The following is a 59,387-nucleotide window of genomic DNA, read 5'->3' as shown; positions in this document are numbered from 1 at the left end:
CAAAACTGCCCGAGCTCGAGCTCGGGCCGGCCACCTCGGGCAGTTTGGCTGCCCAGGGGGCTGAGGTTATTCAAATAACCTCAGCCCCCTGGGGGCACCAAAAGTGCCCAAGGTGGAGTCTAGGCCCACTTGATTTTTTTTTTCTCTTTGACTATTTGAATTTCTCATTATCTTTATTTAGTTTGACTAACAAAACTTTTTCTCTTGCAGAAAAGGAAAATTGTAACACATAAAAAGGTTGTTGGAGCCAAGAAGACACGAGAAGTTCAATTTGGCACTAACAACGACATCATAATCGACATGTCCATTGGCACAACAGAGACACATTTAGCTAGAGATTCACCACCTCCACCACCATCACCTCCACCATCACCACCTCCACCACCTCCATCACCACCTCCACCACCTCCATCGCCACCGCCACCACCACCATTGCCACCACCACTACCACTATTGCCTCTACCCCTGCTGCCACTGCCACCACCACCATTGCCACCACCACTGCCACTATTGCCTCTGCCCCCGCCACCACCGCCACCACCACCAATGCAAATCCCTGAAGTTGGGCAATCTAGTGGTGTTCACGATAGGGAACCTGAGGAACAGCCTGGAGCTGAAAGAGTTGCAGACCTTCTTGACAACATGGTGGACAAGTGTTTCCAAAGAGACTGTTATGCGGACAAGGGAAAAAGCAGTTCACCAAACACTTAAGGCGCTCAAGTGGCCAGGCTCTTGTGACTTGATCAGAGAAATCCCACTTTGCCATTTGCAGCAGATGAACCTTGTCCGCACAGCATCCAAGTATGTCAACCCGGATATATACAGCTTGTTCAAATAGAATGGCCTTGCAACAAATATTGGTATGTTTCTAGTCTCTTTTTGCAAGCCAGGAACAACGGAGATCATTACTGTCACACTCGAGATTGTGAATAGCTGGGATCCTATTTGGAGGAGGAAGTCCCTAGAATTTGATGACATGCTTATCAAACATCCTGAGACTCGACAGCTTGCGGGGACAATATTCCAAATTATTGACGGTAACCACCGATATAGATCTTGGATGAAGTGTATCGACGATCATTTTCGCGATGATCCGTCTACCATATCAACATTCCAGTCGGCCATGTCTATGCGAGGGGACCTTTGGATGTCAACAGACTTATCTTGGCCTGCCAAAAGATCAATATGTAAGTTTTATAATTTTACCTCTAACTCCACTTTAACTTATTTTGTTGTGTTTAAATGTAGGCTTGGGCAGTTCGCTGTTGAAAAACAAAATATTGTCCATGACATCGAGCAACTTCGATTTTTGGCAGACTTGAGTGAGGATGACATCTGCCAACATTACGGTGATGATCTCGCAACACTTGTTCGGCACTCACGCACTTGAAATGACGGTACAACTTGGTTCAACAACCCAATCAGTTTTATGCTCGTTGTGTGGTGTAAGGTATGTCTTTCCCTTTTATTTTATAAAAGCCTCTTTTAATTGTTTTAGTTTTTAGCCTTTGGTGAAGGTCAAACAAGATGCTTACGAACTTGCATATCCGGAGAAGAGTCGGGAAGAGCTCTCAATTGAGTTTGTACAAATTGAGCACAAAATTCAGCATGCAAAGTCCTCAAAGTTGAAGAAACTAGTATGTATTGCAGACAATCGCAGGCCGAAGGAGTGGCTAGAGACTATAGCCGAAATTTTTTCTCATGAATGTAAGTTTTTTATCACACTTCATTTTTCTTAATTATGCATATGTTACTTTTGCAGTGAACAAAACTCCAGATGACATGATTTACAATACCACAAAATCGAAGCTTCCATATAAGCAACAGATAGAGACTCTGGAGTTCCTCAATGTCTGCTTGATGAACAGAGAGAAAGGGCTACCAGAACTATTTGAGAACATGATGAGAAGGGCTGTCTACATCACGCAAACTATAAGTGAAGGTGAGAAGTTCTTGGCACCACACATTGGTGACGATCCAGATGGCACATTCATGTCTTTTGACACCTACATCAACACGTCATTGGAAGGGATCGAAGAGGGGTGGCTGCCAGAGAAGTCTACAAGCACAACAACTTATGATTGCCAACATGGTCAACCTTATTTCATGCGACGTGCAGCTTATAGGTATAATATGATTTCTAAGACTGTTTTTTAATATATATTGTTTACAGGTATCTTCGATATAGAGGCATGACATTTGAGGCACCAGTTTGCACTCGACTTGTTGCAAAGGGTGTAAGAGATGGAGGAATGTATCCAACAATGTTTGCGAGAGTTTCGAAGGCACGGAAGATAGAATGCCCTTGGGAGTTGGAGCTCCTAGGGAAGGAGACCTCTACACTAGATCGTGAGGAAATTATCAATGCTAGCAACGATGGCAATGCAAGTGACGATGGAGACGAGGATGAGGAAGCTCCAGATTAAGTTCGTATTCCACCACCAGACAGTCAGAAATAAGCTCCAATTCAACCATCAAACAACCAAGATCTGGATCAGGTTCTACCAATAAATAACGATGATCAAGTGGTTTATAGAATATCACGTCGACCTCGAGGTAAGCAAAAGTGAATTTTACAAACTAAAGGTGGTAATACATATTTTTTGCAGCAATGACTGTTGGTAGTAATTTCATTCCAGCTCGACGAGATGCTCGTGAAGAGGAGTTGGAGGAACTCTCATTGACAACATGCCATATGACGGTATCATACTATTTATTATTTTTTTCATTCACTTAGCTCTTTTATAGGTCCATCCTGTGTCCCTAATAACACAACGAGGCATTGTGGGTATCTACATTGGCTCTTACAGTAGATTATTGACATCTTTCACGGAAGACGACATCAACATGGATATATGCCGCCAGTTCAACCGTTGGTGCTGAAAGATATAAAGGCCCGTGGTCCCAGTTGCGGACTTCATTCTCTTCGACTTTCCAGATGGTCTTTCAGATATCGATGGGAAAGTTGAGGATTGGAACTTTCTCACACCTGACCACTTGCGCGATGCATTCCTATTGTCCAAAGCACTTATGCTCGAAGCTGGCCATGTCGTCTTCATCCTACCGAACGACCCCAACTGGATGTATGAGCTTATGACGTGCACAGCAGAAGTTCATTTCAAGTCATTCTCTTCCAAGTGTATCATGGATCCTATTGGCATTGATACGAGGGGCGTCCAAGGGAAGCCTGAAAAGGTGAGTATGTATTTTATATTTTTATCTAATTTCTAAATATTTTTATTTTCCAGGTTATGATGTGGACCTATCATGCCTTCTGCAGAAACACACATGATGGGTTTCGTGATAGCGAACGTGTAGCATGTGTTTTGCCTAGGTATGACAGTTCCACTAACATCATACCCAACCTTGTGGATGAGCAGATCCGCAACACGTTTCTAGGGTACCGATTCCGAACTCCATCGGCAATGCAAGTCTTGCTTGAGCTCTATTGCTCACCAGATGGTATTGTGATTGATTGCACAGCAGGTAGCGGTTCTATGGTGGAGGGAGCACGTGACTCTGGTAGGTTGGTGTTTGCTATTGAAGAACATTATTTCTTTAAACGCCGGCTCAGAGGATTTCGTGAGTTGCCTTCAACCTCAAGGAGGTAAATTATGTTTATTAAAATTTCAATATATATTTCATTCTATTTTATAGATCACAATCACCTGGAGTTTCTAGAATTATAGGCTTTTGAAGTCTCCCTGACTATGCAGAAGCCATGGCTCAATATATGCAAGGTGAATCTTCCCCACAATACCAATATAGGAAGAAGTATTAAAGAAATCATTATGTTGATGATGAGGCAGAAGAAAGTTAATTGCATCCTTACATAAAATGGAAAGCTTGTTATATGTTAGATGTCAGTGAAAGTGTCAGATGTTAGTAAAATTGTCAGATGTCAGTAAAATTGTCAGATGTCAGTGTCAGTGTCAGATACCATAATTATAGATTATCATTCTCACCTGTCACCATCACTTTGTAGTGCTTGTGTGTTGCCATCTCCTCCTTCAACATTTTGTAAATAATTGTATGTGATATGATAGCACCTTTTAGAACAAGGATGTTACCTACAACTAATATCATTTTATTATATTTTTTCTTGTAATAGTGACAATACTATAGTATAGTAAAGTAATTTTAGATCTTACATTCCACTATAGGGTGGCCTAAAAACCCCATATTTTGCACTAGCCAATGCAGTGTTTCCCAAGGGGATGTTATTCCTCACCATGAAGCGATAGTGGGTATGTGTCTGTAACTCATTCTTGAATCTATTGTACATGCACATGTGCACATTTTCCAGACTTGCCGTTGGGCAATTCTTACAGTGCTCAAGAAAAGTTTATAAACCCATAGAGCCATTTGTCTTATCTAAGAAAAAGTAGCATATTGGACACCGAATGTAATAGCGTTCTGTGCTTTCAAGTAGTCCTGCCATGTCAGGAGTAAGATCTTGCAAAAACATGTGGCATTGCTCTTGAAACGCTGGAGGCAATCCCTCTCTAGTAGCAAGATCCGGAATTTCACATATAGGGAGCTCTAATTCAGCTTCACTAGAGCCCTCAGTAGAAAAAGGATTGTTATGTGGAGGTGAAAGTGGAATGTTGGTAGAATTTAGGGATGGAGGTGGAGATTGATATGAAATGCTGGGGGGCCAAGTATGATTAGCAATGGGTCTCCTTTGAGCCATTTCAATATAAACTTCTAAGGAGCTCAAGGAGAGCAAAAAACCTACAATGACTATAACTTTTCTAAATAGTTTATATACTAAGTTTTAGTCTTGGGAATGAGGTTTATTTATTATGACACTGACAATACTCAGATTCTTAGAAATGAGGTTTATTTATTATGACACTGACAATACTCAAATTCTTTAAATGTCAGTCTTGGAAATGGGGCTTCATAATCATAACTTTCTTGTAAACATAAGAGCTTCTAGAATTTTAGATTATCGTGTATACACATGCTCTATCATTATGATGAATCCTACTTTGCTACACATATATTCTTTTCTACACATACCAAATGTCTAGGGAAATAAATTGAAAGGAAATATAGACCACATTATAGTGGTAGAGCACGTTGGCACGTTACCATTCTCTCATGTGAGATTGCCTTTTAATCTTGGAAATGTAGATAAAGTTGATTCTTTGATGTGATATTACTTTTGAGTCTTTCGAAAGATTTTGATTTCTTTTATCATTATTTACAAACAATTCCCAAAAACTTTTAATGAGGATTCACTGCAAAATATACCTTGGTCTTATCATATGAGAGGATTGCGATATAGGCAAGAAATAGAGTTTTTAATATGAATTAATATGTAAATTACAAATGTCATGGAAAGTTTTATGGAGTAGATTTCTTGGTGCTTTCCGCTGTGCTATTCATTTCTTCATTTCTCTTGCTTTGGACTGTTGTTTCAGAAGTAACAGGAGCATTTTTATCAATCGTGATAGTGGTCTCCACATTCCCAGATAAGTAATAAGGACCAGGAGTGTAATATGGAGATTGTGGTAGTGAAACAAAATTAACATTCTCACATTCTTTTGCACTACAACTCTTACTCACAGATCTTGTATTTTCTTTGCTTCCCATCTTCTCAAAAACCCTAAAAAATCTTTTGAATGAAGGAATAGTATCTACAGCTGTAAAAGTATTCAAAATATTAAGTAGTCAAATCAAATATGACAGCTGTAACAGTTGTCATAATAAAATAATATAGTTTTATAAAAGATAGGTTCTCATGAACTTTGTCTTTTTTAAACAATTCAATCTTATAGAAACTTTTAACTTAGATATTTACGTATTTTAATATTTTAAAGTTTGTTAGAACCTTCATTTGTTCAATGTAGATCTCCTTTGTAATATTTCTTATTGACTATGTTGACTTGAGTTGACTTGTGTTGAATTGAGCTCAACTCATAATCTCAACTCAACTTTGGACCATCCCCGGTTGGTCAACTATGCCTAGCCTACTTATTATCCCTACTATACATTTGGAACCCCCCATAGCCTTCCTCCCCCTTGAAGAATGCATGCTTTGGGCTGTCACCCTTATCCACTTTTAGTACCAGGAGTCAGTCTTTAGGACTAACTCAAAACTTACTAAATATGGAATGATATTAGATTGCAAATTTGGACATGGGACTAACACTATTGTGTTTAGGACAATCTTTAGATTCTGTAGATATACCAAATTAACAAATCTAGACACTTTCTATAAATAGCAATTTGGACTGAATGGAACTAACACAAGGTGCATGATAGCAAGGGTGTTTGGCAAACAATCATTTGGCAATATTGAGGGACTAATCTTAATACGCAAGGGTTCTTATTAAGGCAATGCAAGATAGAGCAAAAGAAAATTAAAAGCTAGGCTGAGTATACTTAGCAAAAAACACATATAAGTTCCTACTTTATGTCTATCTAGCTAAGTAAAGTTTACTAACACTTGAATAAAAGGGGATGAAAAGGGAACCAACAATACCGGCCTCTTGCTGTCGTGGTAGTAAAGAAAGAATATCTGAAATGACTAATCAATAAGTAACTTTCAATACCCAAAGTTATATTTATGATACTCTCCCCCCATTAAGGAAGATCGACGTCCTTGTCAATGTATACTTTAGTCTAGAACACCATCAAGAAAACAACTCCAAAAAAATTCATAGTATTCACACTTTGTAAAAAATGCATCAATTTAAATAAGTCAAGATGCAACTTATTTTTTTAACGCAAATGCACTACCAACTCAAACACCTTTTGGCCATCGCTGACAAGGAAATGACCAACAGAGTTAGCCACCCCTACTGCTCTGGGTGTCACCCAACTTACAAATGTGTGATATGCCCCTGCTCACAGGGACATAGAGAGAGAAGCTAAAGGCCCTAACCCTCATGAGTAAATAAACCAAACCTATAGGTAAGGTTTAGATAGACTACTATAAATCGAGAGAGAGGTGGGTGATATGACCAATTTGACATAGCTACCCTATGACTAAATATTTCATTATGGACATGAAGTGCAAAGTCAATTTGCCTATATTGGCCCAACTCAAAGATCAAGAGATGGATAATATTAAAGTCAGAGACAATGATATCTGAGAGACTTAATATCAATGAATAAATCTTAGATTAGAATGCAAAAGTATTCCAAGTAAGTTATCATCCGATAAACCATTATTAGTATATGAACCACCAAGATCATCATAATTGGAAAATATAGGATTCACTATCTAACAAAAATTTAATATCCAATGTATCATCAAGAAAACTCAATAAAAAACTTAATTATCAAAGATTGCAAATAGCATGCCAAACAACTTACATAAAATAACTCAAAGAATATAAAGTATCATCGATTAGTAAGTAAAATGCTTGCAAATGTATTACCCAAAGGAAATAACATCCAAATTTATTAGAACTAGCTTGAATAACAATCATCAAAACAGAATGAATGCTGCAAGACCAATAAACATAACGTTCATGCCAACTATTGCATTAGCTAATTTGAATAGATCCCAGTCAACCATACTAAGGGACTCAAGTATTTTAAGCATAGCAATAACATCCTATTGATATTTCAAACCTAAGAAACCAATCCAGAGCAAATGACAAATAATATGTAGCAATATGAAAAGCTATAAACTATCAAAGAGAACAACTAAGTATCATAAAAGATCATTAATCATCCTACTAATAAACAGATGTAGAATCATCATTGAAGAAAGAATCCACCATCCCAAAGAATGATAAATCATTCCATATAAACAATAATCAAACAAAACTTTTGACAAGGATAATTAACTATTCTAAATGATAGTCAATCATTACCAACCATATGCAAATACTAATTTCAACATTGAAGCTAATAAGCCAAAATATAATCTCCAAAAACTCTTAGCAAATGGAATAATGAACATGAAAACTCAAAGAACCAAAAGCTTGAAGAAATTTATTATTGAAATTGACAATGGTATAACCTCTGTCTCATTGATTTACGATTTTTGGATTTATTGAGAGGATATTATGATTTCTTCTTTAGCATTGAAGTTAGTTTATGTGAAACTTCTAATCATTGTTAGGCAAGTCTTGGCTACTTCATAATACTAAAGTTAATAAAGAGCATTTTTACATTAATCCAAAAGCCAAACACAATAAAGCTATGCTCAACAAGTGATCACCAAATGATCATTTATGAATCCATCTTTTATAGCAAGATGTAACTCACTTGATAACAAGCACAAATTTTTTTATCAATGATCGATATATCCTAACTCAAATCCAATAAAGATTTAAACATTCCAATATCAATCACTAACTCTTCCTCTTGTAAAGCTAGCATAATCCATGACTAAATAACTTTTCAAGGAAAGTTAAAACTTAACCGCTATTAAACAATCTCGTCTAGAACACAACTAATTTAACCTACCACTCAGTTCATTTAAATGTCAATACATTTGCTAATTAGCAAATGCAGAAATGGTAATAACACAAATTTATAGCCAAATTATTAACACTATTTCCATTAAGACTAATGAAACTCAATATCAATCATATGGAAAGACAATCTCATTTCACTTGAATCTCAACATTAACAACGTTAATGACAAGGCATCACTTCAATGCCATCAACACATAAATAAAGCTAATAAAAAGTAAGAGTGAATCACCACTCAAAAACTCTTTAACAATCAAGCCAACCAATGTCAAAGATATTTTACTCAATATTTGAGACTAAACCTTTAACAATACTCAGTTATAGATAACACATCATCAAGGAATGATTCACCACATCCAAGACTTAATGAAATTCAACACCACAGACTAAATGCAAATAAATGATATTGCAAGAGGTAGAATTGACATGCCAATATGGAAAAACCATGTAAGTCAAATGATACAATTCTCTACAACATCATCTGGTAAAGCAAATCTATCACTGATAATTTTTCATTGAGCAAGGCAAGTGTTAACAATCTTCGACAAAATTTACAAGCAATCATTAGTTGAGAAGCAACTAATAATCACTCTTCAACTTGCCTTTCACAAGACCCAAACATAAACTCAAGTTATCGAGTCATATATTTGTGTATCATAAAGGTAATACCCTAGGTACAAGATATAGGAATATGAACAAACACAGACTAAATAACCACTCGAATCCAACTCAACCATAATAAACTCACTCATATATTTAACTAACAACTCTGAGCATGTCTTAAAGAGGCTAACTATACATGACCAACACTTAGTTGAAACTAAAGTGAAAACCACAAGATGGACTCATATTGATAGACAACCTTCTCATAGATAAAGCTATATAATGGGTACTAATATCTCAACCTCAAATAAATGAGTTGGATATCACTATCCTCAGCCAAAGCAAAAAGCTACCAAAATCAAGTTAAGATCAATGAGAGCTCACTACTCTCATAGAGTTTAATAGTATGCAAGGTGCAACTTGCCACCAAGCACAATGCTATAAAAAAAAGGCATAAGGGTCGCCTTTCTAGAAAACCACAATGGCCACTTTTCTATACCAACTCCAGACTTTAGTCAACTCAATTGCCTTAGCCCCAAAAATCAACATCTTTTTTGGATTGCATCATGCAAATTACATAATAAAGCCTAATTTAACCAAAGCTAACTCCTACCCTTTCACTAGTTTGTATTGGCTTACAAAAATGAAATGGTTTTGAGCAAAATAATTAATAGATCAGCCATTAGAAAAGCCTAAGAAAATTTGTGGAAATTTTTCTATCCTAGAGAAAGAATGACTCTCAGCCTAGGAATACAAACTTTCAAACACTTTAATGAGCAACCTCTTAAGAACCAAGGAACTAAAGTACCCACTTAAGTTTAGTATAATGGATCACCATCGAAAACCAAGTCAAAGCTACTTTAATGTTACTTCTTGTAAGTAAATTAGCTTCTCCATCAACGACTTTGGGGTTGATCATCATTTGACCAAGCAACTTGTTCATGATCTCATGGATATAATATAAAAATCACAATGACTTAATCATCAATTGAGAAACACCACAAGTAACATTCATATCTGTCGCAAATGTGACTTCGGGTATTGAAAGATACTTGTCGGCCAATCCTTACGGACACTCTTTCTTTACTGCCATGACGGTAGGAGGTCAGTACTACTGGTTCCCATCATTGGCCCCTCTTGTCCAAGTGTTAGTAAACTAGGCTTAGCATCTGTACTTAGCCAGATGGACATAAGATAGGAACTTTTATGTGTTTCTAGTTGAGCATTCTCGGCCTGACTTTTAGTTCTCTTTTGCTCTGTCTTGCACTGGCTTGGCAAGAACCCTCGCGTATTGAGATTAGTCCCTCAATATCGCTGGATGATAGCTTACCGTGTCTGCCAAATACCTTCGCTATCACGCCTTTTGTGTTAGTTTCATTTCGGTCCCAAATGCTATTTATGGAAAGTGTCTAGATTCGCTCATTTGGCATATCTACGGAATGTAGAAGTCGGCTTGAACACAATGGTGTTCGTCCCATGTCCAAATTCGCAATCTAAGGCCATTCTATATTTAGTAAGTTTCGAGTTTGTCCTAGATACTAACTCCTGGTACTAAGGGTGGCTTTGGGTGAAAGCCCAAAGTGTGTATTCCTCAAGGCGGGGGGGGGGGGGGGGGGGGGTCCAAATGTATAGTAGGGATAGTGGTTGGAATGCATGTCCGACCACTTGAGACATTAGTTTGGCTCCCACTGGGCTATGTCGCTCCTTGTTCTGCGTCCAGCTTGGGTCTAAGCCCAAGCTCCACGCTGCTCTAGTTGGTGGAGTACCCTCCTCCTCGCGTTAGGCCACCGGTATGCCAAAATTGTGCCAGACTCCGTCTGACATCATTTTGTGCAAGTGCTAGATATGGGGAGCTGGTGCTCATGGGATTGTATTGGACCCTTGTTTCGTAATGCAACGGGCTTGGAGTTCAGCTCCAAATTCAGGTGCGCTATAATATCATTATTACAAAGGTTTATGTAAATATCAAATGCCAACTTGATGCGACAAAATGCAACATAAATGCCACACCCCACCAATAGAGATTTACAACACCCAACACCACTAACTTTTGTTCACAACATAAATAAGCTTATGCCACTCTTTTTCCGACCAAAACCCAACACTAATCCAACACCAAGTTATTCAAAGAGCAATATCAAGGTTCCCAAGAGAAGAATTAAGTATTGTAACCCAAGTCTTCCAATAACAAGCCCAAACAAAATAGTTTAGTGTTCCACTATTTTCTATCCCACAACTCACCACTTGTAAAACCACCATTTCCAACATACATCAAAGTAGTGACTCTTGATTGTATAACGTAAGTACAAACAATGAGTTAACACTTCATTGCAAATCATCTTTCCAAAAAGAGAAAATAATTTACATGTTTGATTTTTCATCCTTGATAACTCTCTTTTATTTTTACCTACGATACATGGAACAACTCATGGAACCCTTGATAGGCTAACATCAATCCTACCAATTCAAAGTGTAACCTTGAGTTGCTAATTTGCCTCACTCATGAGCTCAAGCGCAAGTTCATGCAAAATGGTATATCTAACATCCATCCTTGGATTCCTTGATGATTATATATCATCACCTAGCATGTGGTTGTAGCCTTCCTGGGTCATATTGGCCTTTTGTGGCCAAACTAGTTCCACTAGAGTCCAACCCTCACACTCTCTCTACTATACTTTTGAAACCCCTTACATCCTCCCTCCTCCCCCCGGGGACATTCACCCCATGACCTGTATTAGTATTCAAACTCTGTCTCAGATTTAGACTCAGACTTGGACATGGACTCAAACTTAGATTTGGTCTTAGACCCGATGCTCCATCTCAAATCCATCTTGGACTCCATTTCAGACTTCTTCTTAGACTTTGTCCTAACACTTCGACACGTCATAACACTAGTCCTTCTTGTGTCCCATTTTAAAGAATCATTCATTAATTGTTTCATACTCAATCTTCAACCACTTTGTTGGGAGTTCCATTCCCCTTGACTTTTCAAGTTAGGGTTTTTGGTCTTGTCTCACAACTCCACCACCCATAGATGAAATTAGTTGTCCTTATCGAATGATAAACCATTTTATAAAGTAACCCATCATGGATTACCATCTTTGTCTTTGGCACCACAATATTCATCAATGGTTCAACATTAAAATCTCACCATGCCTTGCCCATCCTTTCAGAAGCATAGTCTCTCCAACTTAGAATTTCATTAGATCATATATGGTGCTCTTTTCCCTTTGTTTATTTAGTGTTTGCTAAACTCATCAAAGACACCTTCTTTATCTCAATCTTATTATTTATTCTAGAGTAGTCTTAGCCTTTATCAACATAATTATCATACTTTAGAACTTTAATATTGACTTTTCAAGTTAATTTCCTAAGTGTCTCCAACACTTTTCATTGCACATGTTATACAAGCTTTCATCTTCTTTAAATTGGAGCATTTGAGAATCCCATCCTTAGAAACATATTTCTTTTTCCACAATCTATTAACATCCACCACCTGGTTATTCATTGCCTAATTTATCATGTAGATTCCTTCCAACAATTTCCAAAGTTCATTTTCGGCCATTATTCTTTCACTCTTGTCCTTTAATTATTGTTCCAAGCAACATAGAATCACTATCTCCATCCTTGAGATATCTTTTTGGCTCCATAGCAAAGGCTTTGTTTTGTTAAGTTCATAAGGTGTTCACCCCTAGTAAGTTTTCTTAACATTTTCTGTTGTGGGTTCTATCCTTGGCCCAAACTTATGACCCTCCTTTGAGTTCTTCTTTAGAGATTAATTTTCCTTAACTCACAATACTATTGTATTATATTATCAACAATTCAAATTAACACTTTGAACTAGAAAACTTATTCCTTAATTTAACAAGGGGATTATCATTATTTAGCCATAGGATCATTTAATGATTTCATATTGACATATTAACATGTCTACCAATAGGTATTAAGTTTATCAAACCTTTAAGTTGCTAACCATGACACTAAAGGCATCCCCCACACTTGGTAGTGTGCTCAAGCTAGCCCTTTAGCATTATTATGATGCCTAGAGACATAAGGAACACTCTTCTTTAATATCCCTTCTTCAATCCCCACCAAATACCTTTCCATTTAAATGGAAAAATTATACACTTACAAGATGATGATCAAAGTTTTAATATTGTTGTTATCCAATTATATATAACAATGCTTAATAAACTCCACTTGAATCAATGGAGGAATATTATAAGCAACAAAAGAGAATGATTTGAGAAATAATCCATAAAAGTTCAAATATAGACGGAAAAGACCTTGGCTAAGGGTCTATAGCAATCGAGTTTAGATATCCCCATCTTATTCACCACGTCCTTGGTGCCACTTGCACTAAAGTGTTTAAATTAAATATGTTGAGCTTCCATTTGATTCTCTACTCTTAACTTTTATAATCACCCTAGGCTATACCCTTTGATTCCTATGGTTTGATTTTATCCCTTTATTATTTATTTTTGGCTTTATAGGTTCCCTTCTATTATTCTCTTCCATGTTATGAAGGTAATTTTGCACTTTGCACCATGCATTAGCAATTATTTTGAGGGATGAATTTACTCAATGGCCTAGGGAGTGGTTCCTCAATTTGGATATACTCAACTTGTAATTCCACACGCCATGATTAATATTGCTATTTATGGGTCTCAGTATGCCCATTGCTAGCCATGTCAAAATCCTTTTGGTTTTATCTAGTAATTGGATAATCAGACTTATGTATCTCTAGCTTTTATCAACTTTAAATATTAAATAACACCTTCTATCCATTATTCTCTAAAGATTTAGTCCTTTGGGCCTTATCTAATAACCTTATAATACCCAAGCACCACCTCTTTAGTGTTTTAAAGTGCTTATAGTTTACAATGATAAACTTTCTAGACAATGAACATTTCCTATTATGACACTATATCTCAACATAAACACATTATCCCTTAAGAGACATAACTAACCTTCTTCTTATCCCAATAAAAAGTGTTAAAAGTTAACTCTCACTATTCCAGCCATTTACTCCAACCCTTTTCTTAGTTGCTTTATAATTATCATGTTTTATAACTTATTGTCAGTGCTTCCACACCTCCATCCATATTCGGTATAAACACATGAATCCCATACCTACCAGTATAGAATATATCAATCCCATTTTCATCAGGGTTCCTTTGGCAAGAGGTTCTTATGAATCAACCAACTTGTCCTTATGGTATCATCCCTTGAGACATTTGGTGTCTCCACACCATCGGCTTTATGAGTTTATCCTCACAACACATCCCACTTGTGTATAAGTTTTTGCCAAAACCATACTAGTCATTTCTTATATCAACTATTGGTTAACATTGCACCATAGTGTTCATACACAATATGAGACACAAATTCATAAGCCTCAAAGTGGAATCAAAAGGGCCATGTGGTAGTCGCTAAAGCGAAAGCTAAACAAGCATAACATGTTTAGAATAAAAGCTCTTACTTGAAAAGTCAAGAGCGGGAGTGGAACTCTTAATGAAGGGCTTGAAGAACGATCTCAAAGCAAGCAATAAGTGAGTCTCTAGAAGAAGGACACAAGAGGACCAACACATGACACGTGGAAGTGTTGAGATGGAGTCTGAGATGGACCTAAGATGGAGTCTGAGATGAACTTAAGATAGAGTCTGAGTGTAAGCGACTAATTTTTCCATTCTACTTTAGTCACTTAACCGCACCTCCGACCACTTGGAGGAGTCTCATTCGCAACCTCCATAAGTCCCATTCAGAACTTGGGGTTTGCTAGCCCTGCGAATGGCATCCACGCCACTCAACCTGTGCACTTGGTCCAAGTGCTCCACGTGTCCGATCCCATGACCAACACCCCAAGGTACCACTGACATACCAGCCCGTTACGCTAGGTCATGCCCATCCACCTTGGTCACATCGGTGGTCCAACACCACCTGCATTACAATCCCGTCTCTCAAAGACTAGGCTATCCATCCATGAGTGGCTACCCCAGATCCACTCCATAGCATCCTCAGGATGCCTGCAAACATGGGGAATAGCCTTCCCCAATGTCTCCTTTTCAGTCCCCACCAAGTCCCTTTCTGTCCATGGTCGTGTTCACTAAAAATGCCATTGGATCAAGGCCCACAAGCCCGACCACTAAGTCCAACAGTCCTTTGGGACTTCCTCACTGTGTGACTGTGTCCCTTGTCACCACACTAGAGGGCTACTCCTCTTCCTTTCCACAGTTTGGGACTTTGGGGCAACATTTCGGCACACCGTGGCCCTACGCGGGCCTCGTGGGTACTCTCCTTGCCTTCTGCCTTTAGGTGCTCTAGCCATGGGCTTAGAGTGAGGTTCCGTTGAGCCACACCAGGTATCCAAGTAGGTAGTGCCACCCACACTTGGACTGGGAGCATCGGCCAGTCGATCTCCCGGGGGAACTAGAGCCGGCTCTTGAACACTTCACCAAGCTACCCCGCTTGTCAGTCTGTGTTCACTCTAGTCTTGGACTTCCCAATGGGTAGCTCATCACCCAACACTGGGTCCGGCCTTCCTGGGCCAAACTAGCCTTTCCTGGCCAAACTGGCTCCACTGCAGTCCTCCCCCCTACTATACTTTTGGAACTCACTCGAACTCGGACTCGGACTCGGACTCGGACTCGGACTCGGACTCGAACTCGAACTCGGACTCGGACTCGGACTCGGCCTCGGTCTCGGTCTCAATCTCGGTCTCGGTCTTGGTCTTGACTTCGGACTCCATCTCAGGTCCATCTCGGACTCCATCTCGGGTCCATCTCGGACTCCATCTCGGGTCTATCTCAAACTCCATCTTGGACTCCATCTCGGGTCCATCTCGGACTCCACCTCGGGTCCATCTCGGACTCCATCTCGGGTCCATCTTGGGTCCATCTCAGACTCCATCTTAGGTCCATCTCGGACTCCACCTCGGGTCCATCTCAGGTCCATCTTAGACTCCCTCTCATACTCAAACTCGAACTCAGACTCAGACTCAGACTCGGACTCGGACTCGAACTCGGACTCGAACTCGGCCTCGGTCTCGGCCTCGGCCTCTGTCTTGGTCTCGGTCTCGATCCTGATCTCGGTCTCGGCCTCGGTCTTGACTTCGGACTCCATCTCGGGTCCATCTCAGACTCCATCTCGGACTCCATCTCGGGTCCATCTCAGACTCCATCTCAGACTCCATCTCGGGTCCATCTTGGACTCCACCTCGGGTCCATCTCGGACTCTATCTCGGGTCCATCTCGGGTCCATCTCGGACTCCATCTGGGGTCCATCTCGGACTCCACCTCGGGTCCATCTCGGACTCCATCTCGGGTCCATTTCGGGTCCATCTCGGACTCCATCTCGGGTCCATCTCGGACTCCACCTCGGGTCCATCTCGGACTCCATCTCGAGTCCATCTCGGGTCCATCTCGGACTCCATCTCGGACTCCATCTCGGGGTCCTTCTCGGACTCTACTTTGGACTCCATCTCGGGTCCATCTCAGGTCCATCTCGGACACTTCCACGTGTCATGTGTTGGTCCTTTTGGGTCCCTTTTTAGAGCCTTTCCCCCTTTGCCAAATCGGAGCAATTAAGAACTTATCCTTTTAAACATATTGCTTTTCAATAATCCGTTAGCTTCCAACACATTAGTATTCTTGGACTAACTTTGCCATTTGGCTTCTATCCCATGATTCCCATGGCCCTTTTCTTAGCCACTAGTCTTTTGCTCCTATCCTTGATTGTTGCATCACGCAACACAGGATCGTCACCTCCATTCTCGAGGTATTCTTTCAATTCCATAGCAAAGACTTTGCTTTGCCAAGTCCAAAGGGTGTTTACCCCTAGTACACCTCCTTAGCATTTTCTGCTATGGGCTCTATTATGGCCCAACTTTGAGACCCTCCGATGAATCTCTTATAGAGACTACTTTCCTCGGACTTATTATGCCATCGCATTGACAGCTCATTTCCCTTAGGTGTTCCTCCCACTTGGTCACCTTGACCAAGCCATACCATCATCAATGGTTCCAATCAACACTTTGAACTTGGAACTTTATCCCTTAACCTCACAAGGACCTTGTCCTTGTTTTAGCCATAAGATCACCTAGTGATCTAACTTTAGCACCTTAACAAGTTTGCCAATACATACTAGGTCTTCCAGACTTTTAAGTTGTTCACCATGACCCTGGGGGCATCCCCCACACTTGGCGGTGCACCCAAGCCAGCCCTTTCGGCCAAGGGTCCATAACAATTGAGACTAGGTGTCCCCGTCTCATTCACCACGACCTTGGTATCACTTGCACCAAAGCGTTCAAGTTAGATATGCCGAGCTTTCACACTAAGCAATCTAACTGTGCATCACGACTCCGAGGCATCCCTCACTTAGCGGTATGCCCAAACTAGTCTCCCCACTGAGAGTCCATGACCACCGAAATATGAGTGTCCTCATATTCCAAACCATCACCATGCCCTAGTGAGTTGGGACTCGAACCCAAGCACTAGAGGGTCGGGACTCGAACCCAACCTCCGTATATGCATCTACGGACGGCATCACCCAGGATGCCTGGCGTGACTCCCCACGCCGGTGCACCAACTTATATTTAAAGCGTGCTATAGATCACCGCTTAGGAACCTAGTTCCTCTGCACTACCAAGTTTTCTCACTTGACCAGTCTGTGATCATGCATGGACTCCTCTATGCTTGGCCCCATGGGCCACCCCTTTGAAGTTGGCTCCTTCAACTGGGGTATTTGTTCCCCTGACTTGCCAATCTCACTTAGCAAGTCATCCGACCATTGTAACATGGTTCATGTATAAGCATGAAAGTCCTTAACCATCGACTTTCGTTTAAAGCCCTCTCTTTGAACACTCGGGAACTACTTCCTTGATCTTGATAGCCTCGCGTCTTTGCAAGCTTCAAGACCACGCTTCTGCTGCGCCACTCTAATTTCGCGCGCTCTATAAACCATTTACACTTGGATGTCTAGGTACTTATCTACCTAGGGGAACGTTCAAGGAACTTTATTCCTTAGTTTGTTAAGGTCTCTCCATTTGCAAGCTTTCCAATTACCATATAGCCTAACATGGACAATCCCATGCTTTAGACTCTTCATGGCATCCCGGTCGCTAGTAACAACATGCTTGAGCACCCACTTGATTCTCCACTCTCAACTTCCATAACCACCCTTGGTCATGCCTGTCAATTTCTATGGTTCGGTTCTATCCCTTTACTACTTGCCTTTTCGGCCCCATACATTTCCTTTGGTTATTCTCCTCTAGACTAGGAAGATAGCTTTGCACTTTCCACCATGCCTTGGCAAGTATTCATAGGGATGAACCTACCTGATAGCCTAGGGAGTGGTTCCTCAATCCAGGTTTGTTCACCTCATAATCCCACACACTGGGATTACCATTGCTACTTATGGGCCTTCATATGCCCATCACTAACCTAGCCAAAATCCCCTTTTTGGCTTTGTCCAATATGGGTAGACGGACTTCTCTCGTCTCCGCAACCTTGGACATTTGGATAGCACCTCCTATCCATCATTCACTAGGGACTTTATCCCTTGGGCATTATCCATTGCCCTCATGCCACCAAACACCACCTTCTGGTGTTCTAGAGTGTTTGGGTGTCCCAATGATGGTCTCTTTGACAATGAGCATTTCCCTTTCGACATTGACTTACTATATCGCAACATAAGCAATTTATCCCCCATAAGGGTATATCTAACTTCCTTATCCCAATAAGAAGTCTTAGGTAGTTGCCTTTTACTAGTTTACCAACTTATTTTGCACCTTTTGCTTAGTTGCCTCATAGTTGTCAAGTCCTACAACTCATTGTTGGTGCTTCCACACCTCCATCATTATCTGGGTCACCACACTCTAACCGAATGCCTTCTAGCATAGGCTATGCTATTCCCATTTCCATTGGGATTCCTTTAGAATGGGTTCTCATAAACCTACCAACTTGACCTCAAGGCCTTGGCATATTCGGTGTCTCCACACCATCGGCTCCACAAGCCTACCTTTATCACACTTCTTACTAGTGTCTAGGTCTTTTTGCCAAGACTAATATGGTTGTCTCTTATGCCAATTATCCATTAGCACTGTACCATAGAGTTCACGTACAACTTTGCGTCAAAGTTGTTTTCTTCCGGAAAACTTCTTCCCACGACTTTAGCATGGCACCTTCTGCCATCAATGAGATACACACTACTCTCATGCTTGGATCTCAAGATCCTCCCCATTCTTCGTGGGGCACCACACACCTCAGTTCAAATGCTTTCCTCAAGCCCTTAGGATTATACCTTAACTCTATATGAGTCATTCAACTTTTTGGACTTTGTTAATCTGATGACCCATGAGATCTTATCTTTGAAGTGCTAGCTCATTGGAATACAACTCCTTGTATTCATGTCCTACTCCAAAGACCATCTTTTGCAAGTGTTACTCCGACACTTGATTTGTTCTCTAGGGGCAACCTTTCGCCCCCTTATGACCACTTGTCCATGTGATGAGAATACCAACTCATCCTCTAAATACACCCCCAACTCCTTGGGTTGTTCTAGCATTTATTAGAGGTAGCTTCGGCTACCATTTCAAGGACTTGTGTCCTTTTCCGTATTTGACCTCCCGCGGTCATTACTTCTGGTCTCCCATTCATGAGCACTAACCTCAACTTCATGAGGGTAATCTTGTGACTCCTTTATCGTTTTGGAGTCTATATCTTCCCTGTGATCCCAACTATAGTTGTTTACCACAACTACATTAGCCAGTTTGCTGAGTCAAATGCTCATCTGGATCACATCCTCAACTCAATGAAGAAAACCTTGCACTGTTCCCAAGATCCCAAAGTCGTTCCATTATTGGCCCTTTTCTATCCACCACCTCGTCTACAAGTTCACACATGAACTGTAATGGAGAGCCATGTCTTCCCGACCTGCTACTCCTCAAGGATAGGCCCACTCTTCGGACCTTCTGATGCCAACACCAGTGGTGATATACTTGAGCACCAATAAAAGTCAGACTAAGGAATAGCTCCGATACCAAGTTGTAAGCGACTAATTTTTCCATTCTACTTTAGTCACTTAACCGCACCTCCGACCACTTGGAGGAGTCTCATTCGCAACCTCCATAAGTCCCATTCAGAACTTGGGGCTTGCTAGCCCCGCGAATGGCATCCACACCACTCAACCTGTGCACTTAGTCCAAGTGCTCCACGTGTCCGATCCCATGACCAACACCCCAAGGTACCACTGACATACCAGCCCGTTACGCTAGGCCATGCCCATCCACCTTGGTCACATCGGTGGTCCAACACCACTTGCATTACAATCCCATCTCTCAAAGACTAGGCCATCCATCCATGAGTGGCTACCCCAGATCCACTCCATAGCATCCTCAGGATGCCTGCAGACATGGGGAATAGCCTTCCCCAATGTCTCCTTTCCGGTCCCCACCAAGTCCCTTTCTGTCCATGGTCGTGTTCACCAAACACTGCCACTAGATCAAGGCCCACAAGCCCGACCACTAAGTCCAACGGTCCTCTAGGACTTCCTCACTGTGTGACTGTGTCCCTTGTCACCACACTAGAGGGCTACTCCTCTTCCTTTCCACAATTTGGGACTTTGGGGCAACATTTCGGAACACCGTAGCCCTCGTGGGTACTCTCCTTGCCTTCTGCCTTTAGGTGCTCTAGCCATGGGCTTAGAGTGAGGTTCCGTTGAGCCACACCAGGTATCCAAGTAGGTAGTGCCACCCACACTTGGACTGGGAGCATCGGCCAGTCGATCTCCCGGGGGATCTAGAGCCAGCTCTTGAACACTTCACCAAGCTACCCCGCTTGTCAGTCCGTGTTCACTCTAGTCTTGGACTTCCCAGTGGGCAGCTCATCACCCAACACTGGGTCCGGCCTTCCTGGGCCAAACTGGCCTTTCCTAGCCAAACTGGCTCCACTGCAGTCCTCCCCCCTACTATGCTTTTGGAGCTCACCAAACCCCCTAGGGTCTGGGAGACAAACACTTTGGGCTTTCACCCTCTCAGACTCGAACTTGAACTCGGACTCGCACTCGCACTCGCACTTGGACTCAAACTCGGCCTCGGTCTTGGCCTCGGCCTCGGTCCCGGTCTCGGTCTCGGTCCCGATCTCGGTCTCGGTCTCGGTCTCGACTTCGGACTCCATCTCTAGTCCATCTCAGACTCCATCTCGGACTCCATCTCGGACTCCATCTCGGGTCCATCTCGGACTCCATCTCAGACTCCATCTCGGGTCCATCTTGGGTCCATCTCGGACTCCATCTCGGACTCCATCTGGGGTCCATCTCGGACTCCACCTCAGGTCCATCTCGGACTCCATCTCGGATCCATTTCGGGTCCATCTCGGACTCCGTCTCGGACTCCATCTCGGGTCCATCTCGGACTCCACCTCGGGTCCATCTCGGACTCCATCTCGGGTCCATCTCAGACTCCATCTCGGACTCTATCTCGGGGTCCTTCTCAGACTCCAACTCGGGTCCATCTCGGGTCCATCTCGGACACTTCCACGTGTCATGTGTTGGTCCTTTTGGGTCCCTTTTTTGAGCCTTGCTTATTGCTTGCTTCGTGCTCATTCCTCGAGCACTTCGTTGGGAGTTCCACTCCCACTCTCGACCTTTTCAAGTCGGAGCTTTTAGTCCAAACGTGTTACGCTTGTTTGGCTTTCACTTCGGCCACTACCACGTGGCACCCTTTCAGCTCCACTTTGGGGCCTAGGGATTTTGTGTCTCACACTGAGATGGAGTTTGAGATGGACCCAAGATGGAGTTTGAGATGGATCCAAGATGGAGTCTAAGATGAAGTTCGAGATGGACCTGAGATGGAGTTCGAGATGGAGTCTAAGATGAACTTAAGATGGAGTTTAAAATGGAGTTCAAGATGGAGTTTGAGATGGACCCGAGATGGAGTCCGAGATGGACCCAAGATGGAGTCTGAGATGGAGTTCAAGATGGACCCGAGATGGAGTCTAAGATGGACCCAAGATGGAGTCTGAGATGGAGTCTGAAATGGACTTAAGATGGATTCCGAAATGGAATTTGAGATGGACCCAAGATGGAGTCTGAGATGGAGCCTAAGATGGAGTCCGAGATGGAATCCGAAATGGAGCCTAAGATGGAGTCTAAGATGAAGTTCGAGATGGAGTTTGAGATGGAGTCCGAGATGGACCCGAGATGGAGTTTGAGATGGAGTCCAAAATGGACCCGAGATGGAGTCCAAGATGGAGTTTGAGATGGACCCGAAATGGACCTGAGATGTAGTCAATGATGGAGTCCCGAGATGGAGTCCAAGATGGAACCGAGATGGAGATGGAGACTGAGTCCGAGTCCGAGTCTGAATACTAATACAAGCTGTTGGGTGAAAGCCCAAAGCGATCATCCCCCGGGGGGGGCAAGGAGGCTGAGGCTGTAGGGGGTTCCAAAAGTATAGTAGGGAGAGTGTGGGAGTTGGACCCTAGTGCAGCCAGTTTGACTAGGAAAGGTCGGTGTGACCTAGGAAGGCTATACCGTGTTGGAGTGATAATATATCCATTGAAGAGTCCAAAGCTAGAGTGAATATGGATAGACAAGCAGGGTAGCTTAGTGAAGTGTTCAAGAGCCAGCTATAGCTCCCCCTGACATTACTTACTTGGATACCTAATGTGGCTCAACAAAACCTCACTCTAGTGCCATGGCTAGAGCATCCAAAGGCGGAAGGTGGGGAGAGTACCTATGAGGCTCATGTAGGGCTATGGTGTTTAAAATGTTGTCCCAAAGTCTCAAAATGTGGAAAGGAAGAGGAGTAATCCTTTGGAATAGTGATTAAAGATATAGTCACATGGTAAGGAAGTCTCAGAGGATAGTGGGACTTAGTAGTTAGGCCTGTGGGCCTTGACCCAGTGGTAGTGTTGGCGAACATGGCCATGGACAGAAAAGGATTTGGTGAGGACTAAAAAAGGGATATTAGGGAAAGTTATTCCCCATGTCTATAGGCATTCTCTAGATGGTAAAGAGTGGATCTAGGATGATCACTCATGGATGGATGGCTCAATTTTTAAGAGACAAGACTGTGATACAGGTGGTGTTAGAGCATCGGTGTGACCAAAGTGAATGGGCATAGCCTTAGCGTAATGGGTTGATATGTTAGTGGTACCTTGGGGTGTTGACCATGGGATCAGACACATTGAGCACTTGAACCAAATGCAAAGGTTGAGTGGCATAGATGCCATTTTTAGGGCTAGCAAGCCCTAAGTCCGAAATAAAACTTATAGAGGTTAACTCCTCTAAATGGTCGAAGGTGTGGTTAAATGACTAAAGTAGAATGGAAAATTTAGTCACTTAGACACAACTCTTTGCAAAAGTTTCTTCTTTCGTAAACACTTTTCCATGACTTTAGTGTGGCAACTTTTGCCATTAATAGAATATTATCATGGGATGAGATTTGGATATATTATCACTATAGATCTTTAGAACCTTCGAGAATAAATGAAGATAAAATAGCCACTAAGGGCTCTCTTATCAAGCAATTACCTCTTTTTCAGTTAACTCAAGAGGAGAAAGATAGGGTGCACTACATGTGGTATTGAAGCAAATAACATAGATTCAATTTCCATTTATTAATGGCTACTTAAAATATATTATACCCTTGAATAAAATATATTCCTACCCATAAATTTTAAATCATATGATACAATGGAAGGATTAGTAAATTTAGTGTGAAAATGGAGGTGTTAGTTCCTCTTAGCTCAGAAGGGGTTGTTAGTTTAGAGTTAATGTAGATATTAACATTTCTGAAAGGGGGATGAATGTAACATATATGATTACGGAATGAGATTTAGATATACTATCACTATGGATCCTTGGAACCTTGGGGGATAAATGGGGATAAAATAGCCATTAGGGGCTCTCTTGCCCTTTTTCCAATTGACTTAAGAAGAAAAAGATAAAGTGCATTATAGATATCCACTATTCTTATATTTGGATCCTCCCAATCCTTCACTAAGTACAACACACCTCTACCTAAATATGTTTTCTTCAATCCTTTGGGATCATCCCTTGACTCTATTAAGTGATTCAACTTTTTGGACTTTGTAAATGCAACGTCCTGTAAGATTTTAGCCTTATGGCTATTTTTTAAGTGTCATCACACTTGAATACAGCTTTTTATATTCACGTTCTATTTATAAAGATAATGTTTGCAAATGTTACTTTGACACTTGATTATCCTTTATTCCACATAGATTACCTTTACCTTTCAGAATTATCCTTGCGTACGATGAAAACACTAACTTATCCTTTGAGCACCCTCCCCCCCCCCAAAACACTTTGGGTTGTTCCGGCCTTAATTAAAAATAACTCTAGTGTAGCAGACCCTATCTCCCTCTCCTTAAACCAATTGGAAAATGAGCAATTGTTTGATGAAAAAGCTCTTAGTGGCTATTTTATCCCCAAGGTTCTAAAGATACACAATAATAGTATATCCAAATCTCATTCTATGATTACATGTGCTACACCCAGCTACCATTTCAAAGACAAGTGTTCTCATCCATATTTGACATCCCTTGGTCATTAACTCTAATCTCAAATTTATGAGCATCATTCTCAACTATATGAGAATAATCTTGTTATTATTCCCAAAATCCCAAAGTCGTTCCTTTAATGGCCCTTTTCTATCCACCACATTGTCTATAAGTTCACATTTGAACTAAAGTGGAAAGCCATACCCTTCTGACATATAACTCCTTGAGTATAGCCTCATTTATGAGACCATCATATATCAATAATAAATGGTGATATACTTTATTGTCAATAAGAGTCAAATTAAGGAATAGCTTTGATACTAAGTTGTAAGTGACTATTTTTTCTATTATACTTTACTCACTTAACCATAACTTTAACCACTTGGAAGAATCTCACTTACAACCTTTATAAGCTCTATTCCCAATTTAGAGACTTAATAACCCACCTAAAGATACCATTGACATATTAGCCATAAACCGATCTCCCATAAATTGAGCCATCTATTCATGAGTGGTCATCCCTTGACCACACCTTAGCACCATTAGAATGCTCGAAGACATGGGGAACACCTTTCCCCAATATCCCTTCTTCGATCAACATTAAGTTTTAAAGTGCTTGCCAATACTAAGTCAAGGCCCGAAGGCTCGACCTCTAGTGGAGCCTCATGGGTACTCTCCCCACCTTCCACCTTTAGGTGCTTTAGCCATGTGGCTAAGGTGAGGTTTTAATAAGCCACACTAAGTATCCAAGTAGGTAGTGCCATTAACACTTGGATTAGGAGCATTGATCATTCGATCTCCTAAAGGAACTAGAGTCAACTCTTGAACACTTCATTAAACTACCTCGTTTATCCATTTATATTCACTTTAACCTTAGACTCCTTAATGATTATATCATCACCCACTATGTGGGTGTAGCCTTCCTAAGTCACAATGACCTTTTTTGGCCAAACTAATTCCATTGAAATCCAACCCTTACACTCTCTTTATTATATTTTTACATCCCCCCCCAGAGACATTCACCCCATGACTTATATTAGTATTTGGATTTAGTCTTAGACTTAGACTTGGACTCAATCTCAAACTTAGATTTGAACTTAGATTTGGTCTTGGACTCAATCTTCTATCTCAGACTCCTCGAACTCGGTCCCAACATTTTCACGTGTCATGACATTTGCTATATATCAGTCCTTCTTGTGTCCTTTTTTAGAGACTCATTCATTGATCACTTTGTGCTTATTCCTTGAACACTTTGTTGGGAGTTCCACTCTTCTCAACTTTTTGAGTCGAAGCTTTTGATAAGAGTCTAAAGGAGTCTCTTGAGCATTGTCAAGGAGAGCAAGTGCCATTAAGTGGGAGTCTAAAGGAGTTTAAAGATTATTGTCATTTGGCATATTTTTTATTCCACTTTAGGGCTTAGGGATTTGTGTTTCACACATCTATATAAAGAGTATAAAGTAATTTATTTTCTTAATCTTATGGTATATGGTTTATTTACAAGTCTCCTTGTTTAGTCATATCAAATATTGTAGTAAGTTAGGTCATAAGTTTATAATATTCAACATAACATTCAATAAGCTAATCCCCTAGAATTTATGTATATGCAATGGTTGAAGCATTTCATATAGAGGAATTAAAAACAAATTGTATCACTTATAGATCCACCAATGCCTCATAATGTTCCTTTACTATTGATCAGAGAATTATAATTGTTTTCCATCCTTCTAAGAGGAGGGGATAAATAACTATCCAATTTAGACCAATCACTTTTATATATAAACTTAGGTTTTGGGCTAATACAAATTTTAAATTTATATATTCTAGGCTTTCACACTTGCAATATATAGATTTATGCATTGATTCTTTGAATATTCAAACTACCTTTTTTAAAGAATGAGAATATTTTTGAACCTTGAAAACTATGTAAAAATTGATAACATTGGCACTTTTAAAATTTGGGAACTGCCTCCTAACTCTTCCCAACCAGCTGCTTAATATTCACCGAAACTTTTTAAATTAAATTTACTTTTTAAATCTTCTAGTTTGCTTAAACCCTATACTCATTGCCAGACAAAACAATGTTGTTACAAATGTGAGAGAAGATCGGGTTAAAGTCCACTGAGCTGACATTCGTGAGTTTGCTAGGTGATTCTCCACAAAGGCATGGGACCCCACCCCCAGCCTAGTTCTCTCTAACCATGCTCCTAGACATGGTCAGCCGACCACCAAGTCCGTCCGAGTAGACCCATCAATCAAGATTTAATTTCATGTTTGCACTGTCAAAGCACTAGTGCTGCTGCTCCATGAATTTAATCCACCGGGGCTGCTAGCCACTGATGCCGGCTTGCTCTCCTCGACAATGCTCAAGAGCGGACCTGAATCCAGGCAAGAAATCTTGCTGCCGTGCAGCCTCCGGTTCTTCATGATCAGCACGGCAGCATTGCTCGCACCATCTAATTCCTCCTTGTCCCTCCTGCTTCCACTCTTTTTGCAGTGATGGTTTTGATGGATCACGGCCTCCGAGGACGATATCAACACCTTGGCGCTGCTGTGATCCGCGGGGACGAGATTTACGTGTAGCATGTCCTGCTCGTCGACGGTGGACTTGCGCACGGATGATCTCGCGGAGCTCAGCCGGGACAGAGAAGAGCGAGCCGAGCTCAAGCTGGTGGTGACGCTGTCGAGCTCGAACAGGTCGGAGCTGGAGTCACTGTCGTTGTGATCATCGTCCTCCTTGGCTTGATCTTGCGCGAGCTTAAGTTGATCGAGGGAGGAGCTCTTTTGCTGCTTGGGTGACGCTGGGAACGGCGACCCAAATCCGGTTCCACCACCCTGGCATTTCTTCGCCACTTGTTCTTGGGTGACGGAAGACCTTTGAGGCGATGAGGCCATGGCGTTCTTCTGATCCGTGTCGAGGCTCTTCCTGGCTCGATCCATCCATTCCTTGACTTGAGTCTCGGCGATCCTGGCCTTTTTCTTGTGTGTCTTCCGCGCGGACCGATGCTCGCCACCTCTAGTCGGCTTGCTGGAAGAGCTTGCCATGGACGGTTGGTGTGAAGAGGAGGGCGATGCCAGGAGCTTGAGCATCTTGTAGATGTGGTTATCAGCCTTGTTCTTCATAGACTTGGCCGGGCTCTTCACCTTGTGATCGATCTCTACGGCGCTGGAACCCGCGCACAGCGAAGCCCATCCAACTCCAGCACCACCACCCGACGAAGAGCACGACGAGGAGCGCGAGGATAAACAGCGCCTGTCTTCACTCTTGGCCACTGGAAGAGAGATCAAATCCTCTTCCACAGACTTGACTGATGATCCCTCCACCCGATCGTTTGGTCTCGAAGGATGGGAAGAATCCTCCTTGAAATACTCCTCTGCCTCGAAAACTCCTAGCTCGTGAGTAGTACTTACTATCGGCGGCGGCGGCGGCGGCGGCGGTGGTGGCGGAGCTGCTACTACCGTCGCCGCTGTGCTGGATCGATCCTCCCAGTCCGAGTAAAACTCCTCGCCCGCGGATGACCACGTTCCCCTGCTGCCACCGCCCACGCGCGATCCCTCCTTGATCGCCGCCGCCACCGCCGCCAGCGTGATGGGCGGCTCGATCGCCGCGGCGGGCCTTGAATTGGGCTGGAATGCTGGATACCCATCATCCTCCTCCTCCACTCTGCCGCCTCCCTCGTCTCTCTTGCGATCCTCCTCCTCCATTGCATCGTCTCGCCGCTGCTCCTCAAAGAGCGCATTTTGCTGGATCACCAGCTCGCTGGGAGGGATGTCCAGCGCGAGCTTCTGGTATCCTCTTTGATTCTGGTGGCTGGAGGGGAGGGACTTGCAGCAGTACCTCTTGTGGAAGAGCAGGCCCAGCATGCCCATCTCGCTGATATCGGTGGAGATCCGTGGCGAGTCGAGCAAGAGCCTTGCCGCGGGATTTAGCGACGACGATGCCGATGATCCATCCGCACCGCCGCGGCCGCCAGCTCCTCCAGTGATCTTGGAGGAGGAGAGGTGCTCGTGCTGGCTGGAATCGCTCGCTTCCACTGCTCGTCTAGAGATGCAAAGTCCCATATTTTTGGATCGAGTGGAGATTTTTCTTCTTCCTCGCTATCGCACTAAGAGATCTCTTTTTCCTTTCCACTTTTTGGTTGAAGAGGAGATGAGCGGTGGTCTTGGTCGTCGGGGTCTGTGCCGGTTGTTGATTAGAAACTCTCAGCAGACTGATGATCTAGCGCAGCAGCAGTAGCGACTGATTTGGATTGATCCCGACACATTTCTTCCCTCCCGCGACTTTCCTTTCCTTTCTTTTTCTTGCTCGCTGCTGCTTAACGACGAGCCATGGCTGCTCGCAAGGAGGAGAGAGATGGGACGAACAGGACGAGCAGCGCAGGAATGATTGGTGAGGACCACATTTGCTCTCTGCGCTGGATTCGAAAGGAATCACAAAGATTGGAATTTCTGGGAGGAAAAAAGCAAGAGATGAGAATAAGAGCTTTGATGAGTGAGCTCTTACTAAGAGAGAAGGAGAATTTTGAAAAGAATCCCCTTGATCCGCCAAAACGAACGAGCTTTCGCTTTCCTTGGTCTTGAAAGCGGCCCGAGAAATCCCTTCAAATCCCCCGAGCGAGAGGTGAGAGAGAGATCCGCCGGGGCAAATGGCGGCGCTTTGCGTTTTCTTTCGTGATCGATCGATTATACCGGCTTCAATTCAATTGTGGGAAGTCGCAAGGAGTGGACTTTTTGCTCGATCCCCGTCACCCATTCCAAGAAGTGGAGTGTGTGAGAGAGAGGAGTAACTTTAAAGCTCGCTCTAGCAATCCGTCCTGCGAGATAATGCCGCCATCATGGCATCAGCAAATGCCCTCCTGCCCAGCCCAAGGACAACAATAAGCCATGAACCCTAAAAGAAACACAAAACTAAACAGGGTATTTGCACGGAAGCGCGTGCTCCCCTGCAAAAGGCCGTCCACAGGCCGGCATTTTTCGCAGCCCTGTTGCCCCAAATCATTATTTGCCTCTGTTCCCTTCCGCAGCCGCGCCAGGAACAGGAACAGGAGCGCACAGCAGCAGGGGAAAGAAGCAGTTTAAAAATGCCCAGCACGGGCATTTGCTGGAGTCTAAGTTCCTGCTGGTGTTTCTTGTTTCCGATCGCAATCTCTTGCCTCTCGTTGGCGCCATTTTTTGCTCATGGAAGAACGAGTTTGTTATTTGTTGTGTGTTGGGAGGTCAGGGCTCCCGTCCCTCCGACCGAATGTTTTTTACTTGTTTTCTCTCTTCTTCTCACTGACTGATTGGATCTCTCGCTTTCATTCTTCGGTGCCGCGTCGCCCTCACTCGAATCAATCAATCGACGAATCCATCAGAAGAAAACACCAGCTCGAGATCGCTACCTAACGAAGAGCATATGAAATCGCCTGTGTGATATGATATACATATAGATATGTGTACCAAAAGCCAGTACGGTCAAAGCAGCGATCCATGATCGATCTACCGCCAGGACACGATCCCATCATTGATTGAAGAATAGATTTCCAGCTTACGCACTTGGCAGCAAACGGAAATACTTTAGAGCGGGCATGGGCAGCGGACGAGCGCACTTTGGAAGCCCTCTCAGGAATCGCCGGGTGAAACTTTTGTCAGTGTTCTCTCTTTGTCGTCCGGGAAAAGCAAAAGGAAACAAGAGCAGCACTGTTGGAACACGTGCATGAGGTGGTACGGAAAGGGATGGAGACTGATTTTCTTTTGCCAGCGGGGTTGTATGGAGTGAGTGTGTGTGCAGCACCCACCATACAAGCACAAGATCAAGATGCCGCACACAGCGCCAAAATACCAAAACATGGCTCCAAGAAGAAGGGGCATCGATGAAATGCAAGTTGCTACTTTGTTTTCTTCCATTGCCTTCTCCGTTGCTCGTGGCCTCTCTGTATTCATGCACATGGAGGCCTTCTTGTCCAAACTTGCTATAAATACTGGTATTTTGCCGGTTTTGTCACCTTTACCACCTTTGCCACCTTTCCAATCCAACCATTGTGAACAATTAGGGCATACGTGGACGACAGTTTTAGGGCTTACTTGTGAAAAGGCCTAAAAGCGCGTAACGTTTCGAGAACTAAGAGCCAGCAAACATGGGGGGTCACATGAGCGCAAAGGATGTCCGGAACCTCGTCTTCAACCTCGGCATGGGTTTCTTCCTGGGAATTGTTGGTAAAAATCCACTCTTGCGTTGTTTTTTTTTTTTTTTTTGATCTTTGACGCGTTTTTGAGCGAGTGATCCTTGCTTGTTCCAGGCGGGGCGTATGGCAAGCGCGAGTTCATGAGGAAGGAACTCGTCCCGATTCACAAGTTCTTCAAAGATCTCGAGGCTGAAAAGATCACGACTGTGGTGACTTGAGTCCAAAATCCCTGTAATAAACAAACAAACGCGACGAGCTTTTTTTTTTCCTCGTCACTCCTGGGCCTGATGCTCCGCCGGCGATAGTCTCTGTAGTGATTTGTAGTAGTGCGTTTCGAGCTCTACCAGCGACGCGCCCAGCTCCTCGCCGACGCTCAAGAGGAGCCTCTCGGTGTCGGAGTTTTGCTCCTCGAATCTGGCGGCCCTCTCGGCGATGCACTCGTTAAGCGAGATGAAATCCGAGAAGACGGCGTTTTGCTTGAGCTCCGAGACAAGCTTGAGAAGCGAGTCGGCTGCTTGGACCTGGAAGAACAAAAAGGAAAATCATCAGATCATGAGAGGAGAAGAAATTTGGCTGAAGGAAAAATGATGGAATATTTTTCGTTTTGGCTTACCACTCTAGAAGCATGGATGTCCATCTGGAAGTTCTCCTGTGCATTCCTCACGGGATCGTTCACCTAGAAAATCCCCTACATTTGGTACCAGGACAGGAAAAAAGAGAAATCGCCCGCTTACCCTGGCCGCCTTGAGCATATGCGCGAAATTGTCGATGAGATTCGCGATGTCCGCATCGGCTCTTTGCAGTAGCGCTCGCTGCCGGTGGATCGTCGCAGCTGCCGCCGCGGCCGTGGTAGCAGCAGCGCCTCCTCCGCCTTGCCCGGGCTTGTTCATCCAAAACCTCCAAGAACCCTAAAACATAGTTCTTTAGCTTAAAACCTGTGCAAAACATTTACAGCATCAAAATTTTTAGTTTTTTTCTCTTTCGATCGATCGTCACAAAAACCTGTTGAGCACGCTGCTGCGCTTGGGAGCCGCCTCCTCCATGGCGCCCTCGATGTTGTCTCTCTTTTGGACCGCGAGAAGAGCGCTCCTCGTCAGCGAATTCATGCTCTTTCGGAGCTGTGCATTGTCGATGAGAATGTCCACCAGGAACTTGTTCACCGCGTCCTCGCTTCCACTTCCATCCGGAGGATTCGAGTTCGCAGTGGCTCCATTCGCGGTGGGATAGTGCTCATCTTCATCTTCATCACGTTCTTCCGCCATCAAGCGAGCCTGGGACGGAAAAAACTTGAGAGGTGAAAGGAATAAACAAAAGCTTACTTCTGCGAGCAGGAGATTGATGCGATTATCTGACGTCGTGAGAAGCTCCATTGCGTCGCTCGAGATGGAGTTCTTGGCGCCATCTTCCTTGGCAAGGAAGTCAACACTGCATTCTTGGAGCCGTTGTCGAAGAGCTGAAACCTCGTGCATGAAGCTGGCTCTCGAGTTTCTCGCTAGCTCTTCCTTTTCTCTCTCCTTCCGTAAGACTCCCTGGATGAGAAAAACACGAAAGGTTAGAAACAACACAAAGCTCGGATTAAGCACCTCCAACTCGGCTTTGATTCGCAGTGCTGTGTCGAGTTCCTCTTTGAGCTCGGGTTGGTTTTTTCTCAACGTTTTAATCTCCTTTGCTAGAATTCTCTTCTCTGCACGAGCTTGAGCCTCTATAGCATCCCGCTCTTTAGCCAACGACTCCAGCTTCTCCTGGAGTTGAACAACCTGCTGCTTTGAATTGTCGAGTTCCACGCGTATAGATTGCAAACTCTCGCTTTCCATGCCTCTATCGTTCTGAAACGAGAATCATTAGACCACTAAGAACTGAAGTAAACTGCGACGAAACGCACCCGTTCCGTTTGCAAAGACTCTTCGACGTTCATTAACGCGGTACGACAGTCCTCCAGTTCCCACTGCAGTTCAGTTACTCGCTCACGCTCCACAGAGACAGCTTGTTGAAGCACATCTTGACTTTTGCGACGCGTATTATCAAGCTCTGCTTCGAGATCTCGCACCTACAATGATTTCTTGTCAGCCGAAATACTCTATGATAAACAAAGTGTACCTTGATGGTCAGAAACCCCTTGACAGCAACTTCCTGGTTCAATCTCGTGATCAAGTCTTCCATATCTGCTTTGACAATCTCAAATCTGCGTTGAAGTGCTGCCATGACTCTCTTTACGTTTGCTCGCTGATCGGCCGGCAAGAAAACCGAGGCGCCTTTTAAAATGTCGGACTCAAAACTGGACACCCCTTCCATCCTTCGCTCAATACCGGCAGCAAGCACCAACGAAGTGTCTGAGGGGCCTTCAACGGACATTGGAATGGATTGCTCGCTCGCTATATCACTGTCGCTATCCTTCCTTCTATGAAAATTATCTAGTGTTGCTTCACTTACTGATCTGAATATCTTGGACGTTTCGCTATCCTGTTTGCCATCCTCCAACCCTTGTTCTACGTCTTTACCTTTTTTCTTACGTTGAGCTGTGGCTATGTCATCTGCTGTCTCGACCTCTACTCCCAGCTCACTTAAACTTGTTGGTGTTCTCACGCCAGACGTGCTGCAAGCGGCATCGCTAGCATAATCCGGGAGAGAAGCTACCGACGAAGAGCCATTATACAGTGAACTGGGAGCAATGAGACCAGAGTCTTCGAGTGCCAAACCGGCGATGACTGAAGCACTGTCCTCTTGAGCAGAGGCAGCGCTCGCAGCTGCAAAGGCATTTATCAGCACCGTCCGAAGAAAAAAATAAGTAAAATACCTGAACGGGCAGCGGCCTCGAGCTCCAGAAACGCAGCAACAGGAGCACTCCGAGAGATTTCAATATCGCTCAAAAGGCTGCTCATCCAATCGTCCAATGCATGCCTTCTCTGAGAGAAAAATCGTCTGAAAACGTCATATTTAACGAACAGCATCAAGGCAGCACGCAGTCAGACCTCTTGCAGCAGCGCCTGGCTTGAATTGATACGAAGCAGTGTGTTCTTGGGAGGAGCTGGAGGGATTTTCTTCTTCCGGAGCGCACTTTTCAGCTGGAAGCACCAATTCAGATGACTAGATAAATAAAAAGTCCTAAAAACAATCCATACCACCTACTTACTGCTGCATATAGCTTCAAGAAATCGCTGAAGCGTCGCAGGATACCCCGCACAGAAGTCACACCTTGCGGTGACTGGATCCCCACGAGCACCCTGTAGAACTGCAAGAGAATTCCATTCAGCTCCACAAAATCCCTTCCAACGAAAAGATACCAATTACCACAGTGGGATTGATAAAAGTACCCTCTGCTGTCTTAGCTTCCGGAAGGACCACCCACGAAGGGATCGTCGCACAGTAGCTCCATCCAGTCCTTGGATCGTGAGGCCAGATCGTGCTGGCGCCGTCCTGCAAAGAGGAGGGAAATCTCAGCTCGCAATGCACGAAATTCGACCGAGCGCATGCAATATTTCGAGCGACATCGACCTAGGGGAGGAGATTTCGATGAAGAACTTACCCATTTCGAAGGAGCAGGACTGGCGTCCATTCCCAGCGGCAGCGGCGACGTCCCGTCGTGCCTGTGATGGGGCGGGCTCGTCCTTGAGGAACTCATCGGATCAATCCCACGATTTACACGGCGAGCTTCGATCTCCCTGGATTTGCACGAAGATCCATTATTCCCTGTGAGCTACCCTATCCGCCGATTCCAAATCGCGGATCCCATCGGCAACTCCAGAACCAGTAGGTCTAGTTTTCTGAGACTGAATTAGAAATATTCTCATCCAGAAAGCACCTTCTTTGAATCGACGGCTAATGCAAATTGCATCTCGCAATGCGCCAGCGGATGCTTTACAGCCAAACGTTTCGCGCCACGTCAACTTACAGTTAGGGCTCTGTTCCCGGGAAGAGGAAAATGGCCTTCTCCGCTAAAGAGATTGCGAGGAGAAAAATTGAGAACTTCAAGCGATGGACAAAGCCCGAGGTGCGATTTCCCCCTCCACTTCTTCGGCCCCGACGCATCAATTCTCTCGCATTGTCACGAGTTTCTAATTCTCGACGATCGATCAATCGAACAGGTATACCCTTTGATCGCGTTTATGGCCGCAGCTGTGGGATTGGCGTCGTTCGTGAGCATGAGGAACTTGACGCTTAATCCGGAGGTCAGGTAGCGATGCTTGAATCATTTTTTCCTCACGACCAGCGTCTCGTCACTGTTCCAACAGAGTTAACAAGGATGATAGAATGGCGGGGCTTGTCCAGAATTTCAAGGAAGGGAAAGCGTACCATGATCACGCGCTGAGACGGTACCTCTACACCCGAAAACACTTTCAGATTACCCCGGGCATCAACGAGTATTTCTACAAGCGCGATACGTGATGAGGCCGTCGCGCGTGTATAGAGCTGCTGCTTTTTTCTTCGCTTCTCTTTTCTTCCCCGATGGATCAATTTCTGTGATCCTCGCTGAAACTGGACGTGCTGATTCTTTGTTCTTACAGTTGTGAGCAACAAAGTTCGCCTGCAAACACGTACAGTGAGTGCACAAGCGCAAAGAAAAATGAATGGCAGATCAAACCTTCTCGAGGATACTTTCTGAGGCTCTCTCCTCTATTTTGCTCTTTGTAAAGAGAAAGTAATTGCGTCTTACGTTCTCGTGGCGGATAGAGGAAGCGATGACTGTGGAAGCGAATCAACGAGAAGATGCGGAGGGGTGAAATACATCTGAAGCGACATGCAGCATATGATAATTCCCAGGAATAGCTGTAGTCGCCCAAAGTCAGTATCAGCAAAAAAAAACAAAAAAAAAAGGAAAGCTCAAAGAGGGAAGATAGCTTACTTGCAGCGTAGGCTGCAGGTTGAAGAGGTAAATAGATAACACCATCGTGAGCAACATGGCCATAGATGTGGAATAAACCTGCACAAGCAAGCGAGTTTTCCAAGAGTCGCAAACAAAACTTCCAGACCTTCACGATATTGTCCGCGTACTTCATGATCCAAGAAACCAACAATCCCGTGCACCCGAGGTTGATAACGACGAGCCATGTAACAAAACTATAACCATTGAACAGCCGAAACCACCAAGGACCGTTCGTGAAGCTGGCACTCACGTCGTCCACGCTAAGTCTCAAGGCGTTGAACAAGACGCCAAACCTGTGCTTGAATCAGCCCAACACTTCTTCTTGTGTGAAGTCTACATGAAACTACTTACCCGTAAAGCTGGATGTTCTGCCAGTAAAGTGAATCGTTGTTCTTCTTCAGCAGATATTCAGTGTAAACGCCGGCTAGTGCTGAGAGACACGCCGATAAAACTCCCAGCAAGTAGCCTTGCATTGGCGCAGCAAACAAACTCTCGCATTTGCTCTCTCCACACCCCTTGATCTGTTCAAAGACAACACGTTTTAGTCTTCCTTTCAAATGCAAATTCTACCTGACTCGTTGTGGTTCCCACTGTCAACAGAACTATGGCCATCCATTGTAAGTTCGATAGCTTTTTCTTCAGCATAATACTATGAGATCACCACGTCTTAACCATGAAAGCTCAAATATCAAAAGAAATTCCCGAGCTTACCGAAAAAGAATGCCAGTCGTGACGATCTTGAGATTACCCATTATCTGATAGGTCGACGTATCCACGTAAGTCAGTGTCGCAAACTGGACATTGTTGTGAATGAGATAGATGATGGAAGGAATTGGATACAGTCGCATTGTCTTCCAATCGCCCGTGATCTGTGTGCTACTGGACGATCTCACTTCGTTCCAGAGGAAAACTCCCGAAAATGCAAGCTAAAATACCACGAAAGCCTCAGCTTTAGTGGAATTCACAATGATCAAGATCTCACACCTTGAGCAGCTCGGACAAGAATGGGACGGTAGCGTAATCGTAATCGTAGCCTCCATTGGATTGCGAAAGAGCCGTAAGAATCCCCTGCAAAGAAAGAATTTCGATCGGGGCACTGGATCCAGCAATGTACGCACCTGCGAGCTCGTGAGCAGCGTCAGAATGGCCGCAATGACCACCGTCAGCGTCTTCTTGGACGCTCTGATCTTGTCATCGTCCTCGCCCGACCCCATAGCTTGCCAGAAAACCCTTACAATCCCTCAAAGCCCTAAAAAGAGAGCACGGCGGCTGACAAGAACGCGACGAGGAAGGAGGCGATCGCAATGGGGTACGCTATCGCGATTTCCTAGCCGCCGGGCGCCGGGTTAGGCCTAAATCTCTAGCAATGGCGGCGACAGTATGGCGCCGCGCTCTCCCCCGGATTCTATCACTCTCGCCGACCATCACAGCGACACCGGCGGCGATCCAATCGCATCCCTGGGCGGCCGATTGTCCAAGAAAGCTCCTGCCACTGGCGGCGCGCTGGGATTCTCGCCGCTTCGTCCAGCTCGAGCCGAAGATCGACGTCGACAACAAAGTGGATCCATTTGGTCTAGTGGCAGAGGAGATGGCCCAGTTAGGGCGGCGGCTGCGCGACATGGTCGCCGCCGAGGTCCCCAAGCTCGCGTCCGCCGCCGAGTACTTTTTCAAGCTGGGCGTGGAGGGCAAGCGCTTCCGGCCAATGGTCCTCCTCCTCATGTCCTCGTCTCTCACAATGGTCCTCCCCAGCGCCGCCGCCGCTGCAGCCACCAGCGATGAGAAGAACTGGCGCCATCACAAGCTCGCGGAGATCACCGAGATGATCCACGTCGCCAGCCTCCTCCACGACGACGTGCTTGACCACGCCGACACGCGCCGGGGGATCGCCTCGCTCAACTTCATCATGGGCAACAAGCTCGCGGTCCTGGCCGGGGACTTCCTCCTCGCCCGCGCCGCCTTTAGCCTCTCCACGCTCCAGAACGACGAGGTGGTCGGCCTCATGTCCAAAGTTCTCGAGCATCTAGTCGCCGGAGAGGTGATGCAGTGGACAGTGGACGCCGAGAAGAGCTCGAGCATGGACTACTACCTCCAGAAGACCTTCTACAAGACGGCCTCGCTCATCGCCAATAGCTGCAAGTGCATCGCCATCCTGGCCGGGCACCCCAAGGAGGTGGCGGCGCTGGCCTTTGACTATGGCCGCCACCTCGGTCTCGCCTATCAGCTCGTCGACGATCTCCTCGACTTCACGGGCACCAAGGCGTCGCTGGGGAAGCCCGCGCTCTCCGACTTGCGGGAGGGGATTGCCACCGCGCCGGTGCTCTACGCGCTCGAGGAGCACCCGGCGCTACAGGAGCTCATCGACCGGAAGTTCAAGGATCCCGGGGACGTTGACAGTGCGCTCAAGATGGTGCTGGCGAGCAGTGGGATCCGCAAGACCAAGGAGCTGGCCAGGGAGCACGCGTCCAAGGCCGCCGATGCAGTCGCGGCCTTTCCTCCCACGGCCTCGGACAAGGCGTCTTTGTGTCGTAGAGCGCTGACGGAGCTCACCGAGCAAGTAATTACACGGTCCAAGTGAGTGGATCGTAAGAACTTAAATTCTTCTCCTTTTTCTTTGCAGTCGAGGAAGGATGTGCTACGAAGCTGTGAATTTATCCGCTCGTTTTAACTGCGCAAAGTTACGATCAATAAGACGATATTACTTCTACCAGAGAAAAAAAGGACGATCTTACACGACAATCTGGCCTGGAAGTAGCAAGGACGTTGTCGACTGATGGAACTCGTAGTTGACAGCCTCTTTTCCTGATTCGAGTTCTGAGAGCAAATCTTCCACAGGGTATGGTGCTTCCGCTTTCGAGAGATGGATCTCGCCTTTTGGGGGATGGAGTCTCGGAGAAGCCTGCATAAGAAAATGTAGCGAGCAGGGGAATCAATATGTGACTTTGAGACCTTCATGAGCTTGATGCGCTCTCGCCTTTCGCTTCTTTGCCTGCTTTCTCGAGCTCGCTGCGGATAACTCTAGTCACAACATGTTAGGCACCAGGTCAGGATAATAAGATAAGGAAAGGGCCCTGCAATCAAGTGATCACCCCTTTAGCCAATTGGATTAGGGTGTAAGGGATAAGATCCTAACAATGGTATCAGATACTAGTTCGATACTCGTGGCTGACGAGTGGGGTAGGAATATTTTGAGGAATATTCACATGGTGGATCTAGAGGGAGAACCAAGGTTTGGTAAACCCTAAAAGAAGGACCATGGTGACCGGATGGTGGCCTAAGTATGATCGCAGACAATGGTGGCCTAAGTATGATCGCAAACAATCATTCCCTGATAAGGGGGAGGATTGTTAGGCACCAAGTCAGGATAATAAGATAAGGAAAGGGCCCTGCAATCAAGTGATCACCCCTTTAGCCAGTTGGCTTAGGGTGTAAGGGATAGGATCCTAACACAACAAGCTCGGGTAACACAAAGAAAAGATCTCTTGCCTGAGCCGACGAGTCTTTGTCTACTCGGTCTCGCAGCTCCTTGTACTGCAGCTGGATGGTCTCTAGGAGCCATTGAAGACCCTCTTGGAAATCTCCATCCAGCGCAGCGTCTCCTTCCTGAGCTTCTAACGAAAGAAGAAACTAATGAGATAGTACGTAGAAAATTTACCTGTAGATTACACTTGCATTCAGCAAGATTGTGAGCGGCTTCCAGAGAGCGCAGAGAAAATTTTATATCGTCGAATCGCATTGCCGATCCCGGTCCTTGCTTGTTCGCCACCACGAGAACAGGCTTTCCAGCCAGGTAAGTGTTGCTCACAGCGTTGTGGAGCTCCTCTTTGGCCTCGGAGAATCGAGCCTTGTCGTTGGAATCGAGAACGAAGATCGCGCCATAGGCCTGAGAGAATCCGTGGAAAAATGTCCTGCACTGTGTAAGCAAAAGCAAAATATACTTACCTCTGCGAAGTAGTGAGGCCAAATGCCGCGGAATCCCTTGCGTCCTCCCAAATCAAACACATAGACGGCGAAGTCCTGGATCTTCCATTTCTTGCACGAGAATCCACACGTCGGGAGCACCGATGTGAATTTCTCCTTCCTGCTCCAAGATTTCCGGGAGAAATCTCGAAAGAACAAGAAAATGCGGGATACCGAAGCTTGGCTAGCAGCGTGGATTTCCCCGAGGAATCCAGCCCCAGCAACACGATGACGATCTTCTTGCGATCCTTGCAGCACATGGACGTGGCGAAGAATGGCCAGACGCAGCACCACTCCACAAGTCCGGCGCTTTCCTGTGGCATAGCATCATAGCGATTAGGGCTTGGATCGTCCAGGTCATAGGAAGAAAACTAGACATTCCGGATTCCGCCCCAGAATGTCCAGTGACGGGCTAAAATATAATACGCTGTCCATCGAGCCCGTCTCAATCACTTCCAAACAACGCATCAGCCAGTACAGTAGGAAATAGCTTGTAGCAAAAAACAGGTGGATTCCATCCCTCGGCTCCACGATCGATCGATCGACCCCACGCTCCGCCGGCATGAAGATTGGCGCTTTCTTGGCGTGATCTAGGGCAGCGGGATGGAGCACCCGCATTGCGGGAGGGCTTTCTTTCTTTCGGCTCCGAGAATTCCGAGGGAGGATCGTAGGGCGCCATGAGGATTTAAGGGTGGATCTTGATATTTCCAGCGAGCTCCCGCGGCGATGGTGTCGGATTTGGTCAGCGTCCGGCCTTCGCCACAATACAATGCAAAGGTATGCCTTCTTGTTCTTCGATTTGGCTGGGGGTGGAATTTCATGGCCGGATTGCCAGGACTCGGTGAAATTCGTCTCGGACTCGTCGGAGAATTTCTCTTCCGCGAGCGATGTTCGTCCCACGGCCGCGGCCACGGCAGCGGCGGTGGCGCAATTCACCGAGCACGAAGTACAAAGAGGGGACTGGCTCTATGATATCGGGCGGCGTCACAATGTGGATTTGAGGTACCTTTACCTTTTTGCTCGTGTGTTCTCTTTGGCCAACCTTTCTCTTGTGATTTTTCTAGATCATTGCTCAAGGCCAATCCTAACTTAATCAATCCAGATAGTATCCACGTAGGGAGCCGGATCAGGATTCCACAAGTTTCTTCCTCGTCCAACGTTTGCATTCCTCCGGTGAGTGTCCGGCAGCCTATAACACAAACTAGAAACGCTCGAGAAGCAACGGCAAGCACAGTGAAGGATTCTTCGTTTTCTAGCCAAGCCGAGAATCTGACGCTCAGTAAGATCTTCATGCTGCTTGGGAGCTTCTTGTGGAGAGATCGAGATCGAGTTCACAAGGTCGTGGACGGGGATTCTTTGGAGTGGCTTGCCGAGAAATATGGGACCACTGTGAGTGCTCTTCGCAGGCTAAACAATCTACAGACTGATACCATATACACGGGAAGGTTTGCTACCATTTTGTCATTCCTTACATGGATCGCTTTAAACTTTTGTTTCTTTTCTTTTCTACAGTGTGTTGAAGATTGATAGAGCACACTCTCGTCGTCTGCACGGGACATACCTTGGAAAGAAAGCAAGCTTCAAAGAAAGGAATGGTTTGCTGGATGGCATTCTCGAGACACCCTTACCTATTGCCGGGAGGAAAGAACCGATGCCCGGGCCATTGAAGTACGTCAAGGTTCGGTATGGCGATACTTTGGCAGACATAGCTTGTGCCAACGGGTATGTTTCTTCTATTCTGTTTAGTTTTCGAAAAAGTGGTGTCGTTTCCCCAGTTTAACCATCAGGGAGTTGCAAAAGCTTAACCATTTGCGGGATGATGCTATTTTCGAAGGCGACCACCTTGTCATCGCTTCAGGTAAAACCTTGCACTCATTGATGTATTTAATTTTTGTTCTTCACAGACCCCACAAGTATAGACATCTCGGACATACGATCCGGCAGGCGGAGGACCAGTCGTCCATTGTTCTCCAGGCACACGTCTTCGCTACAAGGAAGCAGTAAATATCCAGTCGGAGGTCCGGCTCTCACGTTCAAAGCAAGAGTTGCAAGTGGAGGAATCAAGCTTGAAGGTAGCTGCCGGTTTACTTCAGGAAATCATTTTCTTACAGCCGTATATCTGGCAGGGCGATGGAAAACAAAGAAGAAAGGCTTCCAACAACCAAGAGACAAGCGATTTCAATTCAGTTCTCCTCTTACTGACGCGTAAGGAACTTTCGATGTGTGAAACATTTACACTTCGTTCCAATGCAGGTTCATAAGTAGCCCGTTTGGTTGGCGATGGGGTGCCTTCCACGAGGTAAATGACGACACCATATCATATCTAAACTTTAACTTGAGTTCACGTTTCAGGGTGTAGATCTTGCGGCAGATAAAGGCAGTCCAATCCTTGCATCAAACAGAGGACTTGTAACTTTTGCCGGATGGAGTGGCGGGTATTCTTTTCTCTTTCTGTCCTGGTCGCTTCATTTCTACCTAGTCGTGCAGATATGGATACCTGGTTGCAATTCAACATGAAGGAGGGTTTGTAACTAGATACGCGCATTGCTGTGCCATTCATGCTCGCGTTGGTCAGGTACTTGCGGAGTGAGTTTTGCTAAGCTTTTTTTAACGGGTGTTTTATTTTTGTAACAGCAAGTCTCGAGAGGCCAGCGAGTCGCAGCGGTAGGAGCCACGGGGCACGCAACTGGGCCTCATCTTCATTTTGAAGGTTTGTTCCTGGGAGATAGATCAATCATTCCTTTTCTTAATCACTTCATTACAGTTAGAAGGAATGGTGAGGCACTGGACCCCTTGAAATGGGTGAACTTGTAGGATCGAATAAGCCAGGTTCTGCTCAAAAGTTGATTACTTATACATCTCATTTATTTTTCAGCAATAAGAAATATTCTCACAGCTTAAGTTACTTGCTGTACTTTGGTCGGTGTTCGTCTTACACTTAGGTTCGATGACTACAGTTGCATTCATTCATTCACTGCCTCGATGGCATCATCATCGCTCACACTTGTCCAGCAGAAGAAAATCGAACAAGCATACAGCAAGAGAAAATCTGATATGCTTTTCAGCAGCAGCAGCAACGGATGTCAATTCGCCCTCTTCCTCTCTCGAAGCCAAAGCACTGAAGGCTGACCTCCTGGTAAGTTGTCCCTTTATCTAGAAATTTTACTCTCTTTTTCTTTCTTTGCTAACGAATTTCCTCTTCACAGAGTGTGGTTGCCGGGTTGGACAGAGGCATTTTCGCAAGTGACGATGATGTTGAAGCTGCCGACCTTGCTTCCAAGAGACTCGAGGACGCTGGGGATAAAATTGAGCTGCCTCGTGATCTTGATAAGTTGCAAGGGAAATGGAGGCTTGTCTATAGCAGTGCCTTTGCTTCCGGAAATCTGGGAGGCAGCAGGCCTGGGCCTCGAGCGGCGAGATTTCCTCTGACACTTGGTCCGGTACTCTTTTAGTTTCTCTTTGAATCTCTTTGGTGAAAGTTTTTTACTTTGTTTTTTTTTTTTGCTCACAAGGTGTACCAAAGAATCGATGTATTAAGCCGCGAGTTCGACAACATTGTTGAGTTTCGGGCCCCAACACCTTGGCCCTTGCCACCACTGGAGACGAGAGCCACACTAGCTCATACCTTTGAGCTTCCAGGTTTGCTTAGCTTAATCCATCTGATGGTTCGATGCAACATAGTTATATATGTAGGCGGAGCAAGCGTGAAGATCATCTTTGACAAAACATCCATCAAAGGCTTGGGAGTTCTAAGCGAGCTGCCACCGCTCGACCTTCCGAGGTTACCAGACTTCTTGCGTTCATCTTCCAGTGGACTATTCACCGTGAGTTACCTGGATGATGACTTCCGAATCACTCGAGGAGACAGAGGCGAACTCCGAGTCTTCGTCAAGCTCTAGCGGTAAGTTCTACGTGATAACGAACAAAACGCTGACCGGGATGTTGTTTTCGGCCACATTTACCTCGAAGAACAGATGTTTGCAACGAGAGAATAAGAAGATGGCGAAGAAGGATTGAATGCCAGGACTTCTTTCGCATTGGCAGGACCATTGTAAGTTCTCCAAGCTCCAAGCAAGCAAGTCCAGTCGAGAGAGCACGGCCGGAAAGGCATATGGTCGACGAGATCTCTGGCGTCCTCCAGATGCCCAGCTCGAGCCAGGAGATCAATCATGCAGCAAAAGTTTTGCTTGGTGGGAGTGAGGCCATAGTCGAATCCCATCAAGACGAAGTGGTGTCGGCCGCGGGCCACGCTCCCTCCATGGCTGCAAGCGATGAGCAGCGACACGAAGCAAACTTCGCAAGGTTCCTGGTCCATCTTCATCAGATCGAAGAGCTCGAAAGTTTGGCGATGGTGTTCGGAGCTGGCGCTGTAAGAGCTGAGGATGGTGCTCCACGAGAACTCGCTCTTGGATGGCAGGCGATCGAAGAGCTTGCGGGTGAGCTCCAGCCGGCCGGATCGAGCGTAGGACGAGAGCATGGCGTCCCAGCACGCGCTACTCTTCTCCGGGATTTGCTCGAAGAGAAGCTCAGCGTGGGCGATCGATGGGGCGGCAGCTAGCATTAGTGTCCAGGAGATGGCATCGGCGAATTCCATCCTGGAGAAGAGATCGCTGGCGTCGCGTGGTCTTCCGGCCAGGACAAACGCGCCCAAGAGGGTGTTCCACGAGATAATGTCCTTCTCTGGCATCTGGTTGAAGGTTTCTTGCGTTTGCTCAAGATGCCCACAACGGGCATTTGCTGCAAGAATTGAGTTGCAAAGCACAAGGTTCAGAAACGGTGCCGTATCAAACAAACCCTGAGCTTCTGAAAGACAGAGGTTGCTTCCGTAAGCGTTGATCATCACCGCCCACGCAAACAAGCTCCTTGCGGGCATGCTTTTGAAGATGTGCTTGGCGCTCTCCAGATGCCCTACCTGGGCATTTGCTGTCAGAGCAATGGTCCAGGAAATTACATCGGTCTCGGGCATGGAGCTTAGAACAAGATTAACGTCTCCCAGCTTGAGGCTTTGTGCGTAGCAAGTTAGGAGCGCTGTGTATGAGAGTAAACATCGGGCGGGCATTGCATGAAACAAGCTCTTGACTTGATCGATTCGCCCAAGCTTGGCGTATTGCGCGAGCATCGCATTGAAGCAAACCAGATCTCTCTCCGGCATTTGAGTAAAGATCCTCTCTGCTTCATCTGCAAAAGAAGAGCTTGCAAACGCCACCAAAAGGACTGTCCAGGAGACGAGTGTTCTCAGCGGCATCTGGTCAAACAAAATCTTTGCGAGCTCCAAATGCCCATTGTGGGCATATGCCGTGAGCATGGAGTTCCAGGTCACCAGATCTCTCCGCGGCATTGAATAGAAGACTTCTTTTGCTCTATCGACGAGCTCAGATCGCCCAAACGCATTGAGAAGAACGTTCCAAGAGACTAGAGTGTGCGCCGGCATGGAATCAAACGCCGCCTTGGCCTCCTCGCAGTGCCGGTAGCTGGCATAGTCAATGAGCATCGCGTCCCACGCCAAGTAATCCTTGTTCTTGGAACCCAAGCCCAAGTCATCGAATCGCGCAATGCGGGTGATCTTGTCTGCTGGGCGATCGGCGATGGATGCCAGGCATCTCATGAAGCATTTGGATTAGAAACTTCGCGGGATCATCACGATCACTTTCTAGGTCTAACCCCAGCTTTCGTTTTCTTGTCAAATGCTAGGTGTAGCGACGATGGAACTCCGAGTGTGAGGACATGGCTCTGCCAATTTGTGCCATCTTCGCGGCGCCACGTCCGGCGCCGGTGTATAGTACTTTAGAGCGTGGCGCCAGCGACGGTATTTTAAAGAATGGCCTCGCTGGGCGCTTCCTCCATAGTGTTCAAGGTGAGAAGCTCCATGGACGCCGAGAGTGGATCCAAGGCCTCGAATGGCAACAGCAAGAGCGCTAGCGTGCGAGTTGGAAGCTCGGGCAAGCCTCTCCACACCACGCTCGCCGGAGCTCCAGTCTCGGACGATAACAACAGGTACTGTGGTTCTTCCCAAAGCTTGGATTCGATCAAAAGCTTTGGTTTTTTTTTCTTGGATTCGATCGAAAGCTTTGTTTTTCTTTGTGTTCCTCTAGTGTAACTATAGGACAGAGTGGACACCTTTTGTTTGAAGACGTCCATTTGTTTGAGAAGCAAGCACGGCTCAACCGTGAGAGAGTTCCCGAGCGCGTCGTCCATGCCAAAGGTGCCGGAGCTCACGGATACTTCGAAGTTACAAAGTAAGTCTGCTACTCGGCTCGCTTGTTTCTTTTACGTTTCGGACTCCATGCCATTTGTAGGGACGTATCAAACTTGTGCAAGGCCAAGTTCTTGAGCGAGCCCGGAAAGAGGACCCCCGTTTTCGCCAGGTTCTCGAGCGTGGCGGCCGAGCGTGGATTCACCGACCTTGCGCGAGATGTCCGAGGCTTCGCGGTTAAGTTTTACACCGAGGAAGGGAACTGGGACATGACCGGGAATAACACGCCAGTTTTCTGGGTCCGGGACCCTCTCAAGTTTCCCGACTTTGTCCACTCGCAAAAGAGGAACCCCAAGACCAACGCCAAAGATCCAAACGCGTTCTGGGATTTTCTGAGCTTGGTTCCCGAGTCCATGCATCAGGTAACTTAGAACTCTTTGCGTAACTTTGATCAACTTTGTCGATTCTCCTTGTGAAGCTTTTGATCACATTCTCGCCTCGAGGAGTGCCGGCTACGTATAGAAACATGAACGGATACGGCTCGCATACTTTCAAGTGGGTCAACAAGGAGGGGAAAGCTCACTGGGTGAAGTTCCATCTCGTCACGGAGCACGGCATCAAAAACTTGACCCACGAAGAGGCCGTGAGTCTCTCGGGGTCTAAACCAGACTACGCGACCGAGGATCTCTTGACTAGCATAGAGGAAGGGAACTTCCCGGCCTGGAAGTTCTGCGTCCAAGTCATGCCGCTGGAGGACGCTCCAAAGTATAAGTGGGATCCTTTCGACTTGACAAAGGTATGTGACACAAGTTTTCTTCTTCTTCTGTTTTTCAAGGACGTGGATTTCAGGTGTGGTTGCACAAGGATTATCCCCTCATGGAAGTTGGCAGGCTCGTTCTCGATAGAAATGTCGAAAACTATCACGCGGAAGTGGAGCAAGCGGCATTCTCTCCAGGAAGCTTTGTTCCTGGGATTGAGGCTTCCCCGGACCGTATACTCCAGTCCCGGCTCTTTGCTTACGACGACGCTGCTCGATACAGAATTGGGACAAACTTCCACGACGTAAGAATTTATAAACGTATGTCTTTTTCCAAAGATTCTAAATGTGATCTGCTTGTGTCTACCACCATCCAGGTTCCGATCAACAAACCCATTGTGAAAGTCCAGACATATTCTCGAGATGGAGCGATGGTTGTCTCGGACAACGGCGGCAGCAAACCCAATTACTATCCGAACTCGTACGACAACTTGCCTCGAAACGACCCGACTCAGCCGGATGTTCACCCGTACGAGTAAGCAAAGCTTTTGTTTCCTATCTCCGGGAAGGAGCTTCTAACATTCCTGTTCCTTCTTCTACGCAGGCATGAAGGTGGAACAGTTGACCGGTTCCCTCCAAGAAAATGGGAAGAACAGGACGACTACGAGCAGCCCCGTATGCTCTGGAAACTCATGTCCGAGGAAGACAAGGAGCAAACCGTGTCAAACATCGCAAACCACATCCGCGGAGCCGCCGAGTTCATCCAAGAGCGTCAAATGGGTCTCTTCCGGAAATGCGACGGGGATCTCGCGTCCAGGATCGAGAAGAAGCTCGCGGAGAAGAAGAAGTCGCCGGAGCCGTATACCATGATCGCCTAGAAGAAAGCTTGAGTTTTTTTTACGTGGAATCTCTCGATCATCAGTCTATATCTTCCATCTTCCAGCTAAAAGAAAAGAAAAAGAGATATCCATCCATTTCTAGCACTAGAGCGTACGGAAGGCAATGCCTCAATGATATTGGCACAGCACAAGCAAAAAAGTATCAAAGCAATAAAAAAGTTGGCAAATCTCTTGACAAAGAGGGAACAGTTCCAGAAGTGGAGACAACTTGGGATCTGGATTCTTCAAGGAGCCAAATGGCGGCACTCCTTGCCGCAGCTGCCACTAAAAAGAATGGAAAAATTCTCCTCGTGAAAACCATTGGATGGACCCAGCAACTTTTGCAACACCAACACCAACAACAAAGCGTGGAAATTCGAGGCCTTTGCCTTTCTTTGTTCTCCTGTGTCCACTTCCGTACAATTGTCAAGGTGCCAGAAAAAGGGTATCACATACAAGCTACTTGACTCGGAATCCACCACCTTTTCTTTTCCTTGGGAATTTTCCCTGTTGCCGTATTTTTGCGAAGTTGACTGTAATGCAGCAGCCCTTTCCACAATGGGTGCGGCAGCGAATCAAGGTATCATGGGAAATTGGAATTCTTCTGATTTCCTCCTCTTTTTCTTGCTGCCAACACTTTTTATTCCGAATCATGGCCGCTCTCTCCAAATCATCACAGATCCCATTAGAAGGGGAATCTTCTGCCTTGCGCAATCGCGCGAGCGAGCGAGTGGGGGAGCACACAAGGATAAAAAAAAGGTTTCTTCTTCCTCCTCCTCAATCTCTCCATCGTCCCATTTTTTGTTTGTTCGCGAAGATCAGCAAAGCTTGTCCCTTACAAACTTGGCACAATCGAGAAAAAATCAATCCCCAGCTAAAGAACAGAGAACTTTAGAGTCGAATCCGCGCATACGTAAACATGTGGTCGTCTGCCCCGGGAGAGATTCGCTCCGGAGAGAAAAGAATGTGAAAGAAATCGGGGAAAGGGACGGCTCTCCTGCGAAGAACCCTAAAAACAGGGGACGCATCTTCGGTCGTGGTGGAGGGAGCAGGCATCAGATTTGGAGGAGCTACTGTGGTCCTGGGCGATCGCGCTGGCGGGCGCGCGTCACATCGGATTCAGGCACTTCGACGTCTTGACCCAGATCGACGGGAGGAATTTGCCCTTCCGCGCTAGAGGACGAAGGCGGATCCGACGGCTCCAGCCATCCCAATCCAACGGTCCAAATTTGAATAGTTCTTGAGCTAGCAAGCTCCGAGATGTTTGCTGAAAAGGTGCTCGAATTGAATTCTCCATCCTCTCTATAAACATCTTTCTTTTATGTACTGTGTAGATTCTCCCAAAACCCCCTCCTCTCCAAAACTCTTCCAAGAAATTCTGCGTTTCTTGACGATACTCTGCTCGCTATACCACTCGATCGATCGAAAATAGATCTCTCGATCGTGGCTCTCAAGCGCAACCCCACGTCGAGGCTGTGAGGAGCAATCGCTGCTGCCAGCCGAGAGAGATCGATCCCACCGGCCACCCCTCGCACGGCGATTCCACCACCCGGTATCCATCGCAGGGGCAGAGCTGGAGGAGCAGTTTGGCCTGGCTCACCGAGTGCGAGCTCATGGGCGCCTGCGCGAAGCCACACTCGCCCATCTTGCCCGCCCAAAACCCCATCTTCTCGTGCCGCTCGATCCGCTCCGCCCCCTCGCACGACACGATGTTCTTGATCTGCGCCGCGAACATCACCTGCTCGATCCGGACCCTCTCCTCGTCGCGCTGCGGCAGCGACGCGTCCAGCGAATCGAACACCGCGGCGTAGTAGTGGAGCGCCTCCACGAAGCGCGCGATGAAGTCCGGGGCGTTGTGCGCCGCCTCCTGCTCCACGACGGTCACCGCCGCGGGACGGATCCGCCGCAGCCCCGCCAGGAATCGCTCCAGCTTGCGCGATTCCCGCGGCGCATTGAGCAACCGGTGGAGCTGGAACACGGCATTCACGGCCACCGCCTCCTCCTCCTCGTCCTCCTCCTCCTCCATATCGTCGACCTCGCCATTGCCGGTCCGGGGTTCGATCCTCGCCCCCAAATCCAGCTCCTCGAGGCTGCCCACCACCAGGGGCTGGAATCGAAAGGGCACGCCAAACATGGCGGCGAAGCTCGAGAGGCGATTGCCCGTGTCGCGCAGCGATTCCGCGCTGGATCCGATGCCCGTGAGCGTGAGCAGCGATGGCGGGCCTCCGGAGCGGCTGGCCAGCGCCTGGATGAAGCTCGGCCACTGGAATCCCTGGAGGATGTCGAGGTCGATGACATGAACCCTAGCGCGCCCGGCCACCGCCTCCACGATCGCCTGGTTGGCCGTGAAGTGGGCGAGCTTGAAGAAGGGCGACACCTTGTAGAGCGCCGTGAAGGCGGCCAGGTGATCGTCCGCGGCGGCGGGGCTGGCGGCGGGGCGGTGGAGGATGAGGCTGTGGAGGAGGTCGAGCTTGGCGGGCGGGAGGAGCTGCGCGGCGGTGGCGGAGTGGCGGTGGTGGAGGATCCGCGTCGCCAGGCCCTCGGCGAAGTGGGCGGTGAGGCGCTGCATTGAGTCGCCATAGACGGAGGCGCCGTGCTTGAGCTGGGCGAGGAGGGTGGTGGCGGAGTCTAGGTCTTGGCGATGCACGGCCTGGGCGCACTCGAGGAGCACGTTGAGGAGCTCCAATCCCAGCGCCTGGTGGTGTCCCGGAGGATCCAATCGCGGGAGATCGATGTGATTTGGTCGCGGGAGCTCCACCTGGGCGGGCTTGTGGAAGAGGCTCTGGTTGTGGGCGATGATGGAGCTCTCGCGATCGGGCGAGCTGCTAGCGTTGGTGGCGGTGGTGGTGGTGGTGGTGTCCGAGTGGGCGGAATTGGGCGGGCGCAAGCTCAGGAGATCGGGATCATCGTCGCCATCGACGAGCCTCTTCTTCTTCTTCCTTTCGTGGTGGCGAACCAAGGATGACGACTTGGGGAAGAGGATCTTGAGATCGGGCGCGCTGGTGGCGCTGGAAATCTCGATCTCCCGCTGGAAGACATGGATCTTACTGCTGGCAAGATCATCCAATGGCTTCTCTGTTCCTTCCCCTTCCCTGGAATTGGTGTGGTAGTACTTGAGAAAGGGATTCGGCCACTGCGAAGGTATGTAACCCGCGCTGCGACGATCGAATTCGTCACCCCCTCCTCCTCCTCCCGAGCCGGGATGGAAGAAGCCACTGTAAGATCCACCGAGCTGGGAGGGATGGGCCTGGTGAGCCGCCTGGATCATGTCCACCATCGCCGATCGCTTGGCCTGCTGGTTGCTGCGATCTTCCTCCTCGGTGTCGTCGATGATGATCGAGGAGGACGATCCCCAATTCTGCCCGACAATCACTCCCTCCTTGGAGTAGCCATCGAGCATAATTTTCTTGCCTGGGATCTTCTTCTTCTTCTTCTGGAACTATCTAAAAAGTGAATCCATCCACGCCCCCTCCAGCGAGAAATATAAAACAAAGAGAGCGCGCCGCGCAGCGATGAGGGAAAGAAGAAAGAGTGGCTTTGCGGTTGACAATTTCTCCAAATCTCTCCCTCCAATTATATAAGGAGTGGGAGTATAGGAAGGAGGAGAAGGAATCTTTGGTAATCTCTCCACAGAGATTAGAAAGAAAAGAGAAAGAAGGTGCCCTCTTGCTCCAGGTGATTATTCCCTCTTTCTTTCACCAGGACTAGTGATGCGATGCAACTGGCAAGGGAATTTTGGGGTGTATCGATCCGTCGTCCAAGAAATCTAAAGCCAGGAAAGATGCCCCCTTGGATGCCTTGCCTTGCTCCGCGCTTTGCTTAGAGAGGCTTATGTGCTCTACTTGGTTTGTGGGGTCCTATTTTATATTTGGTCTGCCACTCTCAGGAGAATTCCAAGCAAAGAAAGCGCATTGGGGATATCAACCCAGGGAGAGGCATCTTCCTCTTTTCTAAGCATTCTTTGCTCCACCACCTTTCCTGTTAGGGTAAATTCACCAAGTTACCAGTGCTTTTGCTTCTTCCGATCTTGCATTCCATGGTTGCCAGCAAAGAATGAAGAACTTGATATATTTTTGCTCTAAGTCAAGAGGATTGATGGCGTTTTTGTATGGCAGTGGAAAATTGCGGAGCAACGTGACAAAGCCCTTGAGCGCGTCGTCTTGCGTTTGATTTTCGCGACTGATTGCATGGAATTCTTTTTTCCAACCCGTTGTTGTTGGCATCCATTATTTCTTTAGAATCTTTGATACCCCGCGCTTCTTGAATACGTGATTGCCTCTAAGCAGGAATCAAACGACAACGGGACAATGTGCAGCCTTGTTTTGGGTGGCGGAATCTATTATTTGGATGCTTCTCCAATTTCCTCACAGGGGCATGCTGGCTGGAACATCGTTTGTCGTTGCTGCGCGATTGATCGATCACACCAACCAAAGACACACACCATAAACAATGGAGAGGCAACAGTAAGAAATCAAGATGATCAATCAAAACAAGGCTATCGCCATTTCTATAACACTGGGAATATATGGGAATCAGGATTACACTACTCATCTTTGGGGACATCAACAAAGCAATGCTTATCGATCAAACCAAAACAAACAAACAGAGAGAAACCAGCAAAACTCGCGTGGATTTTTTCTCGTTTTTTCCTGTTTGAACATTCAAAGGACGCGGTCAGGAGATGCTTCCCTCCCGTAGATTCTCCCCTTCTTCTTCTTCTTCTTCTTCAGCTTCCTCCCATTGACTTCGCAATGGCGGCCATCCAACGCATGATCTACACCGGGAACTTTTGATACGTTGCGTTTTTTCTTGGGTGCGCCACATAAATGGAGGGCATCTTTCTTGCCCTCCTCTCTTTCGAGTTTCTGGAGGATGTTTTGCCTGCCATGCTTTCCTTTTCCCTCTTGTGGAGAGATTGTTCATGATAGACAGCATTCTCTAGGACTCTTTTCTCTTTGGCGCGATAGATATAAATATATATGTGCCTGATTGATTGAAATTCACACCTTATAGTGAGTTTGATGATGCTCACCACTCCAGTGATGGCCAGCCAGCCCCACTTTATATTCCTCTTCAATAGCTTTCTCAGAGGAATCCCACGCAAACCAGCAGTTGTTTCTGTGGGGAACCTCTTCCACGATCGATGGGAATATAGATTTTACACAACTCGTGCGTAAGGTGGCAGGCAAACTTACCTCCAAAAAGTATGGCTGGCTGCGAAGAACCCTAAAGTTCTTGCATCCTGTTACATGATGAGTGAGCTTTGGATGCTCTGGAAGAATAATATGGGAAGCTTCTCTTAACTGTTGTTGGTGCTATAGATTAACGAACTCGTCTATCCAGAGCCCTGTTAAGCGATGTGTGTGGAGTGTAGTGCACGCGCTGTGCATGGATTTTGTGCGATTACACTTTTAGACAATGTCAACGTAAAGGCAGAGCGATCGATGATCCCCGTTGATAGTTTTAAAAATATTTGCAATCGTCTGGCAGATTCCATAGAGATCCTCCCATGTTTTGCTTCCAACCTTGACTCTCTCCACGAAACCATATTAAAAGAAACAAGCTAATCGCATTGTGTCTATCGTCCCCGAGAGGCGCATATTGTCGGGTCGCAAAGGAATCTTAGAAATCGTCCTCTGGGTTGCTTGTTCCGTCTGACCACGACTGAAACTTTTGGGGATGGAATATTTCCAGCGCTCCCTGGCAGTGACAAACGACCGCATTTGTCTCCACAAGAAAAATACTTAGTATTATTAAATACAAAATATGCAAAATTGCTTCCTTGTGAAAGAAAACAAGCACCAGACTATAATATTAATATCTAGAGGAAAATCTTGCCATGGGCCTCCACTTGGTGATCAAAGGAAGGAACTGTGTTGAGGCACGTCCCCGGGACTTGGCGTTTGGGAAACATGCCAATCCAGCCTTCTACTCGCAAACAAAAAATTAAAGGCCGAGGTGGTTTGATCAATGTCAAGTCCGGGCCAGTCTCCAGCAATGCCAACAAAATTGGCAATACACATCAGAAGGTACACTGCGATATATGCCCACAGATGTTTCGTTCGTTGCCAGGCCATAGAGATCCCCCCGCTAGAGAGAAAGAAAACAAATATCCACCTTTTTTGTTTGCTTTAATTCCTTTTCTCTTTCTTTTTTGTTTTTAATTTTAGTTTGAACTTTGTTTTTATCTCTATGCAATTTTGGCAAGCTTAAGTTATCTATCTTCAGACATATGGCTGTGGATAGAACAACAATGAAGCAGAAGGCCATGGCATCAACAAGCACCACGTGGAAGAGTCTCCTTCTCCAATGCTGCCAGAATAAGGTTGAAAGTGGAAGAGTCTCCTTCTCCAATGGTGCCAGAATAAGGATGAAAGTGGTAATTATAATGAGATAGTTTTTCGAAACGGGTCTTGATTCAGCTTTTGAACAGTTCTTCATAAGGAGATAAATATGTTTTTAATTTATTTAGATTGAAGATTTATAACATACAAAGAAATAATATTTAGATTTTTAATTTTTAATTTGAATTTCATGTCCTACATAACAATCTAATAAAAGTAACTTGTAAATTAATAAGTGTACAGCCGTATATTAGCAGGGATTTTGATAGCTATTGGATTTGTTTTAAATCACTCTTATATATAAACTAGGGTTTTTGGGTTAATCTGGAGTAGTTTTGATTGTCCTTCAGGAGTGTTTAAATTTGTGATTTTGGTTTAAATTTAGCTTTTTGCATTATTTAGATATCTTTTAGCTTTTTCCATTTTTTCTCTTTTGCTTTTCGTCTTTTTGTTTATATTTATACCTCCTCCTTATTTGACTTTAGAGTAGAAATTGGTGTAGTTGCTTGATGCTATGTGGTTGTAGCTAAATAATTCCCAAAATTGCTTTTAGTATACCATTTTATTTATATGAGTTTTTGGTGATGTTATTTGGTTTGAGCAATACTTTAGTTGTGAGGGCCAAGATAGTGACTTTCTAGTTATCATGTATATGACTATAGGTATCAAAAGTTATGTATCGGTAAATGCTTTTAGATATTTTTTTCTTAGTGCCACAACGGCAATAGATTGATATTGTTATACCAATTTTCATTCTCCACCCATGCTAGTTGAGAAATTAGTTTTCGCATATGCACTTAGCCAAAAGAGTATAAGGACAACAATTACATGCCAATAAGTGTTTTTAGATTTTTTTTCCTTATTACCACAATGGTAGGAGATTAATATTGCTAGACCCTTTTTCAATCTTCACCCATGCCAGTTGAGAAAATAGTCTTCACATGTGTACTTGACCAGAAGAGTATAAGGACTGCAATTAGTCAAACATAATTCCCTTGTTATCATTCCCCATGTGTTAGTTCTATTTGGTTCAATTGACTATTATGGAAGGTAGAGGCATAGTTTAGCTTTTAGTTGCGTGCTTATTCTTATTATGTGTTCATGTAAACTCTTGAATTTGGAATTCTTAAGAAGTCACCCAAACTAGTATTATTCAAACCTAAATATGTTTAACCCTAACTACTCTAAAACTCTTAATCAATTGGAAAAAGGGGTATATTATTCTGCATGGGCCCTTTTTTTTATATTTAAACTCCTATAGATTATCTTTATGTGCCTCCCTATAAGTTTATGCCCTTGTACACAGAATGAAAGTTATAACTCTTTTGACACCCTACCTCTTAGGTTGAGCCTAGTTAGAGGCAAACTAAACTTGCTAGATATTATTCTCAACATGTGGTAATTCCCCTAACCAACCAATAAAGTCAAATTCCAAACCTCTATAATACCAAATGTAAACTCCTAAATTTAGATTTTCTGGGAAGTGATCTAGCCAATACTATTCAAACTTAATAATATTTAATACCAACAATTTTAAAACCCTTAACCAATTAGAAAAGGGCTATTTTGTTCATAGGCCTTTTCCTTTTATAGTTGAACCGTTTTCTTTGGTTTTTTATAATTTAGTTTAAGTCTAAGCCCAAGTTTCATACCATATTAATTAGTGGAGTACTTATATCCTCGTGTTAGACCACCAATATGCTGAAATAGGGTTAAACTCCATTTGGCTCTATTTTGCATACTAGTCTTAGTATTAGGATGTTGGAAAATTTAGAACATTTATAGCTTTTTCTTAATTTAGAATCTATTGGGAATTATTGTGCAAAATTTAAATTAGTTATTTTAAAATATTAAATGGGCAACATCATTTCATGCTCTTGTCCCTCACTTCTTGGGTTATATATTTCGGAGTGGCTCAATGCTTTTACTCATTCACTCCTTGAGTTAAACACTCAAGAATCATTCTATGCTTTCGTTCCTTTATTCCTTGGTTATATGTTCAAGAGTTTGGCTCTATCTCTTCATTCAGTGGCCCAAAGCTTTGAACTCGGGTTCTACTCCATTACCTTTAGCCCATATATCCAAGGGTTAAGGTTCCACTTCATGGTTATCCTCAAGATGTTGGATTGGTTATGGGAAATTAATTTCAAGCTGAAGTGGTCGAAATATATCTTTAAGTCCAAAGATATAACTTATCTTGGGTATTGCATTTCTCATAATGCTTTGCAAGTTGATTTTGATAAATTTGTGGTGGTTTTAAAGTTTCTTACTCTGAAATATGTGAATGATGTGCAATATTTCCTCAGCAAGGTGCAATATCTTAGTCATTTTGTTAATCATCTTTTTGATCATATTGCACTGTTGTGAGCATTGTTAAAGTCATCAATATCATCTTTTGTTTGGTTTGAAGACTGTGAATAAGCATTTGTGAATCTCAAAGAGTTATTGATAATTCCTTTAGTTTTTGTATATCTTAACTATACTCTTTTTTGTGTGTGGATGATTTTGATATTGGTTTTGAGGGTATGTTGATGCAAAAGAGCATGAGTGTCTCTAGTCAATTATCCTATTATATATATTCGCTGTATATTGCAACCAACAAATATAAACTACTCCACAACAGAAGAGTGTTTGATAGTAATTTAGGGTTTTGAGAAGTTTTATGCATATTTGCATAGTGTTTAGCCATCACTAAAAAGTGATCAAATTGTAGTTACCTTATGAAAGAATTTGGTAGGTCATACTATTTGATAGATTTTCAAGCTTCAAATATATAATTTCAAAATTGTTTAATGCTTAAAAATTTTTATGGTTGATGTTAATACTCTTTCTCAAGTTCTTCTCCCTTTTTTGCCCTCTTTTCATGTTTATGATAAGCCTAATATTCTAGTATCAGTGGATTTTCTCGACGAAGATTCTATGCCTTTATTGGTCATTGTATTTGATGTTTAGTATCCACAAGGTGCGGAGCAAATATTACCTTCTTTTAAAGGTTCATGAGGCTCAAAAAATTAACTTATGGTTTTGAAAGCTTTATGATGGGTTTGAGAATTTTGCATCACTTGTTGATAATTTACCATTTTGGTATTTACATTCTCAATATCACTTTAAAGATAACTTTTTTTATTTTGTGGGGAATAATCCTAATGATAATTTATGCCTTTGATATTTATTTCATACTTTCTCCACACTTAATATAACTCTTTATTCTAGGTGAGTATATAGGATATTATTATATGAGTGAGAAGCTATATAAGTTTTTTTATTGGCTAGAGATATGATATGATGTTATCTGGTATATGCATAGTTGCATTTGGTGCCAAACTTGTAATACTTCCCCTCGTGCTATAAAAGAATTGTTAGAGTCAATTGCAATTTCTTGTTTCAAGTATTATATAAATTATTATTATTATATTAATTTTAAAATATTATAATTATGTACTGTGAGTGCATAGAATATGGAAAAGGAATACAGAAATGTGCATATAGCTTATATACAGGAGCGAGTGGTCCGGATTGAAACCAATCCGACGGCTACCAAAATCCACTACGCTAATATTAGTATACGGCATCGTAGCCGTACACTTGGCCCTCACATCATCCCCTCCTCTCGGAATAATGGAAGGCCATTAGGGTTCTCTTGTAGATGGGCCAGGATCTGGAGGAACATCAGGAGGAGGCATTGGTGGATCTGTAGACGGTATTAACTGCTCCTGATCCCTTTGTATGAAACGTTTTAACCGCTGCACATGCACAATCTCTGGAGGATCGGCCTGCTGAACGTCATGCCGAACCTCATAAACTTGTGGTCCAACTTGCCGCAACACTCGATACGGTCCTTTCCACTGCGCAAGGAGCCCCTTAGATAAACCACGTACCGTAAGATGGGGAAAATGGACTAACACCAAATCATCCGTTGATGATGATGGGAATTGTAGCGCCGTTGTTGTCCCACTTGTACGCGGCCTAAGTGTTCAGCAGACTCTGCTTGGACAAGTGGAAGAATGCTTGTCAAATATTGATCCCATGACCTAGCATCAGGAGCTCGTGGCAATCGCGAAGGTAAACCCAGCTCTGTTGGTAATATTGGATCATGACCATATAGAAGTTTATATGGTGAAGCACCAGCAGAACTCTGCACCCCTGTGACATAAGCATACCGAAGAGATGGCAAATAACCATCCCAATCCGAATGTTGAAAGTTCACATACTTCGCAATCATCCCTTTGAATGTCCGAACGAGCCGTTCCACCAGACCGTCTGATTGTGGATGATAAGCACTCGTAAAAGTGTGGCGTATCCCCAACCGAGATGTCAAAACATGAAATACCTCAGCCATAAATGCAGGACCATTATCCGAAAGAATCCGCTCTGGACAAGAATGCTGGAACACCACTCGATTGAGGAGGAAGTATCCAACAGCAGTTGCAGAGGCACTAGCAAGAGCACCAACTTCCACCCATCGAGTCAAGTAGTCAGAAGCAATAATAACATACTCATTGCCAGCAGTCGATCGCGGAAAAGGTCCCATAAGATCAAACGCCACCAACTCAAACGGACGAGAAACTGCAATTGACTCCAACCGTCCTTCCGCAGCACAAGGGGGAGTATTACGAGCTTGGCACCAAACGCAGCTACGCACATACCGGATAATATCACGTCGCATCTCTGGCCAATAGAAAGATCTGCGCAGCTTCTCGGTGACACGACGGTGTCCCATATGCCCACCTAGAATAGGAGAATCATGGTAGGCATGGAGAAACCGCGGAATAAACACCGAAGGCACCACCAGCCGTAAATGATCATCAGGATCCGTCCCCACAAAATAAAGAAGGCCATCTTCAAGGCAATATTGAGAATGTAAATGCCGAAAAGGCAAGTCATCAGCAAGTGATGCAGGATTCTCAAACCCATCTCGAAGCCTTCGAATCCACGGCTCAATCTTTTGAGCCTCGCGAACCTCATCCAGAGAAGGTAGATCTTGCTCTACGCCCTGTGGACACTGAACGTCAAGGACAGCAACCGCCGACGGCACAGAATCCTCATCTAGAAAATCCATAGATGCTGGAACAACAGGTTCGTCAGAAACATGAGAAGTGAGTGGAGAAGGAAGAGGAGCTCGAGAAAGGGCATCAGCATCAGCCATAGAACTCCCTGGGTGATGAACAACATCAAAATCATATATCTGAAGCTTCAAAGCCCATCGAGCCGTACGACCAACCAGGTTCTTCCGCTTCAATAATGAAGTAACAGCAGCATGGTCACCTTCAAGTAACGTCCGAGAACCATGTAGATATGCATGAAGTTTCTCGAAACCCCAGACTGCTGCTAAACACTCTTTCTCCGTCGTGGAGTAGTTCATCTCCGCTAGTTGTAATGTACGGCTTATGTATGCAATGGGATGGCGCTGACCAGGCACATTCGAGCTCTCTTGCATCAACACACCTCCAAGACCAATGTCAGAAGCATCCACGCGCAAAATAAAAGGTCGAGTGTAGTCAGGATATGCTAAAACCGGAAGAGTCGTCAATAGCTCTTTGAGATTCACGAATGCCCGCTCACAATCGGGAGACCAGATGAAAGATGACGTTGATGACTTCAGCAACGCTCGCAATGGTATAGTGCGATCGGAAAGATGATCCACAAAATGACCGAGATACTGCACCTTAC

General features: G+C 45.2%; 11 protein-coding genes and 1 long non-coding RNA gene across 16 annotated transcripts; 5 read left to right on the top strand and 7 right to left on the bottom strand.

Moving 5' to 3' along the window:
* Positions 1-26,629: 26,629 nt before the first annotated feature.
* LOC9639200 lies at positions 26,630-29,439 on the bottom strand. The gene is made up of 2 exons (XM_024682554.1): positions 29,068-29,439; positions 26,630-29,012 (listed from the first exon to the last, which is right to left on the bottom strand). Exon 2 carries the CDS (start codon positions 28,623-28,625, stop codon positions 26,832-26,834), a length of 1,794 nt encoding a protein of 597 aa, XP_024538322.1. The 5' UTR covers positions 28,626-29,012; positions 29,068-29,439; the 3' UTR covers positions 26,630-26,831.
* A 1,057-nt stretch (positions 29,440-30,496) lies between these two features.
* Positions 30,497-30,983, top strand: LOC112348931. The gene is made up of 2 exons (XR_002993220.1): positions 30,497-30,758; positions 30,842-30,983. It is a non-coding gene; the product is annotated as an uncharacterized LOC112348931 (long non-coding RNA).
* Positions 30,916-31,634, bottom strand: LOC9639199 (mediator of RNA polymerase II transcription subunit 22a). Its single transcript, XM_002977329.2, has 3 exons — positions 31,462-31,634; positions 31,341-31,403; positions 30,916-31,248 (listed from the first exon to the last, which is right to left on the bottom strand). The coding sequence occupies exons 1-3, from the start codon at positions 31,615-31,617 to the stop codon at positions 31,000-31,002; spliced, it is 468 nt and encodes a 155-aa protein (XP_002977375.1). The 5' UTR covers positions 31,618-31,634; the 3' UTR covers positions 30,916-30,999.
* On the bottom strand, positions 31,632-33,896 carry LOC9655767 (PX domain-containing protein EREX). 2 transcript variants are annotated; one of them, XM_024682327.1, is made up of 8 exons: positions 33,854-33,896; positions 33,697-33,789; positions 33,522-33,646; positions 32,825-33,471; positions 32,610-32,774; positions 32,311-32,553; positions 32,047-32,256; positions 31,632-31,998 (listed from the first exon to the last, which is right to left on the bottom strand). In XM_024682327.1, exons 3-8 carry the CDS (start codon positions 33,604-33,606, stop codon positions 31,720-31,722), a joined length of 1,629 nt encoding a protein of 542 aa, XP_024538095.1. In that variant the 5' UTR covers positions 33,607-33,646; positions 33,697-33,789; positions 33,854-33,896; the 3' UTR covers positions 31,632-31,719. The 2 variants fall into 2 exon arrangements, with proteins under 2 accessions (XP_024538095.1, XP_024538094.1); XM_024682326.1 differs by having other exon boundaries at positions 33,522-33,630.
* A 615-nt stretch (positions 33,897-34,511) lies between these two features.
* Positions 34,512-36,822, bottom strand: LOC9655766 (CMP-sialic acid transporter 1). Its single transcript, XM_002977327.2, has 10 exons — positions 36,707-36,822; positions 36,573-36,656; positions 36,300-36,514; positions 36,159-36,237; positions 35,940-36,109; positions 35,695-35,881; positions 35,568-35,645; positions 35,307-35,491; positions 35,018-35,249; positions 34,512-34,944 (listed from the first exon to the last, which is right to left on the bottom strand). Exons 1-8 carry the CDS (start codon positions 36,800-36,802, stop codon positions 35,375-35,377), a joined length of 1,026 nt encoding a protein of 341 aa, XP_002977373.1. The 5' UTR covers positions 36,803-36,822; the 3' UTR covers positions 34,512-34,944; positions 35,018-35,249; positions 35,307-35,374.
* A 22-nt stretch (positions 36,823-36,844) lies between these two features.
* LOC9639197 (solanesyl-diphosphate synthase 1, mitochondrial) lies at positions 36,845-38,292 on the top strand. Its single transcript, XM_002977493.2, has one exon. It carries the CDS (start codon positions 36,955-36,957, stop codon positions 38,161-38,163), a length of 1,209 nt encoding a protein of 402 aa, XP_002977539.1. The 5' UTR covers positions 36,845-36,954; the 3' UTR covers positions 38,164-38,292.
* Positions 38,161-39,870, bottom strand: LOC9655765 (ADP-ribosylation factor). 3 transcript variants are annotated; one of them, XM_024682329.1, is made up of 7 exons: positions 39,720-39,870; positions 39,528-39,666; positions 39,241-39,468; positions 39,072-39,188; positions 38,535-38,603; positions 38,318-38,484; positions 38,161-38,253 (listed from the first exon to the last, which is right to left on the bottom strand). In XM_024682329.1, exons 1-7 carry the CDS (start codon positions 39,866-39,868, stop codon positions 38,250-38,252), a joined length of 873 nt encoding a protein of 290 aa, XP_024538097.1. In that variant the 5' UTR covers positions 39,869-39,870; the 3' UTR covers positions 38,161-38,249. The 3 variants fall into 3 exon arrangements, with proteins under 3 accessions (XP_024538097.1, XP_024538096.1, XP_024538098.1); XM_024682328.1 differs by having other exon boundaries at positions 39,072-39,468; XM_024682330.1 differs by lacking the exon at positions 39,072-39,188.
* A 142-nt stretch (positions 39,871-40,012) lies between these two features.
* On the top strand, positions 40,013-42,450 carry LOC112348924. The gene is made up of 12 exons (XM_024682305.1): positions 40,013-40,322; positions 40,381-40,547; positions 40,610-40,990; positions 41,058-41,267; positions 41,321-41,403; positions 41,450-41,617; positions 41,672-41,750; positions 41,799-41,844; positions 41,898-41,980; positions 42,033-42,120; positions 42,180-42,255; positions 42,310-42,450. The coding sequence occupies exons 1-12, from the start codon at positions 40,272-40,274 to the stop codon at positions 42,357-42,359; spliced, it is 1,482 nt and encodes a 493-aa protein (XP_024538073.1). The 5' UTR covers positions 40,013-40,271; the 3' UTR covers positions 42,360-42,450.
* A 9-nt stretch (positions 42,451-42,459) lies between these two features.
* Positions 42,460-43,632, top strand: LOC9655764 (plastid-lipid-associated protein 6, chloroplastic). 2 transcript variants are annotated; one of them, XM_002977492.2, is made up of 5 exons: positions 42,460-42,681; positions 42,752-42,985; positions 43,058-43,184; positions 43,239-43,446; positions 43,520-43,632. In XM_002977492.2, exons 1-4 carry the CDS (start codon positions 42,493-42,495, stop codon positions 43,442-43,444), a joined length of 756 nt encoding a protein of 251 aa, XP_002977538.2. In that variant the 5' UTR covers positions 42,460-42,492; the 3' UTR covers positions 43,445-43,446; positions 43,520-43,632. The 2 variants fall into 2 exon arrangements, with proteins under 2 accessions (XP_002977538.2, XP_024538074.1); XM_024682306.1 differs by having other exon boundaries at positions 42,478-42,681; positions 43,239-43,604.
* On the bottom strand, positions 43,504-45,150 carry LOC112348909 (pentatricopeptide repeat-containing protein At4g02750-like). The gene has a single exon (XM_024682269.1). It carries the CDS (start codon positions 45,148-45,150, stop codon positions 43,504-43,506), a length of 1,647 nt encoding a protein of 548 aa, XP_024538037.1.
* Positions 45,151-45,259: 109 nt separating this feature from the next.
* On the top strand, positions 45,260-47,478 carry LOC9639196 (vegetative catalase). Its single transcript, XM_024682304.1, has 7 exons — positions 45,260-45,539; positions 45,638-45,781; positions 45,842-46,160; positions 46,217-46,534; positions 46,588-46,800; positions 46,873-47,030; positions 47,100-47,478. The coding sequence occupies exons 1-7, from the start codon at positions 45,364-45,366 to the stop codon at positions 47,371-47,373; spliced, it is 1,602 nt and encodes a 533-aa protein (XP_024538072.1). The 5' UTR covers positions 45,260-45,363; the 3' UTR covers positions 47,374-47,478.
* Positions 47,479-48,709: 1,231 nt separating this feature from the next.
* On the bottom strand, positions 48,710-51,385 carry LOC9639195 (DELLA protein GAI). Its single transcript, XM_002977325.2, has one exon. It carries the CDS (start codon positions 50,771-50,773, stop codon positions 48,824-48,826), a length of 1,950 nt encoding a protein of 649 aa, XP_002977371.2. The 5' UTR covers positions 50,774-51,385; the 3' UTR covers positions 48,710-48,823.
* Positions 51,386-59,387: the final 8,002 nt, after the last annotated feature.

Source organism: Selaginella moellendorffii, unplaced genomic scaffold, assembly GCF_000143415.4.
Source record: "Selaginella moellendorffii unplaced genomic scaffold, v1.0 SELMOscaffold_34, whole genome shotgun sequence".
NCBI classification, from domain to species: Eukaryota; Viridiplantae; Streptophyta; class Lycopodiopsida; order Selaginellales; family Selaginellaceae; genus Selaginella; species Selaginella moellendorffii.
Note: the sequence above shows the minus strand (reverse complement) of the source record. Positions and strands in the feature narration are given on the sequence as shown.

What these genes read in the sequence shown, in the direction of transcription:
- LOC9639200 (XM_024682554.1), bottom strand. Translation starts at nt 28,625, where the DNA reads ATGGGACTTTGCATCTCTAGACGAGCAGTGGAAGCGAGCGATTCCAGC.
- LOC9639199 (XM_002977329.2), bottom strand. Translation starts at nt 31,617, where the DNA reads ATGAACAAGCCCGGGCAAGGCGGAGGAGGCGCTGCTGCTACCACGGCC. An exon ending in ATATGCTCAAGGCGGCCAGG is followed by an intron (nt 31,404 to 31,461) that starts GTAAGCGGGCGA and finishes GGGATTTTCTAG; the next exon opens with GTGAACGATCCCGTGAGGAA. An exon ending in ACATCCATGCTTCTAGAGTG is followed by an intron (nt 31,249 to 31,340) that starts GTAAGCCAAAAC and finishes TTGTTCTTCCAG; the next exon opens with GTCCAAGCAGCCGACTCGCT.
- LOC9655767 (XM_024682327.1), bottom strand. Translation starts at nt 33,606, where the DNA reads ATGAGCAGCCTTTTGAGCGATATTGAAATCTCTCGGAGTGCTCCTGTT. An exon ending in CGAGGCCGCTGCCCGTTCAG is followed by an intron (nt 33,472 to 33,521) that starts GTATTTTACTTA and finishes ATGCCTTTGCAG; the next exon opens with CTGCGAGCGCTGCCTCTGCT. An exon ending in AGTCTTTGCAAACGGAACGG is followed by an intron (nt 32,554 to 32,609) that starts GTGCGTTTCGTC and finishes TTCTCGTTTCAG; the next exon opens with AACGATAGAGGCATGGAAAG.
- LOC9655766 (XM_002977327.2), bottom strand. Translation starts at nt 36,802, where the DNA reads ATGGGGTCGGGCGAGGACGATGACAAGATCAGAGCGTCCAAGAAGACG. An exon ending in ACGACTGGCATTCTTTTTCG is followed by an intron (nt 36,238 to 36,299) that starts GTAAGCTCGGGA and finishes GTGATCTCATAG; the next exon opens with TATTATGCTGAAGAAAAAGC. An exon ending in ACCTGCAGCCTACGCTGCAA is followed by an intron (nt 35,492 to 35,567) that starts GTAAGCTATCTT and finishes GGGCGACTACAG; the next exon opens with CTATTCCTGGGAATTATCAT.
- LOC9639197 (XM_002977493.2), top strand. Translation starts at nt 36,955, where the DNA reads ATGGCGGCGACAGTATGGCGCCGCGCTCTCCCCCGGATTCTATCACTC.
- LOC9655765 (XM_024682328.1), bottom strand. Translation starts at nt 39,868, where the DNA reads ATGCCACAGGAAAGCGCCGGACTTGTGGAGTGGTGCTGCGTCTGGCCA. An exon ending in ACGCTGCTAGCCAAGCTTCG is followed by an intron (nt 39,667 to 39,719) that starts GTATCCCGCATT and finishes ATCTTGGAGCAG; the next exon opens with GAAGGAGAAATTCACATCGG. An exon ending in ACAAAGACTCGTCGGCTCAG is followed by an intron (nt 38,604 to 39,071) that starts GCAAGAGATCTT and finishes TGTTGTGACTAG; the next exon opens with AGTTATCCGCAGCGAGCTCG.
- LOC112348924 (XM_024682305.1), top strand. Translation starts at nt 40,272, where the DNA reads ATGGTGTCGGATTTGGTCAGCGTCCGGCCTTCGCCACAATACAATGCA. An exon ending in CGCCACAATACAATGCAAAG is followed by an intron (nt 40,323 to 40,380) that starts GTATGCCTTCTT and finishes CCGGATTGCCAG; the next exon opens with GACTCGGTGAAATTCGTCTC. An exon ending in AGTTCTCCTCTTACTGACGC is followed by an intron (nt 41,751 to 41,798) that starts GTAAGGAACTTT and finishes GTTCCAATGCAG; the next exon opens with GTTCATAAGTAGCCCGTTTG.
- LOC9655764 (XM_002977492.2), top strand. Translation starts at nt 42,493, where the DNA reads ATGACTACAGTTGCATTCATTCATTCACTGCCTCGATGGCATCATCAT. An exon ending in CACTGAAGGCTGACCTCCTG is followed by an intron (nt 42,682 to 42,751) that starts GTAAGTTGTCCC and finishes TCCTCTTCACAG; the next exon opens with AGTGTGGTTGCCGGGTTGGA. An exon ending in TCATACCTTTGAGCTTCCAG is followed by an intron (nt 43,185 to 43,238) that starts GTTTGCTTAGCT and finishes TTATATATGTAG; the next exon opens with GCGGAGCAAGCGTGAAGATC.
- LOC112348909 (XM_024682269.1), bottom strand. Translation starts at nt 45,150, where the DNA reads ATGAGATGCCTGGCATCCATCGCCGATCGCCCAGCAGACAAGATCACC.
- LOC9639196 (XM_024682304.1), top strand. Translation starts at nt 45,364, where the DNA reads ATGGCCTCGCTGGGCGCTTCCTCCATAGTGTTCAAGGTGAGAAGCTCC. An exon ending in GTCTCGGACGATAACAACAG is followed by an intron (nt 45,540 to 45,637) that starts GTACTGTGGTTC and finishes GTGTTCCTCTAG; the next exon opens with TGTAACTATAGGACAGAGTG. An exon ending in ATCCTTTCGACTTGACAAAG is followed by an intron (nt 46,535 to 46,587) that starts GTATGTGACACA and finishes CGTGGATTTCAG; the next exon opens with GTGTGGTTGCACAAGGATTA.
- LOC9639195 (XM_002977325.2), bottom strand. Translation starts at nt 50,773, where the DNA reads ATGCTCGATGGCTACTCCAAGGAGGGAGTGATTGTCGGGCAGAATTGG.